Source organism: Nicotiana sylvestris, chromosome 4 (genome assembly GCF_000393655.2).
Source record: "Nicotiana sylvestris chromosome 4, ASM39365v2, whole genome shotgun sequence".
NCBI lineage: Eukaryota > Viridiplantae > Streptophyta > Magnoliopsida > Solanales > Solanaceae > Nicotiana > Nicotiana sylvestris.
In genome coordinates, this window is record NC_091060.1 from 32914389 (window position 1) to 32986477 (window position 72089).

General features: G+C 38.7%; 1 protein-coding gene and 1 long non-coding RNA gene across 3 annotated transcripts; both read right to left on the reverse strand.

Annotated features, from left to right (window-relative positions):
• Positions 1–26248: 26248 nt before the first annotated feature.
• LOC104237352 (uncharacterized) lies at positions 26249–53076 on the reverse strand. 2 transcript variants are annotated; one of them, XR_011406739.1, is made up of 5 exons: positions 52931–53076; positions 51072–51148; positions 26883–27211; positions 26492–26565; positions 26249–26381 (listed from the first exon to the last, which is right to left on the reverse strand). It is a non-coding gene; the product is annotated as an uncharacterized lncRNA (long non-coding RNA). The 2 variants fall into 2 exon arrangements; XR_011406738.1 differs by having other exon boundaries at positions 26358–26565.
• Positions 53077–60282: 7206 nt separating this feature from the next.
• Positions 60283–61515, reverse strand: LOC138889398 (uncharacterized). The gene is made up of 2 exons (XM_070172703.1): positions 60991–61515; positions 60283–60912 (listed from the first exon to the last, which is right to left on the reverse strand). The coding sequence occupies exons 1-2, from the start codon at positions 61513–61515 to the stop codon at positions 60283–60285; spliced, it is 1155 nt and encodes a 384-aa protein (XP_070028804.1).
• Between the last annotated feature and the right edge of the window lie 10574 nt (positions 61516–72089).

Genomic DNA, 72089 nt, shown 5'->3' on the forward strand with positions numbered 1-72089 from the left:
AAAAAAGCTGCTACTGTTCCATTGAAATTGAGCTCTATACTTTGAAAATTTTCATCTCCGAATCATTTTTTTTCATTCTTGGTCTGGGCTTTGAATGGCTTGAGGTTTAGTTAGTGAGGGTAGATCTTGGTGTTTATCGAGTTGAGCAGGTGTTGGAGACTGGTTTCAGCTTGGTTGAATTGCATTTATTTGGGTTTGAGCTGGGAATTTACTGTTCCGTTGGATTTGGAACTGATTCTGTGGTTTCATCACTGAATCTGGGCTGTTCTATTGCTACTGTCAATTTCTGCTGAAATACCAACTGCTGATCTTTCATTGTTTACTTGTTTCCTTCAATTTCAGGTACTCATCTCACTTTCAAATGTATGAAAATGGATAAATATGAAGACTGATTCATGTAAATAGAGATTTGTATTAATGCAGTAGTCTATTCAATTATTCTGCACTTTCAAAATTGTTAGCTTAGTTTAGTTCCTTTGTATTTCATTTTGTCTGCTCTGAATCTGGATTGTTGCAGTACTATTGGTTTGATAGTTCATTATAGGGTTTTAAATGTGCATGAAAGTTCATGTTGAGTGCTTGGTACTGTTGCCAGTTGTATGGGTCCTTAGAATTGAATAATCTTCCATCAGTACATAAGTATATGCTTAGCATGAATTTAAATTTGAGCATGGATCTTTTATTTTACGCCTGAGCATGCATCAATATTTTTTAGTTTGGTTAGAAATTGGTTCTGTATATCACATGATTCAAGTTAGTTTATGCATAGTGATCTGGGCCTTGGTTTAACAATTGCAATAACGTGCTAGTTTGGTATTGAATTTCTACCCGGGTTCTTGAATGTTAAAAACAACTGTGAATCGCACTGACTTTAAAAAAATCAAAACTGGGAGTTTAGTGGTCTGTTTGCATTCATTCTCTCAAGGGGCTGTGTCAATATTTTGATTTCACATATGGTACGTATGAATTGGGATTCAAACTCAAGTCGTTTCAGATTTGGCTCTCAACGTTTTTGGCCATCCCATGGTGTTGGTCCACGAATCCGTGTGAATAGAAACGGACTGGGTTTTCTTTTAGCCACAACAGGCTATTGGTAATTAATTAGAACTTTAGTTATGATTAGTGTTAATTATTTAAGCCCTTAGTTAGAATAAGAATTAAACTGTAATAAACGTTAATAGTTCATGACTCTATGAATTTTATTTAGGACATCCTTTAAAATAAATTGAGGCGTGCCAAGCCAAATAAAAATCTCAAATGCTTGGCCCTCGTTTAATTATTTTTCCTTAAAATACTTAGAATTCGAGGCGCGCCATTTAGCAAATTTCCCTAGCCCTCGCAAAGTAAAACGCGTAGTTTCTTTAGGCGCGTATTTTAATAATATTACTCTCCTAAACTCGGGTGTGCATTTCATGTGACCCAAATCAAATCTTAAACGTTGAATAAATATGTTTAGGATTGCGGGTGCATCTCATGTGGCGCGATCCAAAGACGTGTTTTAAACGACGTTCAATCTTCTTTAAAAATTAAATAAGAGCGGCTAAAGGTTAAAATTTGCACATAGGTTCTTAATTGTTTAAAATCAGATAATTAAGCCGGATATAACAGTTGAGCGACCGTGCTAGAACCACGGAGCCTGGGAATGCCTAACACCTTCTCCCGGGTTAACAGAATTCCTTACCTGGATTTCTGGTTCACGGACTGTTATACAGAGTCAATATTTTCCTAAATTCAGGATTGAACCGGTGACTTGGAACACCATAAATCTCCCAAGTGGCGACTCTGAATCTTTAAAAACAAATTCCATTTCGATTGTCACTTAAATTGAAAAAACTCCTTTATACCCTTCCGGGGGTGTAGGTAAAAAAGGAGGTGTGACAATAATCAGTGACGGAGCCACTCACTTTTATAATCGAGCCTTCACGAAGTTGTTAGAGAAGTATGATGTATGCCACAAGGTTTCCACCCATATCATCCACAAACGAGTGGGCAAGTGGAAGTTTCGAACAGAGAGATAAAGAGTGTGTTGATTAAGGCTGTGAATGCTACTAGTTGGGCGAGAAAGTTATATGATGCACTCTAGAATTATCGAACCGCTTTCAAACTCCAATCAGCATGTCATCATACAAGTTGGTGTTTGGGAAGGCGTGTCACTTACCGGTAGAGTTGGAACATAGAGATTATGGGCGTTGAGGCAGTTAAATCTCGATATTGAAACTGCGGGAACAAGTAGAGTCACGGAGTTGCATGAGCTTGATGAGTTTCGATATCACGCTTTTGAGAGCACAAGATTATACAAAGAGAGAATGAAGATGATACATGATAAAAATATTATTGAGCGGTGTTTTAAACCCGAAGATAGGGTATTGCTATACAATTCAAAACTGAAGTTATTTCTGGGCAAATTAAAGTCAAGATGGTTAGGGCCATTTCGTGTAGTTGAAATTCATCCCACTGGTGCCATAGAGATTGCAACGGAAAATGACTCTCGCAAGTTCAGAGTTAATGGCCATAGATTAAAATATTATGTAGGCATGGATGAAGAAAAGGTAGTATCAATGATTCATTTGATTGAGCCTCCGATGTTGAGCGTACCTTAAATGCGTTTACCTACGTCGTGCCGCGATGTAAAATCAGGCGCTTCATGGGAGGCAACCTATTGGAATGTTGTATTCATCGTGCCATGATGTTAACTAAGACGTTTGTTGGGAGACAACCCAATTTGTAGTTAATTTTTAGTGTAGTTAGAATTTTTCTTTTTCTTTTTAGGTACTAACAAGTTTGCAGCGTGTCGAGCAGGGTTTAAGCGTCACCTAAAGTACACCGGGCACTGGTGCTGGTGAAGTTAGGATAAAGCCAGGCTCAACTAGGCCTTAGGCTGGCGACACCTAGCTAATGCCAGGGTCAACCAGGCCTTAGGCTGGCGACGCCTAGCTAACGCCAGGTTCAACCAGGCCTTAGGCTGGCGATGCCTGGCTAATTCCAGGTTCAACCAGGCCTTAGGTTGGCAATGCCTGGTTAATGCCAGGTCTACCAGGCCTTAGGCTGGCGACGCCTGGCTAACGCCTGACTAACACCTGGCTAACACCTGGCTAATGCCAAGTAAGTATTTCGGCCACTTTAAGTTTTTTTCCCCTTATTTTATTCAACCTTAGCCTCACATACACGCCCTAAAACACTGAACACAATACAAATCAAACCATAACCTCACTTAAACCAACACACATCAAGCTCTAAAAGAAAATTCACAAGAATACAAACACACTGCACGATTTGCTTGCTCACCCACACAGACTCACCAACACATTGCCATAGTTGTCTCTCCCACCCTGATTGAAGTCAAGCTTAATCTTGTTATTTTTTCACACTCATCCAAAATTCTCAGGCAGCTCCCTCATCTCAAAAGCTTCAAAGGTATGATTTGATCTCTTTCATTTGTAATTTCGAGTTGGGTACGAGTATTGAGTTGGTGCTTGTTCTTTATTGTTGGTAGTTGTTCTTTATTGTAGTATTGAGTTTGTGTGCCCCAACCCCATGAACCTCATAGGAATGGTGCTACGATTGTGAAAACATGTGGTAGTATGGAACCCCCAAGCCGATTTGGGAGGATGAGGCAATCCCTAATTTCCATAGGAACTCCCATGTCACTAGTGCTTGCTAAGTGTTTGATGTAATGCCTCAATGGCATCCCTCGTCCCCTTTGAAGCCCGAGTCTCCAGGATTAATAAACTAGTGTCATGTAGTCGTACACAACATTAAAATCTTAAGTGTGGGGTGGCTCACGGGTAGCCCATGTGTTGTGGTTTGATTCTAATATTAAGAAAATACGAGGTGAAGTCTGAGTAACCTCGGCAAGTTGGGAAAGATTGTGTGTAGTGTGTAATGTAGCGTTATCTGACTACTGCTTATTTGTGTAGGAGCGAAGATGCCTCCCAGAAAAGACACAGGCAAAGGAAAGGCCACTTCAACTGCCCAAGCTAAAGCAAAGGCGACCTCCACACATTCTCCAAAGAAAAGAAAAGGGGAGAAGCTACCTCTAGTCTGAGTGGCACACAAGCTGTGGCAGCTGTAGCTACCATGCGTCCACAACCCCAAGGCCAATAGGAGTTTGGCATAAATAACATACCTCCATATGCGAGGGATCAGTACAGGCGCTGTAGGACTAAACATGTCCATCCGGAAGGAGCTATCCAGGAACACAGCGTGAAAGCGAAGTATCCGGCGATTTGGAAAGGCATCTAGGATTTGGGGTTAAGCTATGTTTTTAAGAATACAGGGGACATCAATATCAACCTAGTCAGGGAATTCTATGCGGGGTTTGACCCACATGACACTGAGGAGCTGGTGCCAATCCGTGGATGCTTGATAGATCTTCAGCCAAGGCCATATGCGACTTTTTAGGTGCGCCAAATGTTCCTGTGGAGCCATTCGACCAATTCATTCGCCGGCCTACATCTAGAGAGCTGAGGCACATGCTCTGTGGGGTCAACTCTACTGCTTCATGGGTTTGGGATAAGGTAACAAATCGTTATAAGGGGTTCTCTAAGAAGAAGATGAAGGCGGAGGCTCAGGTGTGGCTTAATTTGATAAACGCACTGCTCCTACCATGTAATCATGACATGCTTGTGAGCTGTGAGAGGACCTGTGGGCTATACTTCCTTATGATAGGGCAGAGGGTGAATGTGGGTCATCTGATCCGCTACCATATATCAGCAGGAGAACGAGTAAGAAAATTGATCGAATTCCATTTCCTAATTTCTTGACTCGGTTCCTACAACACGAAGGGGTTGAGTGTAATGACCCGACCGGTCATTTCATGAGTTACTGCTCCGTTTCCCCCATTTTTGCTTTTTACTGCCTTGTTCAGCTGTATTATGTGTTATCGCGTTGGTTGGCTCAGGTTCGGAGAAGTTTTGGTAAGTTTTGAGACACTTAGTCTCTTTTTAGTAAGCTTAAGTTGGAAAAAGTCAACCGGATGTTGACTTATATGGAAAAGGGCTCGGATGTGTATTTCGATGGTTCAAATAGCTTCAGGAGGTGATTTGGGACTTATGAGCATAAGCGGAAAGTGTTTTGGAGGTCCGTAGTAGATTTAGGCTTGAATTGGCAAAATTGAAATTTTGGTATTTTCCGGTTGGTAGGTGAGATTTTGAAATAGGGGTCGAAATGAAATTCTGAGAGTTGCAGTATGTTCGTTGTGTCATTTGGGATGTGTGTGCAAAAATTGAGGTCATTCAGACGTGGTTTGATAGACTTTTTGAACAAAAGTGGAATTCAAAAGATTTTTGGAACCTTAGGCTTGGATCCGATGTGATTTGGTTGATTCAATGTCGTTTGAGGTGTTTTGAAGATTGGTATAAGTTTGGATCATGGTATATGCCTTGTTCGTGCTTTTGGTTGAGGTCCCGGTGGCTTCAGGGTGATTTCGGATGGTTGATGGGGGATTTTGGAGGTGAATTTGGCAACTGAAGTTTATTGTTGTTGTCATAACCGCACCTGCGGTTGGGAGGACGCAGGTGCGATGCCCGCAGAAGTGGAAGACAAGCCGCAGAAGAGACGAGGAGGGAGGTCAGTTGGAACCGCAGAAGCGGCTACTGGGCGCACCTGCGATAGCGCAGGTACGGGCGTTTGGTCGCAGACGTGGAAGTGGGCTTTTAAGTGGAAACCATAGATACAGTGCTTTAGCCGCAAATGCGGTACCTCAGGTGCGGTATAGGGACCGCAGGTGTGAAAAGCCTCGGTCAGAAAGTATATAAACCCTCCTTCGCGATTTTCAGCCTTTCTTCACCATTTTTAAATCAATTTTGGAGTTTTTTGGGGGATTTTGAAGAGGGAATCCAAGGGAACTTCATTGAGGTAAGATTTTTGAACATAAAACTCGTTCCTATGGTGTTATTTCATTGTTTAGGCTTGAAATTTATGGAAATTGGTCGGTAAATATTGAAGAAACTAGGGCTTGAGATTGGAGACCTTTGATTAAGGATTTGAGGGGTCATTTGTGGTCGGATTTTGGTACTTTTTATATGGATGAACTCGTGGGAAGATAAGAAGTTTACTGATGTAATTTTTATTGAATTCCAAGACGTGGGCCCGGGGGTCGGGTTTGGTTAATTTCAAGATTTGTGTTGTAATTTGATTACTTTCGAGTGGTCTTTGTTCCCTTAGCATATTTTGATGGTTATGTACTAATTTTGGTTAGATTTGGAGCATCCGGAGACCAATTCGAGAAGTAAAGGCATCGCGTACTAGAGTTTAGATCAGGTAGAGGTAAGTAATGATTGTAAATGCTGTCCTGAGGATATGAAACCCCGGATTTCACATCATTGTGCTATTATGAGGTGACACACATGCTAGATGACGAGTGTGGGGTCATGCACCATTGGGGATTGTGATTTAGTCCGTCCCGTATGGTTGTTTAACCGCATAATTGATTGAAAAGTGTTTGCTATCATCATGTTTTGGGCTGAATGCTATATTTGGGCCTCGTGCCAACTGTTTTAGACCCTTAGGGGATTTTTACTACTATTCTTTACTGTTTTGACTTAGTATTTATACTCAGTCATACTATATTCTACTGTTTTCGCAACTCAGTCATCTTTACTCGTTTTTGATATTTTAAATGATATTTTGGGCTGAGCATTATTTTTTACTGTTACCCGAGTAGCTTGTGAAATTCTGACTGAGTAAGGCCGAGGGACTGTGTTGTAAGGACACTACGGGATCGGGCTGCGCGCTGCAGTAGTATTATTCTGATTCATGATTATAAGGTTGAGGGCCTGATTTGTTATGCCACGAGATGACTTGATATGAGGCCGAGAGCATGTTTGATTATGCCACGAGATGGCTTGTTATTGCGCTTCGGCCGTAAGGGGACCCTCCCGGAGTCTGTACATCCCCAGTGAGTGTGGGTATCCAGTGTGAGATGTGATCTAGCCTGAAGGGCTGATGTTGTTTCATGTTATTGCCCGAGGGGCCGATACGAGTGATTGTGAGACAAGCCCGAGGGGCTAGTTCTGTTGGTATTTTGCCCGAGGGGCTGATTTATGTTTTCAATCTTTTCTCCCTATTTTCATTCACTCGTTGAACAGCTAAAAGATGTTTTTAAAAGGTTTTTACTGAATTAAGGTGTTTCTATGAGCTCTACTGTCTTATTGCATTACTCCAATTTTATACTGCCTTGTTGTAGCATTTTGCTATGTTTTACGTGTTTTCTTATCGCTAAGCCGCCTTTACTTTTATTATTTACTGAGTTGACATACTCTCATTACTCCCTGCACCCTGTGTGTAGATCCAGGAGTCTCAGGTCATGCTAGTGAGGGCTGATTGCTTCCAGCAGGTTGTTCGAAGTTCACTAGGTAGCTGCTTGGCGTCCACATCCCAGTGCTTCCCCCCCATATCCTTATTTTTCTTTGTACTAGCTCTGTTATAGAATGTGTAGTCCTTTTTCATACTCTTAGACGGATATTTAGATGCTCATGACTGGTGACACCTCGATGTTGGGCTGTGTTGGTTTCCGCAATTGTTCTATTTCACTCTTTATTTTGGGATTATAGCATATTAATGACTTAAATTGAACTATTATAATTGTTTAAGTGATATTGGGGGTTTGTGTTGACTGGCTTTGTTTCACGATAAGCGCCATCACGACCGGGTCCAGTTTAGGGTTGTGACAAGTTGGTATTAGAGCCTAGGTTACATAGGTCTCACGAGTCATGAGCAGGTTTAGTAGAGTCTCGCGGATCAGTACGGAGACGTCTGTATTTATCCTCGGGAGGCTGCAGAACCTTTAGGAAAACTTCATATTCTTGAAATTCTTGTCGTGCGAATCTATTGATCCGAGTACTAAACTTCTGTTATTCTATTCTCTCTCAGATGGTAGGACATGTGCTACCGGTCAGGATGGACAACCACCATTACCACTAGCTGGGCCACTAGAGGTAGAGGATGCGGTTGAGGCCGAGGTATAGTCAGGGGTATAACCCGCACAGTAGCTAGGGTAGCACCTGCAGATCTACCAGCCGCCCTAGTTCAGGATCAGGTCCCAGTTGTGGATGCTCCAGCAGCACCAGCTCAGGCACAAGCTTTGCCCATTGTGATTCTGGGTCTTCAAGAGGCCCTGGCCCAGATTCTATCAGTATAGACTGCCCTAGCTCAGGCGGTCTCAGTTACTACAACCGCAACTACTTCTTGGGCTCTGGGGAGGCACTCAAACTCCTACCGCTCGCACACTTGAGCAGGTCATGCATGGATTTCAGACACTGGGGGCACCTCCAGTCCAACTGGTTGTAGCTGTTCAGGACTATGTAGCTCTTGCTATGCCAGAGGACGAGCAATGCAGGTTGGAGAGGTTTGGTACACTTCAGCCTCCGACTTTCAGTGGTGCAGAGGGCGAGGATGCCCAGGGTTTCTTGGACAAGTGTCAGAGGATTCTTCGTACATCGGGTATTCTGGAGACCAACGGGGTCGCTTTCACTACTTTTCAGTTTTCTGGAGCTGCCTTCACTTGGTGGGAGGCTTATGAGAGGCGTAGGCCTGTTGGTGTAGCACCCCTTACCTGGCAACAATTCTCCATTCTCTTTTTGGAGAAGTATGTGCCACAGTCTCGTAGAGGAGCTACGTAGGCAGTTCGAGTGGTTGCGTTAGGGAGATATGACTATGATGCAGTGTGAGATGAGGTTCTCAGAGTTAGCTTGTCATGCAATTTGGTTGGTTCCTATAGAGATAGAGAGAGGATTAGGAAGTTCGTTGATGGCCTCACATATTAGTTTCGTATTCTCATTACTAGGGATAGGGTGTCTGGTGCTACTTTTGAGGAGGTTGTTGACATTGCTCGCAATTGAGTTAGTTCATCGCCAGGAGCGAGATGAGAGGGAGGCCAAGAGGCCTCGGGAATCTGGTAGTTATGGTGGTGCTCCTTCGAGGGGTCAATTTCAGCATGACAGAGGCCGTCCATTCAGACATGCTTAGTCAGCTCGCCCAGGGTATCGTGGGACGTCATCGGGTCATGGTTCTCACAGTTCTCATCAGGGCCAGTCATCACTCAGTGCCATTCTAGCCCAAAGTTCTTCCCGTTCTCCGTCAGTTCAGGGCTCTTCTATGCCAGGTGCATCTGCTAGTCATTTCGGTGATAGGGGTTCCCTTCAGTCCCTATCTCCAGCACCCGGGAGTTGTTATGAGTATGGAGAGTTGGGCCACATGTGGAGGCAATGTCCTTGTCATCTTGGGGGTTCATCCCAATAGAGGAGTCAGCCATCGGCTTTACCGCCAGTTACTTCACCATCACCCACCCAGCCAGCTAGGGATGGAGGTCAGTCAGCTAGGGGTCGCCCCAGAGGGGGAGGTCGATCAGGTGGAGGTCAGGCCCATTTCTATGCACTCCTATCTAGACCCGATGCTATTGCTTTAGATGATATGATTATAGGTATTGTCTCAGTTTGCCACAAAGATGTCTCTGTGTTATTTGATCCCCGTTGCACCTTTTCATATGTGTCATCATATTTTGCTCATTATTTGGATACACCCTGTGAGTCTCTTATTTCATTTGTTCATGTATCTACTCCGGTGGGCGATACTATTGTTGTGGACCATGTGTACTGGTCGTGTGTGGTGACTATTGGGGTCTAGAAACCCGAGGGGACCGGTTATTGCTTTGTATGGTGGACTTTGATGTGATATTGGGCATGGATTGGCTATCTCCGTGTCGTGCTATTTTAGATTGTCATGCTAAGACAGTGACATTGGCCATGCTGGGTGTGCCACGGATTGAGTAGCGAGGTTCGACTGATTATGTTCCCAGTAAGGTAATTTCTTTCTTGAAGGCCCATCGCATGGTTAGGAGGGATTGTCTTTCTTACTTAGCTTTGTGAGGGATGTCGGTGCAGAGACTCCTAGTATTGATTATGTCCTTGTTGTGAGGTATTTTCCCGATGTGTTTCCTGCAGACCTACCGAGCATGCCACCAGACAGGGATATTGACTTTGGTATTGATCTGGTGCTGGGCACTCAGCCCATTTCTATTCTATCGTATCGTATGGCACCAACGGAGTTGAGGGAGTTAAAGGAGCAGCTTCAGGAACTCCTTGATAAGGGATTTATTCGGTCTAGTGTATCGTCTTGGGGTACACTCGTTCTATTTGTGAAAAAGAAGGATGGCACGATGAGGATGTGCATTTATTACAGCTATTTTAACAAAGTAACAATCAAGAACAAGTATCCTTTGCCTCGTATCGATGATTTGTTTGACCACCTTCAGGGAGCGAGAGTGTTCTCCAAGATTGATCTCCGTTCAGGTTATCACCAATTGAAGATCAGGGACTCGGATATTCTTAAGACAGCTTTCAGGACCCGATATGGTCATTATAAGTTCTTGGTGATGTCTTTTGGGATGACCAATGCCCTAGAAGCGTTCATGCATTTGATAAACAGCGTGTTTCAGCCTTATCTCACCTCGTCTATCGTAGTTTTCATTGATGATATGCCGGTGTACTTGCGTAGTCAGGAAGAGCACGCGGAGCATTTGAGAGTTGTGTTGCAGAGATTGAGGGAGGAGAAACTTTATGCAAAGTTCTCCAAGTGTGAGTTTTGGCTTAGTTCAGTGGCTTTTTTGGGGCACGTGGTGTCCAGCAAGGGTATTCAGGTTGATTCGAAGAAGATAGAGGCGGTTCAGAGTTGGTCCAGACCGTCTTTAGCAACCGAGATTTGCATCTTTCTTGGTTTGGAGGGTTATTACTGCCGGTTTGTTCAAGGATTCTCATCTATCGCATCACCCTTGACCAAGTTGACTCAAAAGGGTGCTCCATTCATGTGGTCAGATGAGTGTGAGGAGAGCTTTCAAAAGCTCAACACTGCCTTGACCACAGCTTCAATGTTAGTTTTGCCATCAACTTCAGGATCATATACCATGTATTGTGATACTTCGAGAGTTGGTATTGGGTGTGTGTTGATGTAGGAGGGTAGAGTTATTGCTTATGTTTCTCTTCAGTTGAAGCCCCATGAGAAGAACTACCATGTTCATGATTTAGAGTTGGCTGCCATTGTTCACGCATTAAAGATTTGGAGGCATTATTTATATGGTGTTTCTTGTGAGGTGTTTACTGATCATCGTAGCCTCCAGCACTTGTTCAAGCAGAAGGATCTCAATTTGAGGCAGCAGAGATGGTTGGAGCTGCTAAAGGACTATGATATCACTATTTTGTACCATCTGGGGAAGGCCAATGTGGTGGCCGATGCCTTGAGTAGGATGACAGTGAGTATGGGGAGTTTGGCATATATTCCAGTTGAGGAGAGACCTCTTGCATTTGATGTTCAAGCCTTGGCCAATCAGTTCGTGAGGTTAGATATTTCGGAGCCCAATCGGGTATTGGCTTGTGTGATTTCTCGGCCTTCCTTATTTGATCGCATCAGAGAGCGCCAGTATGATAATCCTCATTTGCTTGTTCTTAAGGACAGAGTTCAGCACAATGATGCCAGGGATGTGACCAATGGTAATGATGGGGTGTTGGGGATGCAAGTCTGGATATGTGTGCCCAATATAGATGGACTTCGGGACTTGATTTTGGAGGAGGCCCACAGATCGAGGTATTCCATTTATCCGGGTGCCGCAAAGATGTATCAGGATCTGAGACAACATTATTGGTGGAGGAGGATGAAGAAGGACATTGTGGGGTTTGTAGCTTGGTGTCTCAATTGTCAGCAGGTGAAATATGAGCATCAGAGACTGGGTGGCTTGCTTCAGCAGATGGATATTCCAGAGTGGAAGTGGGAGCGGATCACCATGGACTTTATAGTTGGGCTCCCACGGACTTTGAAGAAGTTCAATACTATTTGGGTGATTGTGGATCGGCTGACCAAGTCCGCGCACTTCATTCCTGTGTGTATATCCAGGAGATTGTTCGTTTGCATGGTGTCCCAGTTTCCATCATTTCAGATAAGGGCACTCAGTTTACTTCACAGTTTTGGAGGTCTGTGCAGCGAGAGTTGGGTACTCAGGTTGAGTTGAGCACAAATTTTCACCCTCAAATGGACAGGCAGTCCGAACACACTATTCAGATATTGGAGGACATGTTGTGTGCTTGTGTCATTGATTTTGGAGGGTCGTGGTATAAGTTTCTACCGCTTGCAGAGTTTTCTTATAACAACAGTTACCAGTTAAGTATTCAGATGGCTCCATATGAGGCTTTGTATGGGAGACAGTGTAGATCTACGGTTGGTTGGTTTGAGCTGGGTGATGCTAGGCTATTGGGTACAGACTTGGTGCAGGATGTTTTAGACAAGGTAAAGGTGATTCAGGGGAGGCTTCGTACAACGTAGTCGAGACAAAATATTTATGCTAACTGGAAGGTTCGGGATGTGTTCTACATGGTTGGTGAGAAGGTTCTGTTGAAGGTTTCACCTATGAAGGGTGTTATGAGATTTGGGAAGAAGGGAAAATTGATTCCTCGGTTCATTGGGCCTTTTGAGGTGATTCAGAGGATTGGGGAGGTGGTTTCTGAGCTTGCTTTGCCACCCAGCTTATCGAGTGTGCATATGATATTTCATGTTTCTATGCTCCAGTAGTATATTGATGATCCGTCTCATGTTTTGGATTTCAGCACGGTTCAGTTAGATGGTGATTTGACTTATGATGTGGAGCTAGTAGCTATTCTGAAGCGGCAGGTTTGAAAGTTGAGGTAAAAGGATATAGCTTTAGTGAAAGTGTAGTGGAGAGGTCGGCCCGTAGAGGAGGCTACCTGGGAGACCGAACGGTAGATGCGGAGCAGATATCCTAACCTATTTGAGAATTCAGGTATGTTTCTTGACCAGTTCAAGGCTTCAGGTATGTTCCTCACCATTTCCCTCATTTCTGCTTCTTATTGCCTTGTTCAGCTGTATTATGTGTTATCGGGTTGGTTGGCTCGGGTTCGGAGAGGTTTTGGTAAGGTTTGAGACACTTAGTTTCTTTCGAGTAAGCTTAAGTTGGAAAAAGTCAACCAGATGTTGACTTATGTGGAAAAGGGATCGGATATGAATTTTGATGGTTCAGATAGATTCGGGAGTTGATTTGGGACTTAGGAACGTGATCGGAACGTGTTTTGGAGGTCCGTAGTAGATTTAGGCTTGAATTGGCGAAATTGGAATTTTGGTATTTTTCGATTGGTAGGTGAGATTTTGATACAGGGGTCGGAATGGAATTCTAGGAGTTGCAGTAGGTCCGTTGTGTCATTTGGGATGTGTGTGCAAAAATTCAAGTCATTCGGACGTGGTTTGATAGACTTTTTGATCAAAAGCGAAATTCGAAAGTTTTTTGGAACCTTAGGCTTGAATCCGATGTGATTTGGTTGATTCGATGCCGTTTAAGGTATTTTGAAGATTGGTACAAGTTTGGATCATGGTATATGACTTGTTCATGCTTTTGGTTGAGGTCTTGGGGGCCTCGGGGTGATTTCGGATGGTTGACGGGAGATTTTGGAGTTGAGTTTGGCAGCTGAAGTTTACTATTGTTGTCATAACCGCACCTGCGGTTGGGAGGCCGCAGGTGCGATGACCGCAAAAGCGGAAGGCAAGCCGCAGAAGTGGCCATGAGGGATGTCAGCTAGAACCGCAGAAGCGACAACTGGAGCGCACCAGCGATAGCGTAGGTGCGAGCATTTGGTCGTAGATGCGGAAGTGGGAACCGCAGATGCGGTGCTTTGGCCGTAAATACGATACTGCAGGTGCATTGTAGGGACCGCAGGTGCGAGAAGCCTGGGTCAGAAAGTATATAAACCCTCTTTTGTAATTTTCAGCCTTTCTTCACCATTTTTAAATCAATTTTGGAGCTTGAAGAGGGAATCCAAGGGAACTTCATTGAGGTAAGATTTTTGAACATAAAACTCATTCCTATGGTGTTATTTCACTAATTAGGCGTGAAATTTATGGAAATTGATGGGTAAATATTGAAGAAACTAGGGTTTGAGATTGGGGACCTTTGATTAAGGATTTGAGGGGTCATTTGTGGTCGGATTTTGATACCTTTGATATGGATGAACTCGTGGGAAAATAAGGAGTTTATTGATGTAATTTTTATCAAATTCCGAGATGTGGGTCCGGGGGTCGGGTTTGGTTAATTTCAAGATTTGTGTTGTAATTTGATTACTATCGAGTGGGCTTTGTTCCCTTAGCATATTTTGATGGTTATGTACTGATTTTGGTTAGATTTGGAGCATCCGAAGGCCGGTTCGAGAGGCAAAGGCATTGTGGGCTAGAGTTTGGACCGGGTAAAGGTAAGTAATGATTGTAAATGCTATCCTGAGGGTATGAAATCCCGGATTTCACATCGTTGTGCATTATGAGGTGACACACATGCTAGATGACGAGCGTGGGGTCATGCATCATTGGGGATTGTGACTTAGTCCGTCCCGTATGGTTGTTTAACCGCGTAATTGATTGAAAACTATTTGCTATCATTATGTTTTGGGTTGAATGCCATATTTGGTTCTCGTGCCAACTGTTCTGGACCCTTAGGGGATTTATACTACTATTTCTCACTGTTTGACTTCGTATTTTTACTTAGTCATGCTATATTCTACTATTTGCACAACTCAGTCATCTTTACTCGTTTTTGATATTTTAAATGATATTTTGGGCTGAGCATCATGTTTTACTGTTGCCCGAGTGGCTTGTGAGATTCTGACTGAGTAAGGCCGAGGGCCTGTGTTTCAAGGATACTATAGGATTGGGCTGCGCGCTGCAACAATATTATTGTAATTCATAATTATGAGGCCGAGGGCCTGATTTGTTATGCTACGAGATGGTTTGATTAAGGTCGAGAGCCTGTTTGATTATGCCACGAGATGGATTGTTATTGCGTTTCGGCTGTAAGGGGCCTATCCCGGAGTCTGTACACCCCCAGTGAGCAGGGTACCCAGTGTGAGATGTGATCTAGCCCGAGGGGATAATATTGTTCCATGTTATTGGCCGAGGGGCCGATACGAGTGATTGTGAGATAAGCCCGAGGGGCTAGTTCTATTGGTATTTTGCCCGAGGGGCTGATTTATGTTTTCTATCTTTTCTCCCTATTTTCATTCACTCGTTGAATTGCTAAAAGATGTTTTAAAAAGGTTTTTACTAAATTAAGGTATTTCTACGAGCTTTTACTGTCTTATTGCATTATTCTGATTTTATACTGCCTCGTTATAGCATTTTGCTGTGTTTTACGTGTTTTCTTATCACTCAGCTGCCTTTACTTTTATTACTTACTGAGTTGGCATACTCATATTACTCCCTGCACCCTGTGTGCAGATCCAAGAGTCTCGGGTCACGCTAGCGAGGGCTGATTTCTTCCAGCAGGTTGTTTGGATTTCACTAGGTAGTTGCTCGGCGTTTGCAACCCAGTGCTTCTCTCTCCTATCTTTATTTTCCTTTGTACTAGCTCTGTAATAGACTGTGTAGTCCTTTTTCATATTCTTAGATGGATGTTTAGATGCTTATGACTGGTGACACCCCGATGTCGGGCTATGTTGTTTTTCGCTGAACATTCTATTTCACTCTTTATTTGGGATTATAGCATATTAATGACTTTAATTGAACTATTATAACTGTTTAAGTGATATTGGGGGTTTGTGTCGGCTGGCTTTGTTTCATGATAGGCGCCATCACGACCAGGTCTGGTTTAGGTTCGTGACATTGAGGTGGAGCCTAAGTTTGACCACACTATCAATCAGCTCATCCGACAAACAGACATCACTAATTCCAACTGAAAGACGAGGCTGGTACACCTTCATTGATAGGTGCTGAGCCCATATCTATAGGATGATGGATTTGCAGCTGCTAATAGGGGGTCGCCCGGCCACATCTGAGGAGAGGACTAAATTGGAGCAGCGATACCGGCTCAATGCTCATGCCCAGCAGCTGATTGTTGTAGGAGATGGATACAGACTCCCCTTTGATGAGGATGTCAACACACCAGAGCAGTCTGAGGCTGAGCCACAACAGTCAGATGGTGAGGGAGATGATGATGAGGACGAATACGAACACGATGAAGAGTGGAGAGCGTCAGAGGATGAAGACGCTGCTTGATCAGGGAGTTTTCTTGCACCCTACTCTTTTTATTTCTTGTTTTGTCAAATTGTGCATGCACTGAGGACAATGCATGATTTAAGTGTGGTGTGGGAACTTGTAGATATTAGTAGTTGTTAGTTTTTTTTGTTGTAGTACGTGTCGTTTTCGTTAGCTAATTGTGTTAGTTAATTGTTTTAAGAATTTGTTTTTATTTTTAGAATTTGTTAGAATTTGTTTTTTTGTTAGTTGTTTTTAGGCAGAAATTATTTAAAAAAAACATAAAAATATTGGACTTTTCCCGACGATGGATCTCCTAAATAGTTTTCTTGTGGGAAGTAAGTCTAAAGAAAATACCAAAAAGCTTTTTAGGTAGTGTAGTAATTCCCCCTTGGTTTTTCTTTGGGTCGCGGTTCTTTTCCAAGGGTTTTTAGTTGAACCAGGTGTAGGTAATTTTAATTTTTAAGAGTAGGAACCATGTGGCTATGCATTTAATCACAACAATATCTCTGAGCTTTGTGATGCCTTGAGAATAGTCAGTACTCTGGTTGTGACGCTTAGGCTCAATTTTGACTCTAGAATAAATACCTTAAATCGTGGATTCTTAAATTTTCTTAACCGCTTTGACTGGAGTGTCGTGATAAAAACCAATCCTGAATGAGTTAAGTGTCATGTCTGTGTGAGGTTTGTATGTATTATGTGCATTACATTTGATGTCTAGAACTTGCCTCGTGTGTGTGCAAAGCGAAATAGTAGTCTTGTTCAGTCTGATAAGTGATATAGGCAGTTCTTTGTTAAGCCATATATATAGAGTACCCACCTAAATGTTATGTATCGTACTTAATCCCTTTGAGCCTATAATCCTGTTTCTTTGGTAACCACATTACAAGTCGTACCCTTTTGTTTGAATCGACCATATATTTGAACCTTGTCACCTCTCATGAGCACTTGAATTGTAATGGATTATGAAAAAGTTAAAGTGTGGGGTGGTGGGTTGTCTTTTGAGGGGAACAAGTGAAATAAAGAGAAAGGTGCACCGCATGAAAAAAAAAGTGTCAATAAAAGCCATTTGGATAGAAAAAGAAAAAAATGAAAGAAAAAAATATATAATAGATGTAGTGTATGAAAAAAATAATTCCTGATGGTGGTGGCTTTTGATGTATTGGTACTTAAGAAGTAGGGGTAAAATATAGTGAAGTTAAGGTGGAATTTTGGTTTGACATAAGTATGAGCTTGAAGGTTAAAGTATTTGCATTAAAGTGCTTAAGGGAGGTGTAGTCACTTATATCCAAATGTATCATGCCCGACCCGCAACTTATATTACAACCAATGAAAGTCATATTTGATCTTAGACTGAATGAACTCGATTAGTAGAGTATTACACTACGAGCAAGCTTATGGTGCATCATTTGAGGCATATGAAGATTATTTCTGAGAGCGAGTGAATTTTTCCCTATCTTGAGTTCCTACATTATTAAAATTCATTGTGTGTGGAACTAAGCTCTTTGATTAGGTGAGGGCACATGATTCATAAAGGAAAGGTAATGTTGTTGACTTCCATGTTAGAGTAAGTAAGTAAATTGTGAATAAGGTATGGTATTTGTGAGTCGATTCTTGAGGCGAGATGTCACACCTTTGTGCTTAAGCTATCTTAAAGATTCTTGGTATAGTGAGTTAAGGGAATTGCTTAATAGGTTGTGTCCATGAGTGTAGTTTGATTGCTCGAGGACGAGTAGTGTCTAAGTATGGGGTATTGATGTGTGGCTATAATTCATGATTTTGCACACTATGTGCCTTGCATTTTACATGCTTTAATGATAAATTACACTTTATTTGCGCATAATGGAGTATATTTTATATGTAGGTGAATTGGAGATGAAAGTAGAGCAAAAGGGATACTTAAACGTTGGAAGAGTGCTGGAGAACAATGAAAAGGAGAGGCCAGCTCAACCAGGCTTTAGCCTGGTGACACCAGCCAAAGGCCAGGTTGAACCAGGCTTTAGCCTGGCGAGGCCAACCAAAGGCCAGGCTGAGGCTGGCGACGCCAGGCCTGGGGCCAGGTCCAGTCCGAGTTATGAAGTCTTAATTCGTCTCCTAGTTTGACTAGGACTTGGCCTACATGTTTAGGTCTTTTCCTATACATATAAATAGACCTAAAAGCGTCACTTTTGACATACTTTAGATAGATGAGAGGGAGATTGAGATTGGAAAATTTTGAGAGGGGATTCAACCTAAGGAGGCAAGAATACACTAGGAGCAAGGCAGGGAATTCTTCTATGAGTTTTTTCACTTCCTTCTTACTATGTTCATTATTGGTTATGAATTCTAGTATTGTAGTTTTGCATACTATTATGAAAGCTAATTTGTTATCTAGGGTTTTGATGGAACCTTTTGGGGGATGATTTTCCTATTTCGTTAATATAGATTTGCTGTAGTATTTTCTCTATTTGTTCAACTACATTATTATTGTGGTTGGTTGAAGAGCTCTCAATCGACTGTTCCTATTTAGTGTGTATACCTCGGGAGAGAGGGCATATTTATGTAGTTGTTGAAGAACATCACTCCTAACGTATATGAGGGATCAATACGGAGGGTTTAAAGGTGGGATTAGGGATTACAAAACCTTGGTGCGATCCGAGTGAGCCATACTGAATGCCAGCTAGCGTAATTCGGGAGAATATGTCTAGTAAATTATGGTAATTACTCGAGAGAGAGTTATGACATTCAGAGTGCTCATGATCGGTAGAAAAACTTAGGCAAATTTATAGAAAACATAGCGGAAAGGATTCCGACAATAGGGAAAATCATAACTCTAGATCTCCTTAATCTTGTCTCAATCCTTATCCTTGTTAATTGATAATTTTACTGTTTTCTAGTATTTGTTAGTTGATTGGATAAAAATAAACATTATAATCTTTATAATTAAGAAATTGTTTGGACTTGTGTTTCTTAGCAATATTGAACAGCTGTAGCTAAGCCTTAGTTCTCTGTGGGATTCGATTTCGAACTAGTAAACCGAATTATATTTGCAGCGGCCGCTTATTATAAGGCATAGTTAGGCGTGATCACGAATGCAAAGTAGAGGGGGGTTTCCCTTCACGAATGCGGACAACATATCGCGAACGCGTAGCATTAGAGAGGCAGGGGCTGGGAAATGGATTTACTCTATGTGAACGCGAGCCTAGGCTCGCGAATGCGAAGGCAAGGTGGGCTAAGCCTACGAGAACACATAGAGTATTTCATGATCGCGTAAGCCAATTGGGAAGTGACCTTCGTGAACGTGTCATGTATCTCACGATCGTGATGAACACCTGACGCCTAGTCATTTAAACTTCAAAAAAATGGGATTTCACCCCGTTTTCACCATCTTTCCATTACAGCTCGGCCTAGAGGCGATTTAGAAGAGAAAGTTCATCATCCTTTCATAGGTTAGCATACTATAACTCATTTTCTTCCATTTCTATCATCGCCCATTAATTTCTTGCCTTAATCTTTGCTCTTTCATGATAGAAAATTAGGAATTTGAGAAGAATTGTTTTTTTTTGTAAATTTCAAATTTAAACCTCAAATTGGGGTAGAATTTTGAAACTAATTACATAATCAAGCTCGGGGATGAACAACTAAATGGGTTTTGGTCCGAATCTTGAGTTTTGACCAAGTGGGCCTGGGGTTTACTTTTGTTGACTTTTGGGAAAATTTGAAAGATCTTAACTTTATGTATTGTAATTTAATTCCCTATCATTATTTGATGTTATGGAGTCGATTTTGGTTAGATTCGATTGGTTTGGAGGCGGATTTTAGAGTAAAGGTCCTAGTAAAGCTTTGATTTGCTTGAGAAGCGAGGTATGTATCGTGGTTAACCTTGACTTTAGGAATTAGGACTTGTTTGTCTATTTGCTACGGGTTTAATGTGTGGATACAAAGTATATGTGAGGTGACGAGTACTTATGCATTGTTGTTGGGTTAAAGCATGCGGGTGAAGCTTGTTTCCTTGTGATTTATTGTCTCCTTAATTATGACATCCATGCTTAGATTAGATTATTAATTATTTGATTGTTCCTTCGGTATTTATGGATTAATTGTGATGGTTGAGTATTTTGAGAGTTGAGGTTTGATATCTTGGAATCATTATTGACGTAAAGGACACCCTTGGCAATATTTATCTCCCGAATTTTTGTATTCATTACTGCATGATAAGGGAGAATGTTAAAGCACGAAGGATAATGTTGTGCTATTTTATTACTTTATTTATTGATTAATACATAGTGAAAAAGAGAGATAAAGCACGAAGGGTGATGTCGTGCCATCTATATCAATTATTCACTATTACATGGTGAGAACAAGAGTAAAAGAACGAAGGGTGATGCCGTGCCATTTTATTTCTCTTATGAGATCATTTCATGGTAAGGATGAGAGTAAATGCACGAAGGGTAATGCCTTGCCATTCCCATATCGTATATTATTTGTCCTTTTTGGTTGATGAATTATTGACTATCTGTGTTGTCTTTCATGTTGTAATTATTGTATCTTTTTCACCTTTCGCATGTCCCCTCCCAACTGTACATATTAAATCTCTATTTTGTTGTTGTTTGGTACATAAATATATGCTTGTACAAGTTTAATTACGTGAGTGTCCTGTCATAGCCTCATCACTACCTCGTCGAAGTTAGGCTCGGCACTTATGGATTACATTGAGTCGGTTGTACTCATACTACACTCTACACTTATTGTGCAGATTGTGGTACTAGTCCCAGTTGTACGTGAGGTGCACTAGCTCGAATTATCACACTCGGAGACTTGAGGTAGATCTGCTGACGTCCGCAGACCTTGAAGTCCCCTTCCTCTTTCCTCTTTTACTGTTCATTTCATCCGAAATAATTGTATTTATTTCAGACTATATTTGTAGAACTTCTAGTAGCTCGTGCACTTGTGACACCAAATTCAGGGTTGTATTCGACATTTTAGTTGTTATGGTTTTTCGCACTTTACTTCAGAATTTATTTCAGTTATTTCGGTTTCTTTATCATTATATAACTTGATCTATATAAGAGATCGGATAAATTATTCTAATATTGGCTTGCCTAGCAAGTGAAATATTAGGTGTCATCACGATCCCGAGGATGAGATTTTCAGGTCGTGGCAGTTAAGTATGTATACGGTAAAATTGAATAGCGACAGTTGGACGAACTAAGGTGGAACACCAATGGCATCTAGGCCATTTATAAGATCTCAAGCCAATGGACTAAGGAATTTGCACATCTTCACCTAGCATCGGATATCTTGGAAGCATGGGAAGATGATGGTGGAAGGCCCTTGAAGGCATACAATGTGTTGAGGGTGGAGATCTTGGAGGAGCATGTAGAACACATAGGCTACGTGGATGGTGATAGGAGCACATGTGAGCCCCCTTGATGACTTGTGTCGCGTCCCGTTTTCTTGCGAAAGTGGGTCTCGACGTGTGACAACTCTTTTAAATGGGTGTTAAAAGAGGAGAGTCGCCAACTAACGATATTAGAGTACGTTAGGGCACCTATTTGCAAATAACTTTATTTTAACTAGTCCGTGTCACTAAAGATTGGATAAGGGCTTAAATTACCTTGAATAGAATAGAAGGTGTTAGGCAATTTTTAACTACTTATGTAGATGTAGTGAATAAAAGAGGCTGATGTTTCCTTTGCAGTTAGTCGTGTATAGCGGGGACCCTCTAGAAGTGAGTTGGTTACTTTGTACCTTTTTCAATTATTTTGAGTTTTGGTGCGGTTAAGATAGTTGATTTTTGTAATAATTTATCTGTATTCAATGTTTACATCGAATATTAATTTATCATAATTACACCATAGATTATCTCTCGCTCTCACTCTCACTCTCTCTGACTTTTCTCAGTTGTTGCTCAAACTGAGATTTTGACCTTCTATGTTGTTTCTCAGTAAGTATTGATACTTGATCATGTGGATATTTTGAGGGAGGAGGCGATGGAGAAAAATAGTTTGGTAGGTGCTCCTCTTTCGGGGTGTGAAATGTGAACATATAGAGGGGATGCTTCTTGGAAGCTGCTTTGCTTCATTCGACGGACAGAGAGTCGGAAAACTTTGGTTTTTTTTTTGGGTCAAAGTGGACTTTTAATTAATTTGCTTTTGGTCATTCTATTTTAATATGTACCTTATCACATAGATACCTCATATATATGTTGGGCTAACTGGGGAAATAGTTGGGCAAACTGGTGATGATTTCACATTTGGCTGGATAGTACAAATTAGGAATTTTTACCTCTTATAGCAAATGTTAACACCTTATTTATTTTAAATAAATACCATTTAAAAAAAATTATATTCTATATATACCTTTTAAGGTTTATAACAAAATATTTAATTTTGGTTAGCTCCTAGCCCTAAGCCACTAAATAAGCTAATGAGTTACACTATTTTCTTTTTCTCTCTACTTTGATACATCCCATTTTCTTTCCCCATCACATTCTCTCTTTCCTCTCTCCTCCTTCTTTCTTCTCTTTTTCTCCCGATTTTTTTCTTCCCTGCTTTTAAAAACCCTAGCAGGGGCTATTTTCCACCAGATACGGCCGACGACCACTTCCCCCTTCCTTGTTGAATCACCCCTAACCCCCTCCTCAGACCGACGATGTATTTTACCCGTCAATAATGACCCAACAATCATCCTTAGTATTGTGCTGAGAGACTTCTTCCATTGTGAATAGCTTCGTCAGTGTTGGCATTTTCTCTCAATTAACTTTTAGTGGCTTTTTTACTTGCAAATTTCTCTTCTCTCAAACAAGTTACTAATAAACCCTATATGGCTGAAATACTATACAGAATACTATGGTCTTGGCGGCCGTGGTTTTCGTGTTAAAGGGGGCATGGATATCGGTGGATTGGGAGTTAGGGCTAAGCAACTTGATTTTCTGTTAATATATTTTAATGTATTTTTATGTATTTCATTGTATACATTGTCTTTTTTTCATTATAATTCAATGTATCTCGTTGTATTCCATGTATATCAATGTATTCACTGTTTTTTTTTCATTGTATTTCAATGTATCCCGCTATATTCTATGTATTTCATTATATTCACTGTCTCGCTATATGCCACGAATGTATTCATACGTTTTTTTAATTAATATAATTTATGTATTCATATGTATTATATAATTTCTCTGAAGATTGCTACATTTTTGGGGTATTTTTCGGTTGAGAATCTTTTTTATAACTGAAAATATAAAATTTGTGTTATAATTGAGTTTGTTAAGTTATATTAGGAGTCTATTATGTTAATTGATTCACTTTTCGTTTTAAAAACAGTGTAATCCCCTATTTCACGCCGTGAATACAGTCGAATACAATAATCTGTCCAGCTGTAATTTAATGTTTCACTCCATGAATACAGTCGAATACACTCGAATACAACAACTGATTAGCTGGACTTCCCTGATTCACGCCTATTTTTGCTACTGTATTCATGAATACAATAGCTTAAATACATCAATTACATCTTATAACCACATAATATGTATCTATAATCCGTAATATAGCAAATAGTACCTATAGATGGCTAATTACTGCTAAAAGATAGTGTTTTATGAAAATTGCTCTACAAATTATTACTTATTCGATTGTGGGAAGCTAAATCACATAACCTAAACAATAGCATGGATTGAAAATTATTGCTTAAAAAAAGAAAAAGAGAAAAGAAAATAAAAGTCATGAACTGCAAGTTACCTAATATCAACATATGCAAGTCCTATGAAAGAACAAAAACATATGATCAGAGCGAATGAGTAGGCCCACGAATCTTATGGTGGACCGTTACGGTTGGAATTTTTTGGTCAAAGTGGACTTTTAATTAATTTGCTTTTGGTCATTCTACTTTGGGATTTTTTCCTAACTATACCATATATGAAACCTCATTACCCCAAATGTACATAGTTTGTTAATTACCCGCCCAGTCCACACTTTAACTACAATTTATATATCATTCGACTATTAAGCATTAAAAGGGCAGAATATTCCCTAAAAACGCGCTAAAATTAAGGAGAGAATCTTGGTGTTAATTGATTCTACATTAAATTCAATTTTTAAAAAGGGAAAGGAGATTTCTCATCTGCGTATTTTTCTCCAGAACTACAATTCAAATTCTCGAAAAAAAAAGAACGAACAATTCAAATTTTCGAGTTTCAACAACTCAAAGTTGAAAAAATCTGTTCTTCCATATATTTTCCACCATTGATAGCCATTAAAAAGCTTGAAAGCTTTGAATTCAAATTTGGGTTTTCAAAAATCATTATTTGTTTGGATTGGGTGTTGTTGTAAATAATTCGGAATATGTTTAGGAGTTTATATCTCAATTTTGAGGGGTTTTGGTGAAGATTAGACTTGGTTTTGACTGAATTTCAGATTGAAACTCGAAGAAGAAGAAGAAGAAGAAGAAGAAGAAGAAGAAGAAGAAGAAGAAGAAGAAGAAGAAGAAGAAGAAGAAGAAGAAGAAGAAATTGTAGATAAATTGTAGATTGGGAAGAGTAAAACTTCTACAAATCTTCTACAATTATGTCGAAAATGCCAATTATGCTACAATTGAAATGGGAATTGAGATATTAAAATTCAATGTATCCACTTTGTAGATATCTACAAATTTTCTACAAAAAATCTACAAAGAAACTACAAATAAGTTTACGTATGTATAAAGTAGTATTGTTTTGAAGGGTATCTACAAAATTACTACATTTATTGTACAATTACACTACAATCTATGTTGAAAAAAAATGTTGACTACAAAATTTTCTCTTTATCTACAAAATTTCTACAAATAAACTACAAATCAATTTTTTCAGGATTGATGAAGAACAAAACAGCAGAAGATGCAGAAGATGGGCCACCGGAGTTGCTCTTTATTCATGGTGTCCACACAAGTAAAATTTCTAACTTCTCATGGAACCCATGTGAAGACTAGGTCGTCGCTAGTGTTGCTGAAGACAATATACTACAAATCTGACAGATGACGGAAAACATCTACCACGATGAAGATGATATACTCAATGGGTTTCATCTCTGTATTTTTTGAGAAGAAGAAGGAATGAAAAAGAGAAAGAAATGGGAGGGGGGAAACGAATATGGTCAGATCTTAGGAATTAAGGGGAGAGAGAAACGTGAGGTATATGGATACCTTTAATTAAGGAGTAAAAACTGCCCATTAATTAGACCCTTAATTAAGTATGGTATAGGATTGGTAATTTGGTATACGGGTTTGTAATTAAATCAAACCTTAAACATTGAGAGTAATAAGGTTTCATAAATGGTATACATAAGTAAAAATCCCTTCTATTTTAATATGTACCTTATCACATAGATACCTCATATATATTCTTTAAAACTAAACTAGTAACACCTTTGTAGAATAAAATTATATTATTGAAATTTATATTTGGGTGGATTTTTCATTATTAAAAAAAAAAAGTTAAGTGTAAAATTTAATATACGAAGAGTATATATGTAATTAAGTTATATTACAGGGATGTCTAATGTAATTGACCTTTATAAATAAGCTTCTTCTAACTTGCCGATTCATTAACGAGTTGAAAGATAAGGAAGATATGGGAAGCTGCAACTGCGACGTAAGCTTGCTCGTCGACGGCGACGGTGATGTTTCTGCGACTCCGACATCGAAATGGCGGCTAAAGTGGCGTTTGTTTATCCATGCAATCGGAATACTACTTGCCGCCGGACGAACTCAGTTGGAGGTATATTCTGCGTTATTATAACTCATACGTTGTCACTTTCTCTGTAAATTTTAAAATTGCCGGATCGTTTGTACTACGTACAGATCTACAGTTCTTGCTCATTAATCCCATTTACCCATATTCTTCCCTAATGATCAGAAATATACCGGTAGCCTAGCAGAGGCAGGCAGAATCAAGATTTTATAATTATGGTTTTCTATAATGATTTTAAGTTAATGAACTGAGTTTCAAGTTAAATATTTAGTAAATTCTTTTAATAGACAAGAGTTGGTTGCTCTAGTGGTGAGTATCCTCCAATTTTAACCAAGAGGTTGTCATGAGTTGCTGTCACCCCAAGAACAAATGGGGAGTTCTTGGAGGGAGGATGGGGTAAGGTCTGCAAACCTCTTTGAGCCTCAGGTGCCAAATCTACGACCTAATTGCAACAACATTTCTACCCCTTGTGTAGACAGAATCCAATAACAACTAGTACGTCTCAATCTTAAAACCAAATTGCTTGCATGATCTTTTTTTTAAAACTTCTTGGATCTTTTTCCCGGTTTTCTTGATTCAAACAGTTTGCTGCTCCATAACCACGACTAAGAGAACTGGGATCATGTGATGACTTTCAAATACTCCAACCATTCTGCACTGATTTCTTTAACTGCTTAGGGATATTACAATTAACACTCTAAAATACAACCTGTGAAGCAAATGCAAATTAGAAATTTCACTTCAAAATTAAAACATCTTCACCTCATGGGGGAGGCTTCTCTGCCTCTTTTCTTGATTTTATTGCGAAAGCTCCTTTTTCTGCTAAATGCCTTCTCCTGTATTCACACCACACAGGGAAAAGATATCAATCTTAAATATTCATAACAATAACAGTAATTCTCGTCGAGTTCATTCTTGCTAAGATGAGTACATAGAGAAACTGTTGCGAAATTGAAGTTGTGAAGTGATGACAAACAACTTTTGCATGTATTATCAAGAACACTAGAATCAATTGATCATTAAGAAAAGATTTCACTGCTAGAATCACAAACACACAATTCTTTTAATGAAAGATATGAAAGCTATATATTGGTAATTAACTCTCTAGCTTGCATTTTATTGACCTTAAAGGATTATAAGATCCAGAACTTACCGGCCACTGGTTCATCAATTTTTTCTGCATGACGAATGGCAGCAACGAGATCACGGTTTGATTCTCTATAGAGACTTGTAACTAGGCCAGGTTGGCCTGCTCTTGCCGTACGACAAACCCTCTAGTCTTTTATTTTATTTTTTGATTCTGTTGGGTGAACAGGACACTATAGACGGCAGTCCCAGTGATTTGATTTTCGACGCAAATTCAGCTCCACATATTGATCAAAATGGCACGGAGCTTCAAGAACTGAGCAGGCCTCTTGTTAACCATACTGAGCATGAAGAAGGTGAGAACAACAAGTTGGCCGAAAATTTTCTTGAAATACGCTGATTAATATTTCATTACATACACGGAGTTAGCGGTGTGGCAAAGAAAAGAAAAGATCACAAATAGTGATCACATTTTAGCTACTGTAATTGCAAAATAAATTATCCTCAGTTTCACTTGTGAAATATAATTTGAAACTATAGGATAATAACTATTTTTCAATTATATAATCGAAATGCCATTTTTACGATGGCAAAGAAGTTATTGGATCGTTTTTTTTTTTTTTTTTGTGGGGTTTAAACAGATCAGAAAAATGGGTCACGACATAATGTCCATAATTTTACAAGTGAAAAATATTGGGGGATTAATGGATTAGGTTAAACGGGTTGTCCCATTACAAATGTGAAGAAACCATTCTCTTTTTAGGGAAGAACGCCCACCCGAATAAGAAGTAGAGATTATTTCTATGCACAAGATAAAAAAAAATATTACAATTAGATTATTTATTCGATATTTACAGGTAAATTTATTACAAACAACTAGATTACAAATAATTAACTTTCTATCACGTATTAAAGTCACTAATAATGTTAAAAAAAGTATTACACTATCAATACATATAACTTAAATGCATACTATTTTCTCAATAGAATCTAGAGACATAATTTTAGTTAAGAGAGCACATCAATTTTGACTTGTCAGCCATATCAAACATATAGCTCTTTTCTTCAAAAGAAGCGCGTTCATTTGTTTCATTCTTCATACTTCTCTTTTTAGTTACTTCGGAAGGAAGTTACGGGTAAGCTATGTGGAATTTGCATCTAATGCAACATTAAGTGGACGTTTGGACATAAAAATTCTGAAATTTCGGGAAAAAATGAAGAAAAATAATTAATTAAAAATATTATTTAAAAATTAGAATTGTGTTTGGACATGAATACAATTTATAGCTGTTTTAAAATTTTAGCGAGTGATCTGAAGTGAAATTTTTAAAAAATAACTTTTTGGAGTTTCCGAAATTCAATTTCAAGTAATTTTGAAATTTTTATGGCCAAATACATATTCCAAAAAAGTGAAAATTTTATGAAAAGGTTTTTTTTTTTTTTTAAAAATGTGAAAATTTTACTTACTTAGATATGCATAACACTATTTCAACTTCTCATTAAGGCTAGTTTCCGTGAAACTTTCTCTTTTTCATTTTCTTTTCCGATCATTTTTTCAGAAAAAAATTGTCCGCGGAAATTGGCTATTGTTATTGTTAAACCTTAAAAGTACGTATCATCCTTCATATAAATATAGAGGGTATAAAAGATCTGAAACCCTTCCATTTTTCAATTTCAGGATAACCATTTGATAGATACATGGAGGAGTAAAAAGTAAAAAGTAAAAACCAGAGGGTATTTTTCAAAGTTCAAAATGAAAGCTAAGTGAAGATCTACGAAATTTTATAAAGATAAAATGTGTGTTTTGTTTTTTTTTTTTAAAAAAAAAAAGGAAAACAATGAGGGCGAAACGTGAAGGATACATGAGGACCCTCAATGAATATAACAATACTTCACTATATATAAAATTAAAGCCAAACTTTTTCGGAACCAATTTTCATATATATATATATATATATATATATATATATATATATATATATATATATATATATATATATAACCGCACTTTGCTATAATATAAAATGGTTTGGACTGTAGTTTGCTAACGTTTGGAGAGTAACTTGCATTCTGAAATGTGCATGATAGGTCCAAATAGCATTTACTGATGATAATACGAGTTTAGGTAGGGTTAGAATATTACAAAAAGCGGCTGATCGACTATTAAGTGCATGCATGCTGAGGAAGAAAAATAACGTAACATAACATAACATAATTAATTAAAGTTGTTATATAGGAAGCACTTCAATTCAGTGACAAGTAAATCAAGAAACAGTGCAAGTTTAGGGCACAAGCTATGGCAAACGACCTGTGGTGGATCTAGAATACAAGCTATGGGTTCCAAAATCAGTAGTTTTTGCAAAAACTTTTGTATGTTTGCTAAAATGTCTCACTAAATATCTATAAATATTTGATCCTAACCCCTAAGTAGTCACTACTTAATAAGTTATTGATGAAGTGAATCGATCATTGCAGGAGATGATGAAGTTAGAAATTTAAGACAGTCTTGGCTTAGAATCCTGGTACTTGTTCGTTTCATTGCCGTGGCCAAAATAGCTGCAACACCATCTGCATCTCCTCCCACGAGCGATTATGTCCAGGCAAGTAGCTATTTCCTCATGTACATATTGTTGTACATATATATATATATATATATATATATATATATATATATATATATATATATATATATATATAGCATGTTGTAGTCTACCATAGGTCAGGTCTCTTTTTCTCCTCCTCCCTTCAATCTAGCCAAGTGAGGTGCATAAAAGATGACGACGACAAAGTTTTAATGGGGGAGGACCAAATTAAGAGGAGATGGCAGTCTTACTTTCATAGACTTCTAAATGAAGAAGGGGATCAGGATATTACACTAGGTAAATTGAGGAAAGCGGACAACCCCCATGAATTAAGTTATTGTAGGGACATTGAGGTCGATGAGGTCATGGAGGCAATGTGTAAGATGAGGAGGGGCAGAGCTACCGGGCCAAACAAAATTCCGGTTGAACTTTGGAGAGGTGTGGGTAGAGTAGGCTTGGAATGGCTTACTGGGTTGTTTAATGTTATCAAGACTAATAGAATGCCTGAAGAGTGGAGGTGGAGTACAATGGTTCCGTTGTATAAGAACAAAGGTGATATCCAGAGCTGTAACAACTATAGGGGTATCAAATTACTGAGTCATACCATGAAAGTCTGGGAGAGAGTGGTTGAAATGAGAGTGCGAAGGACGGTGTCTATTTCAGACAACCAGTTCGGGTTCATGCCGGGGCGATCTACCACAGAAGCTATCCACCACAGAAGCTATCCACCTTATTAGGAGGATGGTGGAACAATACAGGGATAAGAAGAAAGATCTTCACATGGTGTTAATCGATCTAGAGAAAGCGTACGACAGGGTACCTATGAAGGTTTTATGGAGCTGCTTAGAGGCTAAAGGGGTCCCGGTTGCATACATTAGGGTGATTAAAGACATGTATGATGGAGCTAAGACTCGGGTTAGGACAGTAGGAGGCGACTCCGAGCATTTTTCGGTTGTTACAGGGTTGCACCAAGGGTCGGCGTTCAGCCCTTTCCTATTTGCCCTGGTGATGGATGCCATAACGCATAATATTCAAGGGGAGGTGCCATGGTGCATGCTATTTGCTGATGACATAGTCCTAATTGACGAGACCCGATACAACGTCAATGAGAGACTAGAGGTTTGGAGACAGGCCCTTGAGTCTAAAGGGTTCAGATTGAGCAGGACGAAGACGGAATACCTCGAGTGCAAATTTGGGGACGAGGGAGTAGAAGTGAGGCTTGAATCTCAAGTCATACCTAAGAGGGGTAGTTTCAAGTACCTTGGGTCAGTTATTCAGGGGACCGGGGAGATCGACGAGGATGTCACACACAGTATAGGGGTGGGGTGGATGAAGTGGAAGTTAGCGACGGGAGTCCTGTGTGACAAGAAAGTGCCACCGTTACTAAAAGGTAAGTTTTATAGAGCAGTAGTTATACCTGCCATGTTGTATGGTACCGAGTGTTGGCCAGTTAAGAACCTACACATCCAGAAGATGCAAGTAGCAGAGATGAAGATGTTGAGGTGGATGTGCGGGAATACAAGGATAAATAAGAATAGGAATGAAGATATTCGAGAGAGGGTGGGCGTGGCCCCAATAGAGGACAAGATGCGGGAAGCACGACTCAGATGGTTCGGACACATTCAGAGGAGGTGCACTGATGCACCTGTGAGGAGGTGTGAGCGATTGGCGGTGGTGGGTACGAGGAGAGGTAGAGGGAGACCTAAGAAGTATTGGGGAGAGGTGATCAAGCAGGACATGGCGCGACTTAGGATTACTGAGGACATGACCCTAGACAGGGAATTGTGGAGGTCGAACATTAAGGTTGAAGGTTAGGGGGAAGTTGTGAATATCTATACAGCGCTCTAGAGTGAGACTATCCCGTTAGGAGTTAGGCTTAGGATACTACTGGTTAGCTACTGATGCAGGGCTTTATACGCTGGATATTAGTTTACCTTCCATCTCTCTCGTATTTCCTATATTCTCTTATATGGCTGTTATTTTGCTATTTTAATTTCTTTTATGTATGTTACGTATTTTATGTTATTATATTATAAGTCTATCAATAGTACTAATATATCGTCACTTGGTGCTTTCTTGAGCTGAGGGTCTCCTAGAAACAGCCTCTCTGCCCCTCGGGGTAGGGGTAAGGTCTGCGTACATACTACCCTCCTCAGACCTCACTTGTGGGATTATACTGGGTTGTTGTTGTTGTTGTTGCTTCAATCTAGCTAGAATACTGTTCCAACAACGAACACCTTCCTACTGCTAGATAAGACTGGTTTTCCTCTAAAATCCACTCCATTTCCAAAGAGCAACTATTCAAAGGTCTTGAGCAGCCAAGATATTGAGCAATGGACATTTGATATCTTCAATGCACACTCAAATAAAAAATACTATGTTATTGCCTCTGTCTTAATTATGTGAAGGTGTTAGAGTGATATGAGTTTAAGAAATAAAGATAGATAGATACTTTTAAAATTGTAACATTTATGTATCTATAACATAATATCATTAAGGGTAGAATAAAAAGTTAAAATATCCCTAATATAAAAAGGTGTCATTATTTTAGAAAATTTTAAAAACAAGTGCGTCATATAATATGGGATGGAGAGTATAAATTAAGGATGAGGTAGGCACTTTGATGCTGATCAAGTAAATGATGTTTGTGAACGGTAGTTACGTTGAAGCAATTGACAGAATAAGAGAAAACACTTAAACATATTGTACAAGAAAGATTTAAGGGAGTGAATTTGATATCACTGGATTTAGCTTGATAAGACTCGAGAAGAGAGAAACAAAGACAAAAGGAATGTTTGCTGAATTTGGAAAATGGAACCTTGTGTCTAAAGAAACATAAAGACTTTTTACTCAGATTTGTGTGATACACGAATTAGTTTATTAGCTAGTTCATGTACTAGAAAAGAGAAGAATATAATTAAAGTAAGATATATATGTACCAGACTAGGTATATATGTTAAAGAAAACCTATAAATACCTATGTATTATTGCTATTTTATGTAAGCCAAGTAGGAAGAAGCCCGGAGAAGTATATTTTCCTCTATGTCTTCAAAGTAAAATGATTGGCTGGTTGAAAGTACTTATCCTCATAGTTTCCAGCATCATTTATATACGAGAAAACTAAAATCTCATCATTTATATACGAAAAAACTACAATCTCAACTTAGGTACTTCTTCCTTCACTCAACCACTTCTAATAGCCCCACTAGCTAAGCTACATGAGTTTTTAACTCATAACATCCTTAACGTATACTCATAAGTTTTAACTAAATAGTGGCACTTCAAATCACAGTACTTTGACGAACTTAAATGGCCGAGCAAATCACACAAAATATTTACGTTTTTGCTATGAAAACAATACAGAATACAGAAGATAGAGGGGAGAGATTTTCATATTTCGGTGGTGAACAATGAGGCTAAGCCTCTCTATTTATAGCCAACGAAGTTGAGTCCCAACGATGCAAAGGTGCCTGTTTGTTGATAAGGTATCTATTCCGCAGAAATTATTTGAATTTCTGTTCAATGGAATATTGGGTCGCAAATTAGACCGTTGAAAAACAATTTTGCGAATTTCCAAATTCATGCGCAAAAATATTAGAAAAGAAAATATTAAATGATGAAAAAGGAAATTAAATTTGGTCCAAAAAATTATCAATCAATCAAATCCGAAGCCGAGCTGAGCAACGACGGCGGCGGCGCGAAGGTTGCGAAGCTTGCTCTCTTCTAAACTCTTTAAGAGCTAGAAGAAGTGCTTCCATATATAAGCACAAGAATTTTCCTCTTCCTATCCAATAGGGAACAAATCTCCTTTATTAAATGAACTAATTCAAAATTTCATTTCCCACTATTTTTTATTTACTTCTTTTGTTTTAATTAAAAAAACCCAACAATCCCCCACATGAGTGGGGAATGTTTATTCAAAAAAATATGTATGAAAAAATTGTGTGATTCGCAAGTAAGGATTAATTGCATCTGGATAAGTGGGTTTCCCTTTGAACTTTTCGTAGTGAACATATGTCAGATATACTCGATCAATCGGTAAATTTGATATCTTTGAGCCGTCGAACTCTGGTGTATACCTAGATAGCCATACGTCATACAATAAACCCTTAACCGTTTTTGGTTCTCATTGTTGTATTCTTTTCAGCTATGAACACCACATGGTTTCATAAGTGTATAGAGAACTAACCTTACAAAATTCTCCTTGAAGTGGCTTACACTTCACATTTACATAGGTGATTCCTAAACATGTTAACCCGTAGATACACTATTTGATATACCCCGCACCAAACTTAGAAACCATTAAAAATCCTTAACGTTTTATCTTTGGCATTGAACATTGTATTCATCATGAGAATGGAACTAAAAATTTTATTTGACAAAGTTGAACCGTCACTACTTTCTTTGTTTGATCTCCTTGAACCTAGATCTTGGGATCTCTAGTTTTCTAGGTAGAGTTACCACCACAGTGACTTGTCCTCGGCCATAGTCTCATTTCCTTTGATGAGTTTTCAACTGCCTCTCTAGTTAGGTTTTTTGTAAGCAGATCTGATACATTATATTTTGACTTTACACAGTCAATTATAATAATTTCACTAGAGAGTAATCGTCTAATGGTAGTATATCTTTGTCGTATGTGACGAGATTTACCGTTACATAACACTCCATGCCCTTTCTATTTCCACTTGAATATCACAATGTATGCATATAGGTGCCAAAGGTTTGGGCCAAAATGAAATATCTTCTAAAAAATTCCGGATCCATTTAGCTTCTTCAACGGTCTTTTCTAAAGATATAAACTTAGACTCCATTGTAGAGCGGGCGATACATGTCTGTTTTGGACGACTTCCAAGATACTGCTCCTCCACTAATGGTAAAAACGTATCCACTTGTGGATTTTGATTCTGTTGATTGATCCATTTTGCATCACTATATCCCTCAATAACATCGTGATAATTATTGTAATGCAATGCATAGTCTTGGGTATATTTCAAATACCCCAATACTCGTTTTATTGCTATCCAATGAGCTTGGTCGGGATAACTTGTATATCGACTAAGCTTACTTATCACACAAGCTATATCAGGTCGTGTACAATTCATAATGTACATCAAACTTCCCAACACTCGAGCATATTCCAATTGAGGTTTTGTGGAGATGTTTGGAGGATAGTGGTGTACATGTTGCCTACGTTGGGTTGATTAAGGACATGTATGATTGAGTAAAGATCCGAGTGAGGACGATGGGTGGGGACTCGGACCATTTTCCGGTTATGATGGGATTTCATCAGGGGCCGACACTCAGCCCTTTTTTTTGCTCTGGTGATGGACGTACTAACGCGCCACATCCAAGGGGAGGTGCCATTGTGTTGATACCTAATTTTGCCCTCATATTTTTTTAAAATATGTATATATATTCAAAATATCATTTTGCATCATTATTTAATTTACAAGATTTATACAAGTATTTTTATAATTTTTTAGAGTTTTAAAATTAATTTTCTTGCATTTAAATTATTTGAATATTTATTAATTGTCCCTTTAATTTATTTGTGATGATTTAATTATTCGAATTTATTATTTACACCCACATACATATTTTAAAATTTTTTAATTTTATTTCACGTAATTATATTTGTATTTTTGAGCTCTTTACATAATTTTGCAATAATGGCCTATATTCTACAAATAATTGCATTTATTATATTATTTATGACAAAGTAGCATTTTATATTTTTGTAATATTTAGTTATTATTTTAAAAATAGTTTTACAGAATAAATATTATTTTTACCATTTATTAGATATTTTAATTAATTTTAAAGGGTTTCAAGAACTGGCCTAAAACATGCTAATTTTCGGACCAAATTTGGTCTAAACCGTTAGCCTAACACCCCAATTGACCCCCCAGAAGCCCAAACCAAAGGGCTCTTTTTAATTCAACCTGGTCGGGATCCATTTACTCGACCCACCCCACTTCCCTTTAATCACGGCCGTTGATCTCAGATGATCAATGGCCCATAATAAATCTACCCATCTCCTTATATCCCTATAACCCAAACCTAGACCCATTTATCATTTTCGCCGCCTTCAAACCCTCCTCCTCATCTCTCAAACTTAAACCCGTCCCAATCCAATATTACATGGACATTCCTTTCCATTCTTGCACAGATGCTTACCATCTTTTAAACGTTACAAATATTTGGTACTCGATTATTTATAGAAGCTAAGTCGTTGGTATTCGTTCAACTCCGATTCTGTACCATCTTCATGTTTCTGACTTGATACACTCACTACAAGGCCCTATGAGTCTGATTCAGAGAGATTTTTACTATTTTCATTCTTCGTTTTAAACCAGGGTTTGTCGGATTCCTCTTAAATTGATTCTAATTAATTTTGCATGTTATTCTTTCCTTATTTGTGTTTAATCAATAGCTTTTACTTGTTTGGGTACTTATTTTCGCTATTATATAAATGCCTCCTCCATTTTCCCTTTGGACGGACCTTGAATCGCCCTATGAACTATCCCCTCACTCTCACTTATTCGATATTATCCTGAAATTAAGCGCTTGGCCTGCTGAAAGCCAATGCCACTGTATTCTGTTGATCTTCCTCCAATGCAAGCACTGCTCGGGGTCCGTTTCGAGGCTCTTGGGAACTCTGAAGCACTGGAGGTTTGGGGTCTTTCTTCACTCACCTGCAATTGCTGTTGTTTATGAGATTTTGATTTTCTCGTTCTTTATTCATTTGTTTGCAACTGGTTAGTGCCTTGTACCCTCGTAACTCTACTCCTTTTGTTTGTATTATGTGCACTACTGTTATTTGGATTTCTCTGAGTTAATTTTGATATTATGCCACTTCGTATACAATTCTGCTTGTTCTAGCACTACTCTGTAGTTTCACTAGCTTCAATTCTATGCAAGTTTTGATGTTAACTCACATGAGAATAGCTAAGTTGATTCATGATGGCTACCTTGCGTTTCCAAAACCCTTTTTTGTGATTATGTTCTTGCTCAAATTTCTCTCTACATGTTGAATCCTCTATGTATAATTTGCTATTTCTCTCCAAGTTTTGCGATGATACTGTCTAAGTACTTAGCTTAATATGTCAACCTTAGTGCATGCTCATTATAAGTGTATAGTCTGATTAATTTCTCATCTTCATGTATTAGTGTAAACCGGTCTGTTGCTTATCATGACTTAGATCTTCTTAGGGGACTAATGCATGCCCAGAACTTATTGGAATGTGTCTTTGCTAAGACTTTCATGTACATCCTCCTACTTCCCTGAAGTCACCCTGTGATTATATGAATTATATATGCTAATATTATTACCATTCCTAGGCATACTTGTTTCTTTGCTTTGACGTTGTGTACTCACTGATCGTTCAAGGCTTCTAGGGTGAAATCCAACATATGCCTAGTCTATTTCATCTTTCTTCGTGTGATGCCTGCTTTCCTTATGAATGCCCACCTGTTGGATGTAAAACCTTGTGTGGTAATTGGTATTTACCCGAACATTTCACATGTTAAGCTCTGCGAGTTAGTTATTATCCTTAGGCTCTCATGTTAAAGCTCTCATGCTAAGGTAGTATCCCACTTGCTCTTGCCTATTGAAGTACTAGGTTTTCACATTCAAACCCCTACCTGAAACTCTCTCTAAGATAGCTCTGGACCAAACCTATTTTAAAACTTTGTTTGAAATAATCCTATTGCTCTTAAACTCTGTTTCTGGTGATAAGCATGAGCTTGCCTCATATGTGTCTTATATGTTTGTCCCAATTTAAGCATGATATTGCCTATATGCCCTTGATTAGAATGGTTGCTAGTTATAGTTTAAGGGTAGTTCTGTTACATGTATGGTTTAATTTAACATCCATTAGCCTAATCATCAAAATCATTTGGGTCTGGTATGTTGGGCTTGCCTTTGGTCTTGAGGGTTAGAAGTATACTATCTGCACTTGGAGTTTAGGCCTGCAGTCCACATGAGCCCTAAACCTATTTGAAGGCCCAGATGTATTATTGGGTTATTTGTATTTGGGCCTCTAATTATTTAAAGTGATCTGTAATAGCTTGTAAAAATTGAATGATGGGGGAATTAGTAAAAAGGGAAAACGAGTATGCTTTATTCTTGCATAAAAGGGTAGAGAGCATGTCTATAGGGTCTATGTGCTCTATTTGTTGTTCTTGTTTAGCATGCTTTATTTATGTACATTGATAGACATCATGCCTATAGGAGTCACGCACCCGCTTCACTTAACTTGTCAAAACATGTTAGTCCCAATATTTGCTATACCCGTTTCTATGTCTACTATTCGACAATCTTAGACAACACATCTATAGGTTGCAACAATGCAATATTATTACTTACCTAGATACCATGCTTATATGACTTCTAATAATCTATTTATCAATTGCTTCAATTGCTTTTAGTCCCAGTATTTGCTATACTTATTTCCATGTCTACTATTCAACACTCTTAGACAATTTGTCTATAGGGCACAACAACACAATATTATTACTTACCTAGATATCATGCTTATAAGACTTAGAATAATCAATTTATCAATTGCTTCAATTATTTTTAGTGTACTGCTCATCTAGATATCATGACTATAAAATTTTAATACTTTAATCGACTATTCGCGTTGTTTTTAGTGAAGTGTCGCCTGTCTAAGACGCAGGCCTGTAAAGCCAGCATTAGTAATTCAGACTTACAATTGTTTCACTGCATATTTGCACAAAATGATTATATATAATGTATAAGACTTGCAACATTCAATTTTCCTATACGATAGTCTAGAAATTATTGCACTACCCATATAATACTAGAATCCAGAATCACTTTGAAATCATGCCTGTAGGACATGCAATGTTTTAGTTCGCCTGAACACTGCTTGTATTTAATACTGAAAATCATAATCACGTAGAGATCCTACCTATAGGTCTTGAACAATTTAACATGCCTTGAGTCCAACCTGCCTATCTATGTTGTCCGTTTAAATAATCTGAACATTGCTAGTATAAGCCATAATTGTCTGTCTAATTGATAGTGTGGATACATGTCTATATGAGGAGGTGAATTTGAGCCTTTGGTGTTGATTATGTGTAGTCCTATTTGTTTGAATGCATGCCTAATTTTCTCATTGAGTAGCCTAAGAAAAGTCTAGAACTACCAAAGTAGTAGGTCCAAAGCCTCCTGGACCATAAGCATGGGACGGGTAATGCACGCATAGGACGCGACTTAGAATTGAATTAGAGCGCCTTTAAGTAAATAACTTCAATATAGTAATTGGGTAGCAGGAGATGATAGTTTGTGCTCACTGAATAATATGAGCAACCCCTACCTCAAGGGAGTTGCAAAGTATTATTTATGTTGCACGGGGTGATCCTTTAGGCTAAAAAACTTAGGACCCCCTTTTCTTTATATACTAGTTATTTATACTTAGTCATTTAACATAGACCAATGTATTTGTAATCTTATAATCATTAAATATTTTTACAAATTTCCTATGTGTTATGATAAGACTCTTCGGCTTATATATTTTCCTTTATTTGTTTGATCACCTAGCCTAATTACATAATCCACATAGTTTTAAAGTTCGGTTGGGACCTACAGTTGTGGACCTTGAATAGTGCCTAACACTTTCTCTTTGAGGAAATTTTAGTCTTTACCCGATCTTTGATGGCGTTGACTAGTCAAATAGAGTTATTTGCAAAAAGGTGCCCTAACGCACCTTAAAATCGTTAGGTGACGACTCTTCTCTTTTAATACCCATTTAAAAGAGTTATCACACGTCGAAACCCGCTTTCGTGAGAAAACGGGGTGCGACAACATGGCGACTCTACTGGGGATATACTTAGGCTCTTACCATAACGAATTTTACTTGTGTGGATTATTGGGTTGCTTGTTCGATTTCTTTCATGTACCTCCCTTTCCCCGTGCCATTATTTGCTCAAAATTACTATATCATGAACCTCCCTTCCATGTCTCCTTTATTCGCTTTATTTAATTATGTTTTCGAATTTTTTGTGAACTATGCTAACTATTTTCCCTTTCCCTCTCGCTTATTTTTATCGTATTATTTAATACTACAATTATATGCTTTCACCATGTGAACTACTTGACTACATTTTATCACTTTTTTCACAAGCATGCTTTCAACATCATATTTCACTCATGCCTATTATCAAAATAGCGGCGCTTGATGAGTGTCCGCGCTTTTGGTAAATACTTTTGTCAAATCAAAAAGGCTTATTAGCGGTAGACTAGTCGATCCGCGATGCAGTCAACGGTCCCGTGCCTTTTTCTCTCGAGTCATCCGCTTGAGAGTATCAGTCTAGAACTTTCTAGAAGCCTACTCTAATTGAAAATGTGCATGCATCATATTGAACCTAGGATGGATGAATACCCTTGGTATATTAAGTTCATTCAGATAACCTTGCCCAGAGTCTAATAGGATTTTTACAATCCTGAGTGAAACTTCATACTTTATGTGCATTATTTGGAGAAGCGTGTGCTAATATGCTGACTATTTATTGTCTCAAACTATTCTAATTTAGGAGGAGTTGGTCTAAATCATTCAGGGCATCCTTTTCTCTCGTGCTATCCTCATAAAGTATTATTCATACTTCTATATGTGTATCTATTTTCTCTCTCCTATATCTATATATATATATTCGATCATTATTCTTTTCGAAGTACTCAAGACATATTTTTCAAAATCTCCTCCACGCTTAAAACAATCAATTCTAAGGCATTTCTTAGACTTATATTTTTAGGCTCAAATCATGCGAATCTTGGGTCTGAACAAACTATCTTCCCATCCTAGAGGCGTAATCTCCTATTTTGCCTAACGGGAGTATTTCATCCATTGATTACATAACATGACTGATCTATCATTATAATCAGTTGTAGTTAATGACATAATTTCTTTTTCAAATGATGTTGCATCTCAACTTTGCTTATATGGGTATAATTTATTCAAAATGAGATGTTTTACACTTTAGTTGTTGTTATCCTCTATTCAACTCAGTCCATATCATGCTTAGGGCTATTGTCTGGCTAATTTTATTTTTGGGTTTTCGTATTGTGTCCCAACTTATACAATACTCAAGTATTCTAGTGACTTTTGCCAAACTGGCATAATATTCTATTTGTTAGAAGATAGGACATTTTCCTCATTCATACAATCAATCTTTGCTCTATCTGAGTAATTCAATTCTGTCTTAGCAACCAAATGTGACCTAATCCTGTTCAAACATTATGGTCTTGTGTCTTGCTCATCTTGTGCCTTTTACATCCAAGCCATAAGATTTGAAATCCAAGTATGTTAGACCCTTGTGTTTGCTCCTGTACTTTATTTGTTCAATTCTAAAATATTTGCACAAGTTTCAGATCGTTAGTCATAATCTCCATGTACCTGTCAAATCATAGAGACCTTCCCGAAAACGGAAGACTCAATGGTCAATATGACTGAAGTGATATATGTTACTCTACGAATCTCCACCAACCCACCTGCGATACTCTTCTAAGATTGTTATTTCTAAGCTCGATCTTCTAGTCACACGCTATTCTTTTGGAGCATTCACCTGAACCTTCAATAGAGAACTATCCTATCATATAATCTTGCACTCTTAAGTCATTCTATAAGTTTCAAATATGAACTATGTTTTGACCCGATTTTCTTTATAAGAGGGGATATGTAGATTGGGTTCAGTCTCGTTACAACAAAAACTTCATTTCCTTCCAAAGATGAAACTGGGGCAAAATTTTGAGTTTCCCCAAAATTTGGGATTGTATCATCAATGTCTTCGAAAATGAATGATAGGTACAACATCGTCAAGAATTTCTCAACAGACATACGTTCCAAAGCGCGAAGACCACCACCTGTGTAGGGATATACACCGCGAAGCACAAAGTCTTCATCTTTATAAGGCTAAGAATTGCTCTCTCTCATTTACATAAGCCTAACCACTGCCTTCCTCTGCTTGCATAAGGCTAAACATTGTGTTCTCATAATTTGCATGATTTTAAGCTCTACCTTCATTCTTGCATAAGGCTAAGCACTGCCTTCCCCCACTTGCATGAGGCTAAACACTGCCTTCATGCTTGTGTAAGGTTAAGCTCTACCTCCATTCTTGCATAAGGCTAAGCACCGCCTTCCCCTATTTGCATGGGGCTAAGCTCTGCCTCCGTTACTGTATAAGGCTAAACATTGCCTTCCTCTGCATAAGGCTAAACATTACCTTCCTCTGCATAGGGTTAAGCACCGCCCTCATTACTTGCATAGGGATAAGCACATCCCTCATCATTTGCATCGGGTTAAGCACTGCTCTAATTACTTGCATGAGGCTAAGCTATGCCTCCTTCATTGCATAAGGCTAAGCATTGCCTTCACCTGTATAGGGCTAAGCACTGCCCTCATTACTCGTATGGGGCTAAGCACTGCCTCCATTATTACATAAGGTTAAGCATTGCCTTTCTTTGCATAAGGCTAAGCATTACCCTCACTATCTACATTAGGGTCAAACACGACCCTTCTACTTGCACGAGGCTAAACACTGCCTCTACATCTACATAGCGCTAAATATTGCCCTCATAATTTGCATAGGGCTAAGCACTGCTCTCATTACATTGTATGAGGCTAAGCAATGCCTCCATCATTGAATAAGGCTAAGCACTGCCTTTCTTTGCATGAGACTAAACACTGATCTATTCCTTGCGTGAGGCTAAGCATTGCCTCTATTATCGCATAAGGCTAAGCATTGCCTTTCCTTGCAAAAGACTAAGCACTGTCTCATTTCCTTTTTTTCACTCTTTGCATAGGGTTAAAAACTGCCCTCACCATTGCATAAGGCTAAACATTGCCTCTCATTGCGTGAGATTAAGCATTGTCTCCACTCTTTGCATAGGTCTAAACACTGCCCTTACCATTGCATAAGGCTAAACATTGCCTCTCCCTGTATGAGACTAAGCATTGTCTCCACTTTTTGCATAAGGCTAGGCACTTCCCTCACCTTGCAAAAGGCTAAACACTGCCTTCCTTTGAGACTAACCACTATCTCCATTCCTTGCATGAGGCTAAGCAATTCCTCTATTACTACATAAGGCTAAACATTTCCTCTCTTTGCATGAGACTAAACACTGTCTCTGCTACACTACATAAGGCTAAGCACTATCTCCTTTCTTCGTATAGGGCTAAGCACTACCCTCATCTCATACAAGACTAAGCCTTGTCTTGTCTCGTCCTCATATATGACTAAGAATCACCTGTTTCCTTTATCAAACGATTGATATCACCACATACTTGCATTTCATGGACTAAATGATGGAGGAATTAGTAAAAAGGGAAAATAGGTATGCTTTATTCTTGCATAAAAGGGTAGAGAGCATGTCTATTGGGTCTATGCGCTCTATTTGTTGTTCTTGTTTAGCATGCTTTATTTCTATACATTGATAGAAATCATGCCTATAGGAGTCACACACACACTTCATTTGTCAAAACATGTTGGTCCAGTATTTGCTATACCTGTTTCCATGTCTACTATTCGACACTCTTAGACAACATGTCTATAGGGCGCAACAATGCAGTATTATTACTTACCTAGATACCATGCTTATATGACTTCTAATAATCAATTTATCAACTACTACAATTACTTTTAGTGCACTGATCATCAAGATATCATGTCTATAGAATTCTAATATTTTAATCGACTATTCCCATTGTTTTTACTACACTGCCGCATGCCTAGGACGCATGCCTATAAAACCAGCATTAGTAATTCAGAATTATGATTGTTTCATTGCCTATTTACGCGAAACGATTAGATATCATGTCTATAGAACTTGCAACATTCAATTTGCATATACGATAGTCCAGAAATTACTGCACTGCCCATATAATACTCGGATCCAGAATTGTTTAGAAAACATGCCTATAGGACTTACAATGTTTTAATTCGCCTGAACGCTGCTTATATATAATACTGGAAATCAGAATCACGTAGAGATCCTACCTATAGGTCTTGAACAATTTAACATGCCTTGACTCCAAACCTTCATATCTATAGATGTCCGTTTAAATAATCTGAACATCGCTAGTATAAGCTATACCTGTCTACCTAATTGATAGCCTGCATGCGTGTCTATATGAGGAGGTGAATTTGAGACCTTGGTGTTGACTATGTGTAGTCCTATTTGTTTTGAATGAGCTCCTAGTATTCTCATTTTGAGTAGCCTAAGGAAAGTCTAGAACTACCAAAGTAGTAGGTCCAAAGCCTCCTGGACCATAAGTGTGTGACGAGTAATGCATGCATAGGACGCGGCTTAGAATTGAATTAGAGCGCTTTTAAGTAAACAACTTCAACATAGTAATTGGGTAGCAAGAGATGATAGTTTGTGCTCGCTGAATAATATGAGCAACCCCTACCTCAAGGGTGCGAAGTATTATTTATGGGGTCATCCTTTAGGCTAAAAAACTTAAGAAACCCCCCCCCCAGTTTCTTTAGATACTTGTTATTTACACTTAGTCATTTAACATAGACCAATGTATTTGTAAACTTAATTATTAAAAATTTGTACCAATTCTCAATGTGTTATGATAAGACTCTTCGAATTCTATACTTTCATTTGTTTATTTGATTACCTAGCCTAATTACATAATTCACATAGTTTTAAAGTTTGGTAGGGACCCACAGTTGTGGACCTTGAAGAGTGCCTAACACCTTCTTTTTGATGTAATTTGAGCCCTTACCGGATCTTTAGTGGCGTTGACTAGTCAAACCGAGTTATTTGCAAAAAGGTTCCCTAACGCAACTTAAAAATCATTAGGTGGTGACTCTGCTCCTTTTATACCCATTTAAAAGAATTGTCATACATCAAAACCCGCTTTTGCTAGAAAATGGGGAGCGACATAAGGTGCATGCTATTTGTAGATGATATTGTATTAATTGACGAGACGTGAGATAGTGTGAACGTGCAATTAGAGGTATGGAGGCAGACCCTGGAATCAGAAGGTTTCAAGTTGAGCAGGACTAAGATAGAATATTTGGAGTGTAAGTTCAGTGGCGAGACTCAAGAAAGGGAAGAGGAGGTGAGGCTAGACTCACAGGTCATCCCTAGGAGAGGGAGTTTTAAGTACCTTGGATCTATTATTCAGGGGGATAGGGAGATTAATGAAGATGTCACACATCGTATTGGGACAGGATGGATGAAATAGAGACTCGCTTCCGGTGTTTTGTGTGACAAGAAGGTGCCGCCGAAACTTAAGGGTAAGTTATACAGAGTGGTGGTTAGATGAATGATGTTGTTTGAGGCTGAGTATTGGCCAGTCAAGATCGCTCATGTCCAGAAGATAAAGGTAGCAGAGATGAGGATGTTGAGATGGATTTGCGGGTACACTAGGTTAGATAGGATCATAAATGAGGTTATTCGCGACAATGTGGGTGTGACCCCTATTGAGGACAAGATGCGGGAAACGCGGCTTAGGTGGTTTGGTCATGTGAGAAGGAGGAGCACAGACGGCCCAGTGAGGAGGTATGAGAGGTTGATATTGAAGGGCCTATAGAGAGGTAGATGTAGGCCAATGAAGAGGTAGAGAGAGGTGATTAGGCAAGACATGGCACAACTTCAGCTGACCGAGGACATGACCCTTGATAGGAAGGTATGGAGGTCGAGGATTATGGTAGTAGAGTAGGTAATCTAGAATGTTCATAACAGTAGCAGAGGCTTAGGTGGTTTGGTCATGTGGGGAGGAGGTGTATAGAGAGGTGACATTGTAGGGCCTACGGAGAGGTAGAGGTAGGGCAAAGAAGAAGTAGGGAGAGATGATTCGGCAAGACATGTCGCAACTTCAGCTGACCGAGGACATGACCTATGATATGAAGGTATGGAGGCCAGGATTAGGGTAGTAGAGTAGGTAGTCTAGAGTGTTCATAATAGTAGTACTGACACACAGTCTCGTTTTTTATTAGTAGTAGGTTTTTATGCCTAACCGTTGTTTTCTTTCATTGTTGATCACCTTGTTGTCTTGTTGTTTTTATTCTGTTTTTATATGGCTTTATGGTATGTCCCTTCTTGTCTATATTTTTATTAATGTGGTGCCTATGCTTTCCTAAACCGAGGGTCTATTGGAAACAACCTCTCTATCCTCACAAGGTAGGGGTAAGGTCTGTATACACACTACCCTCCCCAAACCCCACAGTGTAAAAGTTGTTGTTTGACCTTTATTCTTTACAAGCGTATGATTTAAATCAATTAGCGTTCTTGCCACTTTAAATTCCAAATATTTGAACTTTTCAAGTACCATTTTAATATAATGAGATTGAGAAAAAGCTAGACCTTTAGGAGTCTTAAGGATCTTAATTTTCAAAATTAAATCGGCAATCCTAAGTCTTTCATATTAGACTTACTAGTAAGGATACGCTTAGTAGCATTTATGTTGGCAATGTCGTTACTCATTATCAACATATCATCCACATATAAACAAATATTGACTATTTGATTTGGAGTATTCTTATTGTAAACACATTTGTCACACTCATTGATCTTGAAACCATTTGACAACATTGTTTGGTCAAATCTCGTATGCCATTATTTTGGTACTTGTTTTAGTCGGTAAAGTGACTTAACAATTTGACACACCTTCTTTTCTTTTCCGGGAACTACGAACCCTTCAGGTTGTTCCATATAAATTTTTTCCTCCAAATCTCCATTTAAGAAGGCTATATTCACGTCCATATGATGAATTTGAAGGCTATACACAGCGACTAATGCTATTAACACCCGGATAGATGTAATCCTCGTTACCGGCGAGTATGTGTCAAAGTAATCACGACCTTCTCATTGTCTAAACCCTTTAACAACTAATCTTGCCTTATATTTGTCAGTAGTACCATTGACTTTTATTTTCCTTTTGAAAGTCCATTTAGAACCCAAAGGTTTATTTCCTAGAGGATGATCAACCATTTCCCAAGTATGATTACTTAATATGAATTCTATCTCATTATTGACTGTCTCTTTCCAATATTGTGCTTCCGAGGAAGACATTGCTTCTTTGAACGTTTGAGGCTCATTTTTCAACAAGAATGCCAGAAAATCTGGTCCAAAGGAAGTAGTTGTTCTTTGACGTTTACTACGTCTTGGATTTTCTTCACTAAAAGTATTTTCCTTTGCTTCTTCCCGAGGTCGCTTAGATTTTTCACTTAGATGACTCACATTCCTTTTTATACGGATAAATATTCTAAAAAAAATCAGCATTATCTGATTCAATTACCGTATTAATATGAATATCAAGATTTTCTGATTTATGAACCAGAAAACGATATGCCTTACTATTTGTTGCATATCGTATGAAAACGCAATCAATTATTTTTGGTCCAATTTTTACCCTTTTGTGTTTAGGGACATGTACTTCATCCAAACACCCCCACACTTTAAAGTATTTTAAGTTGGGTTTTCTTCCTTTCCATTTTTCATATTGAATGAATTGCGTTTTGCTATGGGGAACCCGATTGAGTATTCAGTTAGTTGTAAGAATAGCTTCTCCCACAAGTTCTGAGGTAAACCAGAACTTATTAACAAGGCATTCATCGTCTCATTTAACGTTCTATTCTTTCTTTATGCAATTCCATTAGATTGCGGTGAGTAAGGGGCAGTTGTTCGGTGAATAATGCCATATTCCAAACATATTTCTTCAAAAGAAGATTCATATTCGCCACCCCTATCACTTCTTATCATTTTGATCTTTTTCTTTAGTATTAAATAAGTAAATATATCAATATCTAGTACTGTCGTCAATAAAAGTTATGAAATTAAAAACCTATTCTAATTATCGGTATAGCTATAGATATATAAACACCTACGATCTTATAAAAATATATTCGGTACGGCTCGGTTCTGTCGGTTTAGCCTGTTTTTAAAGATACATCGACACCCCCAATACTTATAACCACTACTTAACATGGAGATTTGAAACTCTTTCTTTCCTTATTTTTCTGCAACGGTGAAGTAGTTGATCACTTATTTCTGTTGTTCTTGTAGGATTTAGAAAGCGGACCAACTACTGATGATGCAGCACATGAGCCTCTGGATGATGAAACTTGTGCTGAGCTGCAAGTTCTTCAAAGGAATAACATTAATCGTATCGTCGAAGAGAAGAACTGGGATGAGCTTAATGACTTCGGAGGAGTCATTGGAGTTGCAGAAGCATTGGATAGTCACCTGGAAAATGGAATTGCTAGTGACCCTAAAAATATGCGTCTGCACGACGAAACAATCAAGTTTCCTCAAACTTGTGTACCTCCTGTATTCATGTTCTTCCACTTCTTGCGTGAAGCACTCAAAGGCTGGACGATTTTCTTGCTTGCACTGAATGCATTACTTTCTCTTGGCTTTGGAATTTTCGAAGAAGGGATACAGAAGTGTTGGTTCGACAATTTGATTCTGCTTTTATCCGTACTCGGACTGGTAAAGTTTAAGTTGGTGTGGATGTATTGGGAAACAAAAAAATTACTGAAGAAGATGGAGGAGCGTAAAAAGAAGATACTGAGGGAGACAAAGGAGGTCCATGTTATTCGAGGAGGAATCGAGGGTCCGGTTCAATGCTCTGATCTTGTTTATGGTGATATAATATGTTTAAGAAGAGGAAACCTAATCCCTGCAAATGGGTTATTTGTTTCTAATTGTGGGGAAGCGTTAGAGGTAGGAGATAACGATGATGATGATGTGAAGTTGTTTATCAGTGAGAAGAACCCATTTTTGTTAATTGGTTCCAAAGTGATTAAGGGTTATGCTAAGATGATAGTGACATCGTCTGTTGGCGATGAGGCAGAATGGACTGAAAGAATGAGAAGAGCAATAGCTGAAACTTCGCATAAAGCTTTCGGTTTTGGTGCTTGTTTTGAGAAGTTGCGCACCACGATTCATGTTATTGGGCTTGTCATCAATATTCTAACCCTTGTGGTTTTGTTCGTGCGCTTTAAATTCGGGCAGAAAGATAATGAGTACGGACAGAGACCAGAAACTAAGGAAGAACCAGTTGAATTTAGACGGATAGTAAATTCCATCAGAAAATTTGTTAGAGATCAATCCAAATTGACAACCTTGCTTTGTGTTTCACTGGTGGGGATGACGGAAGGATTACCTCTCGTTGTAGCAATAGCAATTGCGTATTGGAAAGGGAAGATAGTATCAAACAAGGACTATTCCAAAGTTAATATAGCATTGCTCCTCGAGATAGAGTCGTCAGTTACTATCATTTGTTCCGCAAAGACTGGTTGGTTAGCACAGGAGAATCATCAGGAAGTTGTCAAAGATGCTGTTGAAACTCTCACAGAAGGTGAAGTGAAGATCATATTTGTCTCAGAAGATGATGTTGATGAACTTAAAAACGTCGTCCGTGAAGCTGGGTTGGTTAATAACCTTCACTCCGACGATACTCTGGTGGTTAAAGGTGAGGATTTTCATCAATTAACTGATGAGGAAAGGATGGAGAAAGTAGATAGAATCTGCATAATGGGAAATTCCTCCCTTACTCACAAGCTGCTTCTGGTAAAGTGTTTGAAGCTAAAAGGCAAAGTGGTTCATGTGCTTGGCGAATGCATAGCTGATGGTTTGGTAATCGAAAAGGCAGACTTTGGCCTGTATATAGATACTTGGAGTTTTGATTACCTGATAGGTATGATCAAGTTTGGAAGATTTATTAGTGGGAATATGAGGAAACTTATCCAAATTGAGCTCATTCTGACTTTTGCTAGTTTGTCAATAAACTTGATCTCAGTTATGTTTACGGGGGATGCTCCGTTAACAACTCTTCAGTTAGTCTGGCTCCATTTTCTTGTTACATTTCCTGGAGGTGTAGCATTGCTCTCAGGAGTGGAGGATGAAATGTTAGTAATTAGACGACGTAAACCACTAATAACAAAGGCAATGTGGAGGAACATAATAATTCAAGTTACTTATCAGGTTGGCATCTTTGTGGCCTTTCAATGCAAAGGAAAAGCCATCCACGGCATCAGCGGTCAAGAGATTAATTCCATAATATTCAATGCATTTGCTCTCTGCCAATTGCTCAACATATTCTGTGCCAGAGAGCCGGAGAAGAAGAACGTCTTTAACGGTCTTGGTTATAATTTTTGGTTTTGGACAGCGGCTGGATTTTCTCTTATTTTGCAGGTGGCATTTGTTGAGGTAGCACCAATATTTAGCAACAGTTCGCGACTGAACTGGAAGCTATGGGTTGTATGCTTTTTAATTGCTGCTGCTACATGGTTCTTTGATTGGGCAGGAAAGTATGCATCAGAACTGCTTCTTCGTCTATGTGCATTAGACTCAATTGTGGATCATGAGTAATTTACACGTTTTGCATTACAGATTCATGTAAATTTGTGATTATGAGATTTGTTTGCAACAAATTTATGCATGAGTTGTTTACAACTCTGTTTATCCCTTGATTCTTCCCTCCAATTTATCTTTGATTTTTAATGAATATTCCAAGAGTTTCATGAAATTTCGGAGATCTTATTGTGCATATTCCGAGAGTTTATGGAATTGCTGAGATCGTCTTTGAAGGACATATATAGCCTTATTTATAGGCATGAATTAAGATTTGGATGGAGTAGCTACCAAGTAGCCCTAATAAACTTCTAATGTAGCATTTCAGAAGTGCAGCAATTCATCTAAAATGTCTGCACATCTTATCTTCCTACTTTTTCATCTAAGAAATAACATGAAATGTTTTCTCTGTATAAAAGATTTATTACCTACTGTTTAACGGTGGAGGTGCACTAAGACTAGATTTGATTAAATAAACCTTCTTCCCACATGTGATGAAAGTCGTTTTCCCTCTTTTGATGAAAAAATCCAGATAACCAACCACAACAAACTCAGTATATTTCCACATGTGGGATTGGGGAGGGTAGTATGTACACATATCTTATCCCTACCTTTAAAAGGCAGAGAGATTGTTTCTGACCGACCCTCGACTCAGGAAAAATAAAGGAAAGGGGCCAAAAAATTCGAGATAACCAAATGTTGAAAAACGAATCACTAAGGAAACATATATCTCTATTTTTACACACCACACAATGTAAAACTTATATCTCTATTTTTGTGCAATGGAATAACCAGCAGAGGCAGAGTTCGGACTAGAAATTTATGGGTTGCTGGCATTGCTAAATGCTCCGCCACGAAGCAAGCTTTCCCGAATACGACAGATGCGGAAGTGGCTAAAGAAGTCGGAGGAAGAAAGTTGTTGGACAACTGTATACACGAGGGTACATTTTTTTATTCCTACAAATTTTTTATTCAGGGACCTGGATTTTTGGCTGTATTCTGTAATGGTTTTACTACCTTTTTTTTCAACTGTTATTAATTTTTTCAGATTTAACACTAACTGACTGTCCACGGATTCAGATATTCAATCCCACAATGATTGGAAATTTGTGCTTTCAGTACCCCACTCTTTTGAAAAATAGGCTTCTGTGCAAAAAATAGCTCGTCTTAATTACTGGGCTAGCAATTAAATATTTATATATATTTAATAAATTTTCTAGTGCAAATATATTGTTTAAGCAAAAGTGATCGGATTCAATCAAACACGCACCTAATAGGCTAGTTCCGCCTAACAAAGTATAACTAATGTTAAAGACGTAAAAGCATTTGTTTACTTTACCTCATAACATATGCAGGGAACATCAAGAACGAACGGTTTCTAACGACCTCATGAATGTCGGCACGCCAGCTGCAATGCTGTAAATTTTAATGAAAATCAAGATAAATGAAAAATGATGAAGTTAAGAACTTACAAAATATAGAAGGACGATCTTTAAACTGAATTTAAAACAAAAAAAAAAAAAAGACATAAAAACTAGAACCGACTGAGTGCATATTAATCGATAGTTAAGTGATAAAAATTTGTGTAAAAATATATATCATGCACTTATTAATTTAAAATAAAAGAATGAGGTGTCAATAAGCTGTTAATGTTTTTTTGTCAAATTAACGCGCGCGCACCGAATATGAATTGAACTTACAACAGCTGCCGACTGCTTTAATAATGGGGCAAAGAGTCAGTCAACACACTACGGCAAAGAGTATGAGTTAGTCAATTTTCGGACTGGTTATTTAAAAATAGTCAGAGTTTACAAAGTTAATAAAAAATAGTCAGAGTTTACAAAGTCAATAAAAAATAGTCACTATTTTGCTGCAACAAGGACCGGTCCAGCATAATATACTGGAGATTGGTGTACCTGTGTATGAACTTCCCGCATATTATGCTGGAACTCCAACACGCGGAAAGTTCCAGCACAATATACTGGAGATTGGAGCATCTGTGTATGAACTTCCAGCATATTATACTGGAACTCCAGTATATTATGTTGAAGGTCTAGTATACTTATGCTGGAACTCCATTGTAATATGCTAGAGTTCCAGTATACTTATGCTGGAACTCCATTATAATATACTGGAGTTCCAGTATACTTATGCTGGAACTCCAGTATATTATGCTGGAGTATTTTCCGGATTTTGAATAATGTTTTGGTTTAGATTTATCTTTACATGAAAAGTGGCTAAAATTCGATTATTTTTGAAATTGTGACTATTTTTGAATGACCATTTGTAAATCTAATTATTTTTTAATTTCTCCTCCGGGTTAGCATAGCATGCCCTACCTATTTTTGGAAGACACATCCCTAATGAAAGACCAAAACGCCCTAAGTTTCACGTGGGCATTCACAAGGATTTGCATGTCTTTCCCTCAAATTAAGTTTCATGTTGGCGCTACCATAATCCACAAGTCAATTTTTAAGATTCATTGTTTACCCTCCGCATCGTGAGAGTATTTGTGGCAATTGAAGCTTGCAACTAGCTTTTTTATTTGTGTGCGTCTCTAAGCTCGTAATGGGAAGTAATCCAGCCTCACGCTATTACTCTATCATCACCATACTCGTCCCGTCGAACTATAGGCTCTCATACCAATTATAGGGCTGAACTAGCCTAAAGATACCTTTAACATAACGTGATATTGTTTATTTTGGGCGAAGTCACATGATTTTTCTAAAGGATCTCATATCATTAAAAGTATTTGACACCTTATATGTAACTTTCTAATTTTTTTTTTTAACTACCAATGTAAGTTAATTTTTGTATTGCCACACAAATGTTTAAGATCAAAAATTTTAAATTTCGCGTCTAATCAAACTATATCACATAAATTGAGTGTCTTAATTAGCCCGTGCCTTCTTCCCCCTACTGTGAACTCCTCTATCGAATTGGTCTCATTAACAAGTGCTCCCTCTGTCTTTCTTCGTCACAATGAAAATTGTAGACACCATTGCTCACAATAGCAATTTGAGAAAGTCCAGAGAACAATTTCAGTCCGTTGTGTCATTAGAAAACAAGTTAAATATAAAAAGGGAAGAGCTAAGCTAACAAAAAGAGTATTCAAAATCATGTAAAGTAATACAGAACTAAAAGAATGAACAAGAGATGAGTCTTCATAAAAGAAAGCAGTGAATTAGATATCTTTACCTTAAAATTGTGCAATGGAGACTGGAAGCAGGAAAATACAGTGAACTTTATATCAAAGGAACTGCTTTCTGCTCAAAGCCATGCATGAAAGAGTTTCTTAATAGATAGATAAGAATCGTTAATGAACTGTTAATTAGAAACACGATAGAGTCAATGTAGGAAGAGGTAGTATTAAAAAGACTTGGAGAGAAAGAGGAACACGAGTCGTCTTACATAATTGAAAAGTCTACGTCCGTGACAGCACAAAGGTGGACCCTATGCCAGAAAATAGCAGACAGATCATTTTTCATTGCCAACCAAGTCATTTTCACGGATGGAGCTAAAAGTCTAGCTACGGGTTTGATCTAACTAAGCAGGTTTTATTCAAACAATAGATTTATGTTAAAATATTTATTTGATATATAAAAATATTAAATTTATAATGCAGTTATTAACATTTAGAGTTTATTGTTTTAAAATTTAAAATTCATAAAGTTGAATCCTAATCTCGCATCTTATTTCCATCCTCTTCACCACCACCCAACCTCTCCCTGCCTGCATTATTCTAGATCCACAAGGATTACTTACAAATTATATACAATCAATTATTAGTGTCTTAAATTAGGGAATTTAGTTACACCCTTTTCCTTTTTCTCTCCTCTCCTCTTTCCCTATTCTCTGCCATCTCTCTCCATATATGATTATTATTAATGCCTTAAATTAGGGGATTTAGTTACACGCTTTTCCTTTTTTCTCTCCTCTCCCCTTTCCCATAGTGCCTTAGCTGTAGTATTATGTACGACACTTTTCATGAACCTTTCGAACGAGAAGTGCCAAAATGGCAATGTGTTCCAGAAACTTCAGTTGCTAATGAATCTCATCCTGGCTCCAGCAGCACAAGAGAAGATGAGAAGGAAGTTAGGGATACAAGAAATTTTGAGAAGAAAGTGAAAGTACAAGAGGGGATGAATTATTTATTTTTAAATTTAATTGCTGTTAGTTGATTAGTTTTTCAATTAGTCGATTAGATGTAATAAGCTAACAGTAGTAACAACAGAATATAAGATGCTGCAATTAAATGTAAGAATTAATTAAAGACACCAGAATCCTAGTCCAGTCCCCTTGGGTTGCAAGAGAGTTCTCTTTAGTAAATGCGTTTCTTCGAGTACAAGGAGAATGATGTGATAGCTTAGTTCCTATATCACTCGTCTCTTTTGATACGATGCATCACCAGTGTTGTTCTCTTTCTTTTCTAACTTGTTACACAGTAGGTCTTAGAGAGCTACAATGTTTGTTCGCAGTAGAACAAAGAGAGGGTGTTTGGTTCGATCAAAGTATATTTGCTAAGTTGTGATTACAAATTTAAATATTTTGAGAGAGGCTTAAATTCTGGAAAGATTTGCCAACTCAAGAGATTTGATCCTTGAAAAGAGATTGATTCTTTCCAAGAATAAAGCTGTTCTGCAACAGCTCTTTTGAACCCGGAATCTTGATCCTCCATATTTAGACACTTAATTGAATATTCAGCGAGATCTTGATTTATTTGATTCCTTTAGTTTAGCGTTGATTGATCTCGTCAGTATCTTCTAATTGATTTCTTTTTCCTTTAATCGCGTCTCTTGATCCCGTCAGTATCTTCTGATTGATTTCTTCTTCCTTTAATCGCGTCTCTTTTCCTTGATGTCTTCTGATATATTCCGTCAATCTTGTATATTAATCCATACGTTCCTTGATCATTGCCGATTGATTTCGCCAATCTTGAAAGCTATCCAAGAGTTCTTATACAAAGAGCAAATATATTATTTTTATCATTAAAATTAGATCTAACAATCTCCCATTTTTTGATGATGACAAAATAATATATGTATAAATATCAGTTGACTTCCCTGTAGTTTGCTCCCCCTCAATAGGAGCAGTTAACCATGTCTTTTAGTGAGTAGCTTGAGGCTCATGTAGTCGACTTCTTCAGGATCTGTGACTCCCCCTCAAGGAGTGCAATGATCGACTTATTATGCACAGAATACATATATCTTTTCTCCCCCTTTTTGACATCAACAAAGAGAGAATTACAAAATGACATGCATAAACGGAATCCATAGCAGAATGTACTGATAGAGTTAGAACATAACAAAAGAAAGAAAAAAATTATCCACCGGCCGACATCTCAATCCAAAAACAGCACGACAAAAAATATTGTCTTAAACTTCCACACTAACGATGTAGAAAATAGGTAAGAGTGTTGCAGATGGCCCCTTTTAGTCGATCAAAGCTGGCGTTGGCTGAGACACTCATTTCATCAAGCCTATCATGAACCTCCTTGAAAGCCTTGACATCGTTTTTCCTTACTCTGAGAACCGCAACCCGTATCTTGGAGACATCAGACCCTGTTTCCTTGGAGATAGCATGAATGGTACCAACAGTGGACTGGGTGGAAATGAGAAGATCCTTGATTGAAGAGAGTTGATTGCCAATGGTGCTAATTTTCTCAGCAAGGTCAGAGTCACTAAGGCTAGGATGGGAAGCAGAAGGTTTGGGCTTGGAGCTTGTATGAGCAATCTCGACATCACTTTCTTGTTTCTTGACCCATGAACCCTTCACACACACATACCCCATACTTGCAAAGGCTCTGGAGTTGTATGATTTTGAAACAGTGGTAAAGGAGTATGCAGAGATGGAAATATTGTGAGCTCCCAAAATGTGGGTGATGGCCATTCCATAGGGTAGACTAGTGGGAACTTCTGCACTTTCAATCATGGAATTAATGACCCAGGAGAACAGTTTGATTTTGAGTTTGGTCACAAGGCAATACACTAGAAAAGTGTCTCGTAGAGAGAAGGTGGAAAAAGAGCCAGTACGAGGAAGCAGAGTGGTTGCCACAATGTGGGCTAGAATATGAGTTTCAAAACTAACATCACTAGGACCTAGTGGTTTGGAAGGGATTCAGATGGACACTCAACAATACATTTTTTGGCTTGATCAAAGGAAATTTCAAAATCATCGGGCCAGGAATTTTTAAAAAGCATAGGGAAACCAGAACACTTCCACTGAAAAATCGAATCAAACATGGAACAGTCAAGAACAATACGCTTTCCTAGTACTAAGGACTCCAACTTATCAGACCTACTAGAACAAAGATTCGCATAGAACATTCTCACTAGGGGTTCATAGACTTTAGGTGGGGGAACAGAAAAGAACTTCGACCACCCTTGATAAACGAAAAGGTCCTTTACCTTACAGTTTAGGGCTTCCATGTCATCAAGGTTGACTACCCTTCCCTGAGCAATAGGCTTGTCTTTTAGGGAAAGAAAGAAGTCCCTATTTGGATAATCCCAGAAATTGAGTTTCGACTCAAGAGAACTGGAAAGGTCAACTTTTTATTTCTTTGGAGTGGAGGAGACATAGGGTTCTTCCATGGGTATTTTACCAAGGGCTTTTTCTCCTAAGGGTTGAGAATGATCAGAGAAATTTGCCTGAGAAGAGGCAAACCCCTCAGAGTGATCGGACCCTAGGTCTACCTGTTCAGGGGTTGAGAAGGGGGTTTTCCCTTGGAGCGGGTGATATTTCTAGTGAAGGCAGAGGGATTTTTGGATTTTTTTAGCCATTGTAGGAGGTTGGTGGTTGAGCATGATTTTGGAGAAGGGTATGAAGGCGATAAATACGATGGAGATTGATATAAGAGGACAACATAAAAGGGGTTTTCTGACGGTTGAGTACAGAAAAGGAAAAGGCGTCAGTTGATCAAACGCGATGATTGGTTTTCCTTCTTTGAACTCTGTGACTGATGTGAAAAGAGAGGAAAAAGGAGGGAAAACAGAGGCGTAATTAATGATTTCACTGGGTCGTTGTTGTTGTTGTTGTTGTTGTTGTATATAGACTATTTTAAATACATAATTAAATAGCTGGCACATAGGTCCTAATTTTGACTATTAATGCAAATAATGCCGAGAAATTTTCTTAGTGAACAAAATCTTTCTTCTAACAAAGGCTTGGTAAAAATATCCGCTAGTTGATCAGTTGTTCCAACAAAAGATATTTCTATATTTCCCTTAAGAACATGATCTCTAATGAAGTGATGTTTGATATCTATATGCTTTGCCCTAGAGTAATGAACAGAATTTTTAGAGAGACATATAACACTTGAATTATCACAGAAAATTTGTATAGGTTTAAAAGAAAATTCATAGTCACCATGTTGATGGTACATCCACAATAATTGTGCACAACATTGTCCAATAGCGATGTATTCAGCTTCAGTGGTAGATAATGCAACTGATGTTTGTTTTTTACTGTTCTAGGATATCAATGCTTTTCCAAGTAATCGACATGTACTACTTATGCTTTTTCTATCTTCCGTATCACCTGGAAGATCAACATCTAAAAACCTTCTAATTTAAAAGAGTTAGAGCGAGGATACCATAGTTCATGAGAGACAGTTCCAATAAGATATCGAATGATTCTCTTTACTGCAGCAAGATATGATTCCTTAGGAGCTGACTGAAGCCTGTCACATTTACAGACACTAAACATAATATCCGGTCGACTTGTAGTCAGATAAAATAGTGAACCAATCATTCCATGATACTTAGTTTTATCAACATGGATTCCATGTTCATTTTTGTCTAGACTTGTTGAAGAACTCATTGGTGTGCCAATGGCTTTAACATTGCTCATGCCAAATTTTTGAATCAGTTCCTTTGTGTATTTGGTCTGACATATAAACGTTCCTTCTTCAGATTGTTGGATTTGAAGTCCAAGGAAAAATGTTAGCTCTCCCATCATGCTCATTTCGAATTCACTTTGCATAAGATTTGAAAATTCCTTGCACATAAGAGTGTTAGGACTACCAAATATAACATCATCAACATAAATCTGAATAATGAGATTACCTTCTGATGATCTTTTAATAAATAGGGTAGTGTCTACTTTACCTCTTGTAAAGCCATGATCAATAAGAAATGAACTAAGTCTATCATACATGCTGGTGGAGCTTGCTTTAGTCCATATAATGCTTTGGTTAGCTTATATACATGGTAGGGAAACTTTGAATCTACAAACCCAAGAGGTTGCTTCACGTATACTTCTTCCTCAATAAATCCGTTCAAGAAACCACTTTTGACATCCATTTGAAACAACTTGAATCCCTTAAACGATGCATATGCTAGAAGGATTCGTATAGACTCCAGACGAGCTACTGGAGCAAAAGTTTTGTCATAGTCGACTCTTTCCTATTGTAAATATCCTTGAGCAACTAATCTGGCTTTGTTCCTTACAACCTTTCCATCCTCATTAAATTTATTTCTGAAAACCCACTTTGTTCTAATTACTGAAACATTTTCAGGTTTGGGTATCAGTTTCCACACTTGAATTTTGCCAAATTGATCTAACTCTTCCTGCATTACTTGTACCCAACTTGAGTCTTTTAGAGCTTTCTCTATCTTCTTTGGTTCAACATGAGAGATTAATGCTATGTTTGCTTTCTTTTTGAGAGCTCCCCTAGTTTCATTCCTTCATTCGGATCCCCTATGATAAATTTTTGAAGATATTTAGGTTCGCTTCTCCATTCATTTGGATAAACTAAATTAGTAGTCGACTCCTTCAGATGATCTGGTACACTGCTGCTAATTTCATTAGTTGACTCTATTGTAGCATCAGATTTATCAATTGACTCTTGAGATTCTCTTGTCTCCTGAATTTCTTGAGCTTGATCTTCATCAACTGCAGTAATTCCTTTTTTGACCGAGGGGTTATTTTCATTGAATATAACATGTACAGATTCTTCCACATATAATGTGCATTTATTATAGTCTTTAAAAGATCTACTATTTAATGAGTAGCCCAAAAAAATACCTTCATCACTTCTTGTATCAAATTTTCCAAGATTGTCCTTACTATTATTGTGAATAAAACACTTACTTCTAAAGGGATAAAAGTAACTGATATTAGACCGTTTACCTTTCCATAGTTCATAAGGAGTCTTCTTCAGAATGGGCCTTATGAGACATTGGTTGAGAATGTGACATGTTGTACTTACACCTTCTGCCCAGAAGTGATTTGGCGATGAATGATCTAGTAACATGGTTCTTGCCATATCTTGGAGGGTTCTGTTTTTTCTTTCAACAACTCCATTTTGTTGAGGTGATCGTGGTACAGAGAAGTTATGAGTATATCCCTGATCATTACAGAAGTCTTCAAATGCTCTGCTTTCAAATTCTCCTCCATGATCACTCTGGATTGTTGTAATCAGATATCCCTTTTCTCTTTCAACCTTTTTGCAGAAGATCTCAAAATTTTCAATGCTTCATCTTTATGAGATAAGAAAATCACCCAAGCGAAACGTGAACAATCAACAATAACAAAAGCATATCTTTTTCCTCCTATACTAGTAGTTCTAGTAGGCCAAATAAATCTATATGAAGCAATTGCAGAGGTTTAGAAATAGATACATCTTTATTTTTGAAAGAATTTCTGGTTTGTCTTCCTATTTGACAGGCATCATAGATATGTGTTCTAGAAAATTCAGTTTGGGTAGACCAATAACTAACTCATGCTTGAACAATTTTTCTATCAAATGCATGCTTGCATGATCAAGTTTCCTATGCCATAAACATGGATGTTAAACAAACGTGACCATCTATCCTTTCAAAACCATCAAGAATGTAAACATTCCATACCTTTTACCTGGGATGACTATTTTACCTGTCTCATCTTCAATAGCATAGCCTGTTTTCTTAAAATTGACCTCATATCTTGAGTCACATAGTTGACTTATGCTCAAGAGATTATAGTTAAGTCCATCAACGAGATCAAATTTAGTAATATCACAGTTGTTAGTGAAAGGAATTATTCCAGTACCGATTATCTTTCCTTTTGAGTCATCTCCAAACTTAATGCTTCCTCCATCAATTTTTGTAACAATTTTGAACAGGTTTTTATCACCTGTCATGTGACTGGAACACGCACTATCTAAGTATCATTTTCCTTTGCAGCTTACTCTATGGTGTTCCTACAAAACATAGTGATTACTTTCTTTTAGGTACCCAAGCTTGCTTGGGTCCTGGGTGGGTGGGGTGGGGGGTTAGTATTACTAGGTTCAGAATTGTTTTTTGGTTTCCAAACCCAAACTCCTGACCCATTTGTAGGTCTTTCATTAGTGTTAGTACTAGTGGACTCTGTTCTAACTGGTCTTTTTCCAGTTGACTTATAAGTTGCCTGGTTTAACCTGACAAAACTATGACTGGTGGATTTGTGTATGCCATTGAGTTGCATTTGCAATTCTTCAAACTCTTCTTGAAGTACTTCTTTTTTAATTTCACATACTTCATGTTTGAGCTTCTAGTCTTTTGCTTCTTTATTTAGTCTCTTAAGCTCATTCATCATTTTTTGAGACTTTTCAAAGTTAAATCAAGAATATCCTGCAATTCATTGCATCTTTCACAGTTATAAGATCTTACCTCGCTTATTTCACCTCGTGCCATGAAACAGTTCTCATTGTTATCTTTGCATTCGTCATCTGAAATGTCCTCATCCGTCCAACATCTTGAGGATTTGTTTGTCTCATTTTCTAGAATCGTTATGAAGCAAAGATTTTCTATCTCTTCGTGTTCTGAACTATCTTCATCGCTCCAACTTCCAAAAGATTTGTTCTTGTTAAAGCCTCTAGAAATTTTCCTTTTTAGATTTGGGCACTCAGCTTGAATGTGTCCAAATCTTCCACACTCATAGCATTTTCGATCATTCTTGTCATGTTCGTTGTATTGTCTGGATCGCCTAGGTGGAATTCTTCCTCTCCTTGTATTACTGAATATTCTCATTAAACCATCCAAGTTTCTTGACAACATAGCAATCCCTTCTAGAAGGGCTTCAGGATCATCATCAATATCATTTTCAGCTATTTCAGTTGAGGCCTTAAATGCGTCTGTTTTCTTTTTTTCTTCTTGATTTGTCTTCTTGAGATGTGTCTTTTCAAAGGCTATGAGTTCTCCTCGTATTTCATCATAGGATAACTTATTTAGATCTTAAGATTCAAGTGTGACTACTTTGGTCTGCCAAGTAGTTGGTAGGCTTCTGAGAAATTTTCTAACTTGATCACCACTTGTATATGGTTTGTCGAAGGCTTTTAGATCGCTAATTATTTTGCTGAATCTGGAAAACATCTCTTCAATAGACTCTCCTTCTTTTATTGAAAAGAGTTCATAATCACGAACCAACATGTTGATATGTGTTTCCTTTACCTTGCTGGTTCCTTCGTATGTTACTTCAAGCTTGTCCCACATCTCTTTGGATGTGTCGCAGCTAGAGATTTTCTCATACTCTTTACCACTTATGGCATTATAAAGCAGGTTTCTCGCTTTATTATTAACTTTTACCACTGCCATTTGATCATTTGTATAGGAATCTATATCTTCAGGATCAACAAGTGGTTGAGCGACAGCTAGCATAGGATAATTCCCCTTTTTGATGACTCTCCAAACTTTAACGTCATATGCCTTTGCATATATCTCCATACGCACTTTCCAGTAGGAGAAATGTTGTCCATTGAAGTATGGTGGCCTAACTTGTGAAGTTCCTTCCTCTAAAAGAGCTCCTACGATAACTTGATTTGACATGATCTTTTCTCACGAGCTGTTAAGCAAAAGAAAAATGCGAGCCTTGCTCTGATACCAATTGAAAGTACAAGAGGGGGGGGGTGAATTGTTTATTTTTAAACTTAATTCTTGTTAGTTGACTAGTCTTTCAATTAGTCGACTAGATGTAATAAGCTGACAGTAGTAACAACAGAATATAAGATGCTGAAATTAAATGCAGGAAGTAAAGACACCAGAATTTTTATACCGGTTCAGATTCAATATGAATCCTAGTCCAGTCCTCTTGAGTTGCAAAGGAGTTCTCTTTAGTGAATGAGTTTCTTCGAGTACAAGGAGAATGATGTGATAGCTCAGTTCCTATTTCACTCGTCTCTTTTGATACAATGTCTCACCAGTGTTGTTCTCTCTTTCTTCTCTAACTTGTTACATAGTAGGTCTTAGAGAGCTACAATGTTTATTTACAGTGGAACAAAGAGAGGGTATTTGGTTCGATCAAAGTATATTTACTAAGGTCTGATTACAAGTTTAAATACTCTAAGAGAGGCTTGATTTCTGGAAAGATTTGCCAACCAAGAGATTTGATCCTTGGAAAGAGATTGATTCTTTCCAAGAATAAAGCTGTTCTGCAACGGCTCTTTTGAACCCGGAATCTTGATCCTCCATATTTAGACACTTGATTGAATATTCAGCGAGATCTTGATTTATTTGATTCCTTTATTTTAGCCTTGATTGATCCCGTCAGTATCTTTTGATTGATTTCTTCTTCCTTTAGTCGCATCTCTTGATCCCGTCAGCATCTTCTGATTGATTTCTTCTTCTTTTAATCACATCTCTTTTCCTTGATCTCTTCTGATATATTCCGACTATCTTGTATATCAATCCATACGTTCCTTGATCATTGCTGATTGATTTCGCCAATCTTGAAAGCTATCCAAGAGTTCCTATACAAAGAGCAAATATATTATTTTCATCATTAAAATTAGATCTAACAGAAAGGACCCAAATTAACTGTCAAGTCAGCACTTTCTATTGCTTTTGCTAAGTACTCACACAAAGTTGCCAGATAGAAGAATAAATCACAAGTGGTGGAAGAAGGGAAATACAGTGCTAATGAAGAAGCTAAAACTGGAGATATGAATGGCAACAACAACAGCTGAATCTTTTAGTGTCTTGGACTATATCTTATGCCACTCCTGAAGAAGAATAGGTTTCTTAGTCACCTAGTTTCATGCTAATGTTGAGATTGCAAAGAGCACATCAGTGCTTTTTGAAGAGGATGAAACTTATTTGTTTTAAATGCTCGAAAATATTCTTGTGTCCTAAACTATTCCCACGAATTAATGCAAGGGTGCGATCATAAATCATGGTCGTAATGCTTTTCACCCATAGTAATCATTGCGATTATCGTCTATGTATTTGTATTTGGAGAGTATGTATGCCTTCAAAACTATACAAGGATTTTTAGTGAGCTACTAATGGCTTTATTTGGAACCTAAACAAGACAAGTTAAATGCCGGAATATTTAATTTTGATATGAATTTGATACATATATAACAATATATAAACTAAAAATAGATTTTATGCGACTAAATATAGAGTATACAAGTTTTTTATAACTTATTTACAACTTTCATACATCATTTTTACCAGGTTAAATACAACTACAACATCATACAACTTAAATATAATTTTCATACAAATTTTATACAATGTCTTTTGTATATGATTTGTATATATTTTGTATGTGGTGTGTTCTTCTTCCTCTCGAAAATTTCAATCAAAAATCCTTTTTAATACAATTTTGATACATATCAATAACTTTGTGTAAAAAGATAGCATTTATAACTTAAATACAAATTTCATAATGATTCATACATAATATGTACAACAAATTTTTAACTTTCATACTATATTCAAATAAAATATATATAACTACAACAGAATATAATTTACATACAACTATAATACAACTTAAATATAATTTCGTAAGTATATGTTATGTCATGTCTTATTCTTCTAGTCTCAATATGAAATTAAGCCAAAATCAAGTCTAATCTTCACCAAACATCCTCAAAATTGAGATATAAATGTCGCGATCCGAATTTCCCACCGTCGGGACCGTGATGGCGCCTAACATTATACCCGCTAGGCAAGCCAACGTTACGGAATATTTCAACTTTTTCCTTTATCTTTTAACAATTAAAAGTTAACAAAAGTGAATCAGCGGAAATAAATGCGGAAGAACACAGTTTAAAGATTATCTTTATACTAATAACGAATACTATAATAAATTCCACCCAGAACTGGTGTCACAACTCACGAACAGTCTATGAATACTACAAATAATGGTCTGAACGAAAAATATACATCTGTCTCGAAAGTAGATAAAATAGAAATGAAATAAGATAGAAGTGGATGCCAGGGCCTGCGGACGCCTGCAGGACTACCTGGGTACCCGGTGGATTGAAGTCAGCAACCTCGAGCTATGATCAGTATGGTCTAGTACCGGGATCTGCACAGAAAGTTCAGAGTACAGTATCAGTACAACCGACCCCATGTACTGGTAAGTGCCAAGCCTAACCTCAGCGAAGTAGTGGTGAGGCTAAGACACGACAAACAACATAAACCTGTGCAGTTAAACAATATACTAACAAAATGACAATAATAGAAGCTAAACAAAAATTAACGGGAAGGGGCAACATGCTATGGGGGTACCAGAATAAGGAATCACAGTAATAACAGAAATTAAATAATTAATGCACTTGAACCGATAACAACAAATAATCACACCAAACAAAAAAATGCACGACATCACCCTTCGTGCTTTTACCCTCAATCCTCACCATGCAATAAATGATAGAAATGTGCACGGCATCACCCTTCGTGCTTTATCACTCTTCTTCTCCATATGAATAATAGAAATATAAATGTGCATGGAATCACCCTTCGTGCTTCATCACTCTTCCTCACCATTTGAATAATAGAAATGTACACGACATCACCCTTCGTGCTTTATCTCTTCCTCACCATATGCATAAATATAAATGTTAACGTGCACGGCATCATCCTTCGTGCTTTATCACTCTTCCTCACCATATGAATAATATAAACGTGCATGGCATCACCCTTCATGCTATAACACGCTTCCTCACCATAACAACAACAGAAATAACAACCCGGCAAGGGCATCAGAATCAAACAACATTTTTTCATCATTTAATTTCACAATAGAAATACCAAACTTGAGCCAATACACAACCAATATCCAAACCAGGAACAACATAGTAAACCTGTTTACATGAACAATAACTAGCTTAAGCCGGACATATATGTATAAAGAAACGCAACTGTCACAAGTATAGAACTCACTCGCATGCTATGAGCCGACAACGACGTATAGATACTCGTCACCACACCTATATGTCACACTAAACAACTAACAAGTAGCAAATAGGGCAAACAATACCTAATCCCTCAAGCTAAAGGTTAGCCACAACACTTGCCTCGATTCCACAGCCACAATCAAACCTCAATTACCGCTTTACCTCTCAATTCCACTTCCAATCCTCTTATATCTAGTTATAATTAACTTAGCAACATCAATAAATGCTATAGAAATCAATTCCAATGCTTAATTTTAGGTTTCCCAATATTTTCCCCAAAAAGTCAAAACCTGACCCCGGGCCCGCTTGGTCAAAACTTGAAATTAGGATCAAAACTCGATTACCCATTCACCCCCGAGACCGTATATATAATTGGTTTTGGAATCTGACATCAATTTGAGGTCTAAATCCCCAAATTTCAAAATTTCCAAATTCTACCCAAAAATACCCAATTTCCCATGAAAAATCCTTAGATTTTGTGAAGAAATCTTGTAAAAAGATGAAATAGATTGAAGGAAATGAGTTAGAAGTTGTTTACCTATGATTTGGGGAAGAACTCTTCTTTAGAAAATCACCTATGGGAGCTTAGGATTTGAAAATTTGAGAAGTGAAGTGAAAATCCCGTCAAACTTGTTTTTGAACAGTTGCAGGTATCGCATTTGTAATCACAGGTTCGCAAATACGACCAATACTTCGCAAATGCGAATATTGGCCTAACCTGATGCCTTCACAAATGCGAACAGATGTTCGCAATTGCGGCCACTGTTCAAGTCGCATTTGCGACGATGAACTTTGCAAATGCGAAGGTCCCCTGCCCTGCCCAATCATCACAAATGCGATAATTCTTCGCAATTGCGGTGCTTGCATTTGCGATCCAAACTTTGCAAATGCGAAGTCTGAAGACCTGCAATACCAGAAAATTTCCATAAGGTTCAAAATACTCCGTGGCCTATCCAAAACTCACCCGAGCCCTCGGGGCTCCAAACCAAACATGCATACAAGTCTAAAAATATCATACGAACTTGTTCATGCGATCAAATTACCAAAATAACTTCTTAAACTACGAATTTAACACCAAAACTCATGAAATTTTCAAGATAGTTCAAACTTCCTATTTTCTCAACCAAAGGTCTGAATCACGTCAAATTACTTCTGTTTCTCACCAAATTTTATAGATAAGGTTTAAATATTATAACGGACCTCTACTGGGCTTTGGAACCAAAATACGGGCCCGATACCATCAAGTTCCAACACTATTCAATTTCCATAAATTATTATATTTTTTTCACTTAACAATTTTCTTCAAAAATCCATTTCTCGGGCTAGGGAACTTGGAATTCGATTCAAGGCATACGCCCAGGTCCCATATTTTACTACGGACCCTCCGGGACCGTCGGAACACGGGTCCATGTCCGTTTACCCACAATGTTGATCGAAGTCAACAAAAATTACCTTTTAAGCCAAAATTAATTATTTTAAAAAACATTTCACATAAGGGCTTTTCAGATATACGCCCGGATTGTGCACGCAAATCGAAAAAGGATAAAAGGAGGTTATTAAGGCATCAGAACACAGATTTGACTTCTAAAACAAAAGATGACTTTTTGGGTCATCACATTCTCCACCTCTAAAACAACCGTTCGTCCTCGAACGGACATAGAAAGGTATCGAAGTAGGTGAAAAGAAGGGGATATCTACTCCGCATATCAGACTCCGATTCCAGGTAGCTGCCTCAACAAGCTGGCCTCTCCACTGCACACGAACCGAAGGGTAACTCTTCGATCTCAACTGACGAACCCCGGTCTAGAATAGCTAATGGCTCCTCCTCGTAGGTCAAATCCTGGTCCAACTGGACAGTGCTGAAGTCGATACTTCCGAAGCATGGACACATGAAACACTGGATGTACAACTAATAAACTCGACGACAACGCAAGTCTATAAGCCACCTCTCCCACTTGATCAAGGATCTCAAAAGGCCCGATGAACCTAGGGCTTAGCTTGCCTTTCTTCCCAAATCTCATCACGCCCTTCATGGGTGACACACGAAGCAACACTCGCTCTCCGACCATGAATGCCACATCATGAACCTTACGGTCGGCATAACACTTTTTCCTGGACTGAGCTGTATGAAGCCTATCCTAAATAATCTTAACCTTATCCAAGGCGTCCTGCACTAAATCTATACTCAACAACCAAGCCTCCCCCGGCTCAAACCACCCAACCGGCGATCGACACCATCTACATATAATGCCTCATAGGGAGCCATCTGGATGCTCGATTAGTAACTGTTGTTGTAGGCAAACTCCGCTAATGGCAAAAACTGATCCCAAGAACCTCCAAAGTCAATAACATATGCTCGAAGTATATCTTCCAAAATTTGAATAGCACACTTGGACTGCCTGTTCGTCTGAGGATGAAATGTTGTGCTCAACTCGACCCGTGTACCCAACTCATGCTGTACTACCCTTCAGAAATGCAAGGTAAACTGCGTTACACCATGAAACAAACGATCTCTCAGATATAGATCTCGGCCAACCGCTATGAGGAATAGGAAACCACCATAGGAATGAAATGCGCTGACTTGATTAGCCTATCCACAATAACCCACACTGCATCGAACTTCCTTTGAGTCCGTGGGATTCCAACAACGAAGTCATAGTGATACGCTCCCACTTCTACTTAGGAATCTCAATCTGCTGAAGCAAACCACCAGGTCTCGATGCTTATACTTTACTTGATGACAATTCAAACACCGAGCTACATACACAACAATATCCTTCTTCATCATCCTCTACCAATAATGTCGCCGCAAATCCTAATACATCTTAGCGGCGACCGGATGAATAGAATACCGGGAACTATGTGCCTCTTCTAGAATCAACTCATGAAGTCCATCCACATTAGGTACACAAACTCAACCCTGCATCCTCAAAACTCCATCATCTCTAATTGTAACCTGCTTGTCACCTCCGTGCCGCACTGTGTCTCTAAGGACAAGCTAATGAGGATCATTATAATGTCGATCTCTAATACGCTCAACTAATGACGTGGTTGGGCTCAGAAACATTCAACCTCATGAACTGATTGGCTAAAGCTTGAACATCCAAAACAAGCGGTCTCTCACTGATTGGAATATAGGCAAGGCTACCCATACTGGATAACTTCCTACTCAAAGCATCGGCCAGTACATTAGCCTTACCAGGGTGATACAAGATAGTGCTATCATAGTACTTCAATAGCTCCAACCACCTCCTCTACCTCAAATTTAGCTCCTTCTGCTTGAACAAGTATTGTAAACTCTTGTGATCCGTGAACACCTCACATAACATGCCATATAAATAATGCCTCCAAATTTTCAACGCATGGTATATGACCCTGAACCTGTGGGCAATACCAACACCAGTGTCTTATTCAAAGCTATCTTGAGCTTCTGAAAGCTCGCCTCACACTCGTCCGACCACCTGAACTGGGCATCTTTCTAGGTCAACCTGGTCATCGGGGCTGCTATAGATAAAAACCCCTCCACAAACCGACGGTAATAACCCGTCAAACCCAAGAAACTCCGGATCTCTATAGCTGATAAAGGTTTAGGCCAGTCCTTGACTGCTTCAATCTTCTTAGGATCCACCTAAATACCCTCTCTGATACGACGTGACCCATGAATGCTACTGAACTCAACTAAAACTCACATTCAAAAACTTAGCATACAACTAGCTGTCTCTCAAAGTCCAAAGAACGACTCGAAGGTGCTGCTCATGCTCCTCCCGGCTACGGGAGTAAATCAAAATATCATCAATTAAAACAATCACAAAGGAATCCAGATAGGGCTTGAACACTCGGTACATCAAATCCATGAATGCTGCTGGGGCATTGGTCAACCCAAATGATATCACTAGAAACTGATAATGCCCGTACCAAGTGCGAAAAGCTATCTTAGGGACATCAGATGCCCTAATCCTCAACTAATGGTAGCCAGACCTCAAATCAATCTTCGAAAACACCCTGGCACCCTGAAGCAGATCAAATAAATCATCAATCCTCAACAATCGATACTAATTCTTGATGGTGACCTTGTTCAGCTGCCGATAATCTATACACATCCTCATCGATCCATCCTTCTTCTTAACAAACAACACCGACGCACCCAGGGCGAGACACTAGGTCTAATAAAGCCCTTATCAATCAAGTCTTGCAATTGTTCTTCCAATTCTTTCAACTCTGGCGGGGCCATGTAATATGGAGGAATAGAAATGGGTTGAGTGCCCGGAGCCAAATCAATGCAAAAGTCAATATCCCTATCGGATGGCATCCTCAACAGGTCTGAAGGAAACACCTGGGCAAACTTCCGAACAACTGGCATAGAATCCATAGAAGGAACCTGAGTACTAGAATCATGGACATAAGCCAAATAATCCAAACACCCCTTCTCGACCATACGCCAAGCCTTCATATAAAAGATAACCTTACTAGTAGAATGACCAGGATCCCCTCTCCACTCCAATCGAGGCAACCCCAACAATGCTAAGGTCACGGTCTTGTCATGACAGTCCAATATAGCATGATAATGTGACAACTAATCCATCTGCAAAATAATATCAAAGTCAACCATATCGAGGAGTAAGAGGTCTGCACTAGTCTCAAGACTCCCAATAACAACCACGCACAAATGATAGACACGATCTACAACAATAGAATCACCCACCGGCATGAACACCTATACGAAAGCACTCAAAGAATCACGGGCACAACCAAATATGAAGCAAAATAAGAAGACACATAGGAGTATGTAGACCCTGGATCAAACAGAACTGAAACATCTCTACTACAAACCAAAATAGTACTTGTGATAACTACATCGAAGGACTCAACCTCAGGCCTGGCTGGGAAAGTATAACATCGGGGCTGGGCCCCACCACTCTGAACTACATCCTTAGGACGGCCTCCTACTGATTGGCCTCCACCTCTAACAGTCTGACCTCTACCTCTAACACCTCGACCTCCACCTCTAACTTCCTGACCCCTACCTCTAGTTGGATGAGCGGGTGGTGGAACACCCGGTGCCGAAACCATGGCACAAGAACCCTGATACTAAGAACTGCTCGAGGCTCGAGGGCAAAATCTAGTAATGTGTCTCGTATCGCCACAAGTATAACAAGACTTCGGCTGCTGAGACTGTTGACCCTGCAACTGACCCTAATGGCCTGAGTAACCACCCTGAAAACTCTGGAGCGGAGGTGCACTGATAAGAGCTGGTGGTGCACTGTAGGGTAGCTGATCAGAATACTATATATGAGAACCACGACCACCTGGAGCACCATGAGAAGCCTGAAGTGCTGAATGAAACGGCCTGGGAGGATGGCCCATACCAAAAGAACCCCTACCTCTAGATGAGGCACCACTGAATCTACTAGAATGATGAGGCCTCTTGTCAGACCCCTAAGCTAGAACCATCTCAACCCGCCTGGCCACATTGGCCGCATCCTAAAAATAAATCTCGCTCCCTGTATCCTTAGCCATCTGCAATCTAATAGGTTGAGCGAGTCCCTCAATAAACCTCCTCACCCTCTCTCTCTCGGTGGGGAGTATCAGAAGAGCATGACAAGCCAAATCAATAAACCTCGTCTCGTACTAGGTGACAGTCATAGAACCCTGCTGAAGATGCTCGAGCCGCCTGCAGTACTCCTCTCTCTAAGTCACGAGAAGGAACTTCTCAAGAAATAGCTACAAAAACTGGTCCCAAGTGAGAGCTGGTGACCCAGCTAGTCTGGCCAAACAATAATCTCTCCACCATTTGTTGGCAGAACCTGACAGACGAAAAGCAGCAAAGTCGACCCCATTGGTCTCCACTATCCCCATGTTCCGTAGAACCTCATGACAACTGTCCAAATAGTCCTGGGGATCCTCTGAAGATGTACCTCCATAGGTAGTAGTGAAAAGTTTGGTGAACCTATCCAATCTGCACAAAGTATTAGAAGACATATCTGATCCATCACCGGCCTAAGCTACAATACCCGGTGGAACTACCCCAACTGGCTGAGCTGCTGGAGTCTAAAACTAGGGAGCCACCTGCTCCAGAGTGCAATCAGCGCGAGTCTGTGCCCCCCCTAGCCTGAGAGACGACTGGTGCTACAAGAAGTATGCTTTCCTTAGTGACACTCTCCATAAGGCCCATTAGATGGACCAGAGCATCCTGGAGTATCGGGGTAGCGATGAAACCCTTTAAAACCTGAGTTGGGCCCGCTAGAACGGTCTGGGACGGAACCTTAACATCAAACACTACCTGAGGCTCCGCAGTTGGTGCTGCTACTGTGGGCTGAGCCCTGCCCCTGCCTCAACCTCTAGCACAGCCTCGGCCTCGTCCTCTGCCCCTTATAGGAGCTGCCGCTGAGGGCTTGGGCTTCTGGTCAGCTGATAAAGCGGTACGTATTCTTGCCATCTGTGAAAGAACAAAGTAGAATTTCAATTAACATTGAGAAAGCAAATCGCACGACAGAGAAGAATATAAATGAAGTTATTCCTAAACTGTGTAGCCTCTAGGGGATAAGCATAGACGTCTCCGTATCGATCCCTCAGACTCTACTAAGCTTGTCCATGAATTGTGAGACCTAAGCAACCTATAGCTCTAATACAAACTTGTCACGACCTGAATTTCCCACCGTCGGGACCGTAATGGTGCCTCCGCTAGGAAAGCTAATGTTACGGAATAATTCAACTTTTTCCTTTATCTTTTAACAATTAAAATTTAACAAAAGTGAATCAGTAGAAATAAATGCGGAAGAACACAGTTTAAAGATTATCTTTATACTAACAATGAATATCGTAATAAATTCCATCCAGAACTAGTGTCACAATTCACGAACAGTCTATGAATACTACAAATAACAGTTTGAATGAAAAATATACATCTTTCTTGAAAGTATATAAAACAGAAATGAAGTAGGATAGAAGGGGACGCCAGGTCCTGCGGACGCCTACAGGACTACCTTGGGTCTCCGGTGGACTGAAGGCAGCAAACTCGAACTATGATCAGTATGGTCCAGTATCGGGATCTGCACAGAAAGTGCAGAGTGCAGTATCATTACAATCGACCCCATGTACTGGTAAGTGTCGAGCCTAACTTCGGCGGAGTAGTGACGAAGCTAGGACACGACAAACAACATAAACCTATGCAGTTAAATAATATACTAACTAAATAACAATAATAAAAGCTAA

Coding starts and splice junctions, on each gene's coding strand:
- LOC138889398 (XM_070172703.1), bottom strand. CDS start 61,515: ATGTCAAATCAAGTTATCGTAGGAGCTCTTTTAGAGGAAGGAACTTCA. Junction 60,913..60,990: donor CATATACAAGTGGTGATCAA/GTTAGAAAATTT, acceptor GATCTAAATAAG/TTATCCTATGATGAAATACG.